We start from the raw sequence: 72,089 nt of genomic DNA on the forward strand, positions 1-72,089 counted from the left end.
CTAGAGATTTGAGCCGACCACAATGTAACATATACAATAATGCAAAAATGATTGATAACATAACGGATAATGTTGACGACAAACATTTGTGTTTACGTGTCGTAATTGTTGTAAATTCATGATAAAATCTTTCTGCTTCATTTTTGCTGCAGTACCATACATGACCTGCTGGGTGCAGTGTTTCTTCACTATTTTTCACCATTTGTTCGAAGAACCACAAAAACATAGTATTTGAGGTTTATTTTCCAAAACTCGCCTGTTTTCTAGAGTTTTAGCCTCTGAAAAGTCACTTACTGATCAACTCTACACAAACAGGCTGATTTGCGGCCTACTTATGCATATTCATAAGTGGGCGTGTCTATAGACGGGACACTGACTTCCTCTACCCTGCACAGTGACTTAGGGCCAGAGGACGGCCCACCCTCCTCCCACCCACTCCGTAGCTTTATAAACACGAGACAAAGTGTGGGGGCGGGGCGTTCGCCGGTACATACATAGACTGTATAAAATACATACATAGCACTGCGTGAAGGACGCTGAAATGCTCACCTTTGTGGGTGTGTCTGTCTACATGTCAATTATGGCAGAGAGCTTCCTGGAGGTGTGGCTTTTCCAGCTCAGTGCCGTGTCAAATTCGTCATCAAAGTGGGAAAGCGTCATCAAATTGTAGCGAGGTGTTTGTGCTCACCCTGCAGTAAGAAAGGAGCAAATCACCCTCTAACTAATGATTGATGGAATCAATGAAAAAACCACTTTGGGCATGTGTATGAAGCATTAATAGCACTTTGATGATGTTTAAAGCACAGAAAAATCCATTTAGCGTAACACGGGCCCCATTTCACTGAAAACTTATGCTCATATTTTTAAAAGAACAACAAATTAATTCATATATATTTTGATTAGTCACTGCACTTAAAAAATCTGTATATCATGTACATTATGTTAAGAATTATATTTTTTCAAATTAAATTTGGAAAACTGTAATGAAAACTTTTAACCACTGGGAGGGGAAGGCAATTTGATATTTTCAGTGACATATTAGTACATATTTTATCATTTATTTATACACATAATTTTGCGCCATATTTGTGTTATTAACATTTAAAACAGGACTACTTTACAGTTTTAGAGCCTGTGTTCCTCCATCTTGAAATCACGTAATTGATGATGTCACACGGCCCCACTGCCTGTAAACATGCCATTGTTTTCTATCGGAGTGAAACATTCAGCCTGATTTTTAGATTGTTTAGCAGCTTTTTAGGCAAAATGAGAAATTATGCTGCTTTTTGTTGCTCTAAATGATCAGGAAAAGTTAAAGATGTCAATGTAAACCTCTTTTGTTTACAGAAAGGATAAAAACAGTTGAGACCTGAAAAGCAACCTATGACTGTAGGGGCAACAGTTTCAACTCTGAGGTTTGGTAAACAATGAAGCAGAGCAGAACAGCTTTCCTAAGGGACCTTTACTCTTCCTTAAACAGTGCAGTGACACGCTCTGGTGGCTGAAGTTAGTGAGTAAATCCCGGACTGGTAAAAACACACCAACCCTGAGGATAGAAGGACTTTTGGGTGCTCTCTCTTCTTTTTTGCTTCTCTTCGAAGGCGGTCACATTTTTTCCGTGCTCCTGCTCTCCTCCGTATCTCCCTCAGTGATTTTTTTGTCTGCTGTCTTGTGGATCTAGGAGGCTCGCTCTGCATCATCCAAAAAACAAAATGATGGAATTAGTCAGCTGTTCAGTTATATGTTATTGATCAAAATTTCTCAATGAGAAGACCAGGCCGAGGTGAGCCTGTGTGTCCGGACGTAACGTGTGCAGGTGGATACACGATGGATTCTTGGAACAAATGGAAGGTTGTGTTCCTGTCGTTACTCTCCGTGGAGGATGTGGAGGATATATACAGAACTGGAATCATGGTAGCAGAGATGCTGTTGATTGGAGCTGGCAGCTTTCTGATCTATCGTAAAATCTGTATTATGTTGTTATGGAAAGGCTGCCAGTCATCTCTGAAAGATGGGTCAGAGCACTGAACTCTCAGACAATCATGATGAATGAACTCAAAAGTAAGCAGGCAGCTACTCTGGAGAGTTTGTGTGGAATCGCATCGATCTTGGAGAGGAGGAAGAGGATGTCTCGGCCAATTGCTGTTTGACGCCACATATTGGATTTACTGAGACCAGAGACTGCAAGGCTACTGAAGTGAGAGTGCTAGCCTGAAACAAAAACAAATCATTATCACTCTTTGGCCTCCCCCCAACACGCCACCCAAGGTTATGTCTAAATCTCACCATGGATGTTTACAGATCTGACGCTCCGTCCTTGCTTGTTCGTGTGGATCTTGTTGGTTTTTTCTTTTTTATTATTAATTTTATATTTTGATAAGCTCATTGAGATGACTTTTCTGTAAATTGTGCTATACAAATAAAGTTGAATTCAATTGAATTAACACTGGCCAGCAGAAAAAAATGAAATTGTCACTGGTGTTAATATTGATTGGTTGTTGATTTGCAACGCCCTGCGTTGACTTTTCTGTGGGGATTGTTTTGGGATTTCCTTTGGCAAACAAAGAAAGAGAGACCAAATATAGGACGTGACGGCGCGACTGTCAGAAGCGACAGGGCAGCGCTACATCGTCACGGCGACCGACCGTTTTGTCTGTGACGTTGTTTAGAATGTTTAGTGTGCTTGGCAAATAGAAGGCGTGAAAGCGGACCAGAACAAATTAAAATGCAACAATGTTGCAGATTCACCACCCGAACCTCACCGAGTCCACTGGACTATATGTGTGAAAGCACCCTAAGACCCGCCTTATCCCACTTCTCATCTAAACATGATGGCGTCGAAGTCGGCAGCCGCGGTGTGTTGGTGTGTCTTTCCGCTGCAACTACCAAGTTAAATTCCTTGTACTGTTCTAAACCGTACCCGGTGAATAAAAACCTGATTCTGATTCTGTTTAAGGGAGAGTAAAGGCCCCTTAGGATCCCTTTAAGAATTTGTGCAAGGTCTTGCTCAGGTTAGACTGAAGCTCTTTCTAGTTTCTGTATCTGTTTATAGGCTACTTTTTTCCAGAGGTGTATTCCATAAAGGAGGGTAAACAAACTCTGAGTCTATCCATAAACTCTGGGTCAACATACCCCACGATGGGAAACTCTGGGTATCTGATTCCATTACAGCTGGTATGAAGTGGGTCAATCAACCCTGAGTATGTAAACCTTGGGTTACTTACGTGCACGGGCGCGATAAAAAGCCATCATCAATGGATCAGAGATGACTCGAGCTGCCATGGCAACCACCCGGAAAGGAAGAGAGATTTATTCACCCTGATGGGTGAAATAAGCCGGTGTTTGAGGAATATGAGCCTGTTCTAAAGGTGCGTTCACACTGAACACACCTTCAGTGACTATAGTGGCTTAAATCACCCGTGATTAGTCGCGCTTTTTGGTCATTTCATCACTTTATCGCTTCAGTGACGTAACGAGCGGGGAATAATATGAATAAAATGTGTTTGAGGAGACGGCTGCCTAGAGAGTCCTGTTAGAATGTCAGAAAGAAAACTAGCATTAGCACAAAACGTAAAGCAACACATTAGTAATGATGTGAACATGTCTGTGGTGTGTGATGTTACTAATGTGTTTCAGAGTAAAGTGTTAAGGTTCATTAAAGTGTTCAGAAGCGGTGTTCGGGTGGGCGGAGCCAGGTAGAAACCCAGGGTTTCTTTGATAAAACCTGCCAGCGACCAGGTATAGTTCACGGACAGTGTTGCCATGGTAACATACTCAGAGAAGAACATACCTCGCGTTTAGGAATGAGATACTCAGAGTTTCACTCATTTGAGCCTGAACATACTCAGAGTTTGAACATAACCCGCTTTATGGAATACCCCTCTGTTGAACTAAACAATTATTTAAACTTGTGATTTGTTCTTTATCTTTATTTGCCTGAATTAAGTTTTAACAGTTAGTGAATTTACTTTAGTTTATGTGGTTATTGTAGATGACAGTTTTACAGTAATATTTAAAATTAACAAGCTGAGCCAATGGCAGGAGGGCCAGGGACAGTGTGTGTGTGTGTGTGTGTGTGTGTGTGTGTGTGTGTGTGTGTGTTTATGTAGGGGTTTGGAGATGACTGGATTAGTAGAAATCCCACTTCATTGTTTTGAACAAAGCACCTGCTCCAGTTATAAAGAGTGTTCCTCTCATAACTGTGTTAGTGTGAAAATGGAACCAAGCTTCACTCTCTCTGCTAAACAAAGAGACAAGCCCCCCGCTGTGTTCCTCTGCTGGGGTGGTGGGGGGAGTTCTTTTACTTAGAAGAAGAGGTTCTCCCCCAGGGCTGCACCTTCTCCGTCTCTTCTCCCCCCTCAGAGCTTCAGCCACCAATTCCTGGCTCTTGTGCCAAAACATTTTCTCTGAACCTGACGCTCAGATTCTGCCTCATTTCATTTGTTTTCTCAAAACTTGGTGGAGGAAAAAAATTCCTTTTCATTCGTTATTGTTTTTCCTTTGGAAAGGAGCAGCAAAGCAATATAGCGCTCGCTCAGACTTGTGAAAGGACCCCCGGGGTCCAGGGCAAGCTGCTGCTCTGTAAGTGTCGTATAGGAATAAGTAATTAGAATAGGTAATTAGCTCCAAACCAGCAGTCTTTGTTTTTTCTGCCTCCTTTTTATGACCACGTTTACACAGTAGAGATAAAGACATAATCAGACTAGAGGTTTATTTTTGCTCAAATCGACTCATTTTGCTTTTTTCCCAAAGTAGTCATCGTGTATGATCAGGGTCAATTACATTTTTCAGTTACAATTACATCTTCAATTATTCATGCTCAATTACAATTAATTCACGATTACAGTGATCACAATTCTAATTACGATTTTTTTTTTTATATTTCCAGAAAGTCCATTACAATTATGGTCAATTACAATTAATCACAATTACTGAGTCTGAAATAAATAAGGTAATGAAAGTGTGTTAGATTTCTGTTAGCATCTCTAATGCTAACGGGTCCTAAATCAGCTGTAAAATAGACTAAAAACAAATATCTATCATCTCATTTCTTTCCTATCAGTTACCTTGTTAGGCTTCATAATTAATGAAAATATACAGTAGGTTTTTATATTTTTGGTGTGGGAGTCTGAGCCTTTTTTGTTTCAGTATACCCCTAGATTTACATTTTTTTTAATGGTAAAATGTGGCAAAGCTTAAGATGAAACAAATTTTAATTGTTAACTACATGTGTATAACTGTACATAGAACTGTAACATGGTGCCACAGCTTTGCATTAAATCACAATTGACAATATTTGTAGATTTTTCATGGCAATTACAAATTCAATTATTTGAACTCAATTACAATTTTATTACGAGTACGACAGCAACAGATTTTTTACAATTGCAATTACGCCGTAATTTTAATGAATTATCAGTTACACAATTATATTATAATTGACCCCAACTATGTGTATGACATTCAAAATGTTTCTCACTGAAAACATCCAGAATGATGTAAAAAGTAACGTCTGTTCAGTTCCAGCAGAGCATAGATGTTTATCAAGTAGAATGAACCACCTTTAACAACAACAATAAATCAATAGACAGTAGTAGTGAAGGCTAAAAGCTCCTCAGTCTCACATCCATTCATTTGGTGGTGGGGGGGACGTGTGTGTGTGTGTGCACCAGGTCAACTGTAAACATCAGATATTAATAATGCACGACACAAAGCTAAGCTGCACACATTGGGGCTCGTCTGCACATTTAGCAGCTTTAATCTTAGAAACACAGACCACATTCAATGTAGCTCTGAAACAGCTTAGCATGGAGCAGGTTTAGATCAGCACACACACACGTTGGTGCACCTTGATGTGGCCCCCAAAACAATTCCTCCAAAAAATTGTATTTTAAGAAATTGGAAGGAATATAAAGCCAGACATAAAACACAAAATAACTCCCAAATCACACAAATCGACAGCTAAATGCACAAAGTACACAAAAAAAAAAAACACACAAAATGTGAAAAATACAAAAAATAAAATGACTACAAAAACACAAAAAACACACATTACAAAATAGCTCCAAAAACACAAAAAACACATTATAGAATAGCTCCAAAAACACAAAAACTGTCAACAAAATGACAGGAAAATAGAGAAAACAAAAACACTGAAAGTGACCCCGAAAACGCACAAATCGACAAAAATGCAAAAAATTACACCAAGAACACAAATGTGTTCAGAAACACAAATGTGTTGACTGACAAACTGACAAAACAATAACACAAAGACAGAAAAGGCAACCACCCACCCCTCTGTATTAATGATCCAACTGGTCATTATTCTAATGCTGACAAATGTTGATAATGTGGCCCTTGGAACAGATACAACTACAATTTTGTGGCCCTTGCTGTGATAAAGTTGCCCATCCCTGATTTAGAATATTGATCAATCCGAGCCAGGAAAGAGCAAAGGGTGTGTGTGTGTGTGTGTGTGTGTGACTGTGTATATTTTTCTGTTATTTTGTCTATTTTACCGTCATTTTGTGCATTTGTTGTAATAACTGTAATTTTCTTACCCTTTTGTGTGTCTTGGAATCATTTTGAGTCTGTGGAAATAACAGCCTGGTGCATCAGCAAATAACGTAAATAAAAACAGGAGATAAACAAAAAAAAAACCCTGAGAAATAGAAGAAAACAAACAGTAAATAAATATAATAAACCCTGAGGAGATTCTCATCATGTGTCTCCTGATGTCACTGTTCTCCCAGAAAACTTTAAGAGGGTCAATTTTAACCCCTTTTACTTATTTCCTTTGTCCCAATTTCAAAAAAATCTGACACTATTTTCAGACTTTAGCTACCTTTTGATAATAGAAATCCTTTTTTTTTGTCCATTTTGACACTTATCTAATTTTTTTTCCTCTGAAAAAAAAAAAAAGTGTGGCCACTTTTCCTCCAAATCAATAAAATAACTGGGGTCTTGGGGTTGTGGTCGGTGGCGGGGTGTCCTGGGTAGTAGGCTCCTTGGGGCTTTCGCGGATGTGTATGGGGGGCGGTGGCTGCCTCTCGCCTTGGGATCTTTAAAATCAATAAGAACATTTAAATAAGTCGTGGTTCTTGCACATACATTGGTCTACGATGCACTGGCCTTGGGCTGTGGGATAAAACTCATACTGTATCACAGGTATACAGAAGAACTCAAATGCAGCGCAGGAAGGAGTAGGAAGAAACTGAAATATCTAAAAGATTGAATAAACGGGCCACAAACAAAACAAGGAGGATAACTGAAATATTCCCCAATCGGATTTGTTTATTAATAAGGAACACAGATTCCACACTTTACAATCAGAATCAGGAACTCTCAATAATTTCAAAGAGCTTGAAAGTCTCTCTTCACAGGTTGACAATCTAGCAAGAGACTGACTGAACTGAGGGAGTATATATAACCTCCTCCGACTTGATGAGGGAATGAGGAGCAGCTGTGGAGAGCAGGAAAACATGGACAGGAACAGGCAAAATCAAGGAACAGGGAGTGACTAAATAAGCAGACTCATGACATAATGGGCTTAATTTTAGACACGCTGATCCTAAATACCTGTTCAGGTATTACCACTCACTCCATCCCTCTGTCCACAGCCACTACCGTTATACCTAAGCGTCACACGACTGGCTTGATTAAACACAATATGCACAACTACAACTTCACATCTCAATTTAAAATAATCCACTCTTCCACCCTTTTTATTTTCTACTTTAAAGGGGACATATCATGCTAAATCCACTTTTTTAGCCCTTAAATGCATTTTGTTGTATATTTAGAGTGTTTAGAAGTACAGAAAAAATCAAATTAATCTCTTCAGGTGCTCCGTAGATATCATTATATTCTGTTTTGCTCATATTTTTCAATCTGTTTCAATTTTTCTATTCTCTATTACGTTTTTTGAACTATTACATCACAGTATTTGCAGCGGAACTGCCAAATTAGGACATCAACTCCAGGTCCAACACTTTGAGCAATCCGCCATTTTTATTTCTCGTTGTTGGGTTGTTGGATGTAGTAACCCACACGCTTCATTACACCGTCTCCCAGCATCAGAACCTTTTCAAAGTGTCTGGTTGAGTTTTATTTTTTATAGAAATGTACCCACATCTGTGGGTAAGGTCATTTTTGTGTGTGTGAAGCACTTCAATGATGACTGCTTCATCAACCTCCACCAGTATAAAGAAGGATTTACAGAAAGACTTTGTCTGATTGAGGGTTCAATTCCTTCTATCTTTGGAGACGATGAACAGAGCACTTCGGTAAGCTGTAAATAACGCTAAAAAGTGATGATAAGACGTCCCTGTCATTGTTTTGTTAGCATTAGCAGTTGCACCGTCTTCATATGTTAGCGCTGTGTGCTCGTTTTAGATCCTTGATGATATGGCCTACATGATTTAATTTAAGTCTAAAGTTTTCATTAGTCATTTCATTTTGCCGTTTTTGTCTTTGAAAAGACTGTATTAAAATGCATTTCGTGACGTTAGCTTGGCGCTAGCGTTAGCTCGGTGCTTGTGTTAGCTCACTTGTTAGGGTTCTGCAGGTTCATCATCTTCATTTTCATCTCGCTCCACTGGGTCAGACTCTGGCTCGAACATGTAAGGCTGGATGGACAAGTCTAACGTTGTTGACATTGTGTAAATAACCTCTGAATAAAAAGTTTATGCGCCACTACATAGCCATATCTCTATCAAACTACAAAAATGGCCGAGCAGGGTGGAGTTGAACCTGGAGAGGGGGCGGGGTATGAAGTGTCTCATTTGCATTTAAAGAGACAGCACCAAAACGAGTTGCTCTCAGAAGCACATCAGAAAAGGGGTGGAGCTATAATAATGAGGAATTCAGACCCAAGCATTGCAGTTCCGCTTTATATAGACCACAACTGTATGATTTATATGTAAAAAGGAAGGATTTAAAACCATGGTATGTCCCCTTTAAGGCTCTCCTCCCTTTGCCCTCAAACAGAATTTTAAAAGAGGGTTATTGGCAATTTCATCTATAAAATCTTAATATTTAGTCAATGTTACTTCAATCTGTCACTGTTGTGGTTTTACAGTTACAAACTTTAGCTTCTACTGTAGTTATAATATGTTTCCCTTCATTGTGAGCCCAGTATAGTTTGGGGCGAGTGTTATTTCCATTAATAAAGAGATTCTTCCATCTTTTTTTTTTCATTGTTATAAATTCTTTTGCATTCTCCAAGTTAAATTTTAAATTTATATATTTTTTTTCTGCATGTTTGGTTTTATATTTAAAATGTTGAACAAGTCTTTGTCATCCATGGTTTAACTGGTTGATTATTGTGTGGTTATTTGTGCAATTATTTGAAGATTGGTGAAACAGGAATTATGTGCCTCATTTACATCATTTTTATAGATTTTTTTTATTTTTTTTAAGTTTAAGTGCAGTTGACATGTTTGCAGATAATTTTTTCTTAAAACATGAATTGGTAAAGTTAGAGATTAGTTTGTTGTAATCTGCACTGAAATGTGTGTGATTACTGATTTATATACTTATATGTATTTATGTCACACTTGTTAGATTAGAGTTTATTAAAGTTTATGTGCTAATACTTCCACTGTCAAAATCAATAGTATGTCAGAACTATTCAGTTGATAAAAACATCTTTTATATTAATTTATGCTAAAAAGGTTGAAAAATGTATTATGTAATTTTGTTGAAACTGCTATTGGTCTTTATTTTTTTATATTAATTTTGCATCCATGGCAGAGGATGAACAAGTTAAAATTAATAAAGAGAAAAAGAAAAGTGAATTTCTCTAGAAAACTATTTCAACTACAGCCTTTTCCTATTATTTATTATTTTTGAGTAGTTTAAAATGAACATGTATGAAGAATAGTCTTTAAAACTATACAAATGTGTTTCAAGGACAAAATTTTTTAATTGAAACATTTTCAACACAGCAAATATCTAAATATAGAATTTCTTACAAAATAAGTTAAAAGAATAAAATCTTAATCCACTATCTGCATCATCGTGATGAAGTCATCCTCTGTCTTGACTGGAAGACAGAAAATAAAAGTTCATTAAAACACATATTTTAGGACTTTGATTACTTTCATTTCACATTTCTCTGGTTCTAGTGATATTGTCAAGAACAAACTACAACCACCTACCACTGGGTGTGCCGGACACTAAAGGTGACGACGAAGCACGTGGTGGGGATGTTTGGGCATCGGACGGCGGTGATTGTGTCGACTCAGTGGCGCCCTCACTTGTTTGAAGGTCACCTTTGAAAACAGATAGGAATAAATGTATTTGCCTATAGTTTACACCACAGTAACATTATTGATCCCGCTGTGGGGAAATTTACTCTCATTACTGCTCAGATAAAGTGCAAGAAAAAAAAACAATGCAACACAGAATACCCAAAAATAGTGCAATGAATGAGATAAAATGACAATACAATCATAGAAGTAGGGCTGTCACTTTAACGTGTAAACTGCAAGTAATTAATTACAGGAAAATGTAACGCACTAAAAAACGCATTTTTAAGCACTCCAAATAGTGCAGAATCTTATTTTAGGAGTTCCCGGTACACCCTTAATACTGATGCACGGATTATAATAAGACGGGAGACTGTTGAGCTGCTCAACTTTGTTTGCGTTAATCTTGGCTTTTAAAAACACCAGATGGAAAACTAAAATCTAGTTGTGTGCAAATTGCACAAGAAAGTTTGCCTCATCAAGATCTTTGCAGCCTCCGCTACCACCTCAATGCTAAACATGTAGCAGCTAGCATGGACACTCGGAAAGTGTTGTTACTGTTTATAATGTTCTAACTTATAGCACTACATATTACCTTTTATTTCATTTGTAATTTCTGATATTTGGAGATTGACTAAAGTACGCATCAATATGACACGTAGCCTTTGGAACTAGTCTCACATACAGCGGAATGTGAAAGTCTACGCCTGCATCCATTTAAGTTTGTTAAAAACAATAAATCACTTTGTAAAGACACTGTTAAATATCAATGTTTTTATTTGCCACAATAATGCATTTTAAATGGAAACAGCTTAAGTTGAGGTAAGTCTCAAAATTTTTTTGGTGTAATTAAAAAGATTAATGAATTTTTATCTCTTGCCAGCATTTAATAAATCTACATGTAAATAGAAATAATACAAAATCTAAATAAAAAATATAAAGATTATAGATATTATATTATATATTCTTAGCCTAAAATAATTTGGTTATATACATATTTACAGGTGTTGGTTTATGAGAATACAGATATTTTACTCTGAGCCGTGGTATCCAGCAGTGGAAATGTAAGCAGCATTGAGATCAATCTATTATAATTAGAACCTCACCCCATGTGCATGATTCAGCTTCTGCTGCTCCACATCAGATGCTCTTATCTAGCGCATTACCATGATGACGTCGTCCTTTTTCTGTTGACTGGAAGACAAAATGTTTTTTGTTTTTTTAAATGTTTATTTGGGACTTTGATTACTTTCAATTTACATTTCTCTGGTTCTAGTGATATTATCAAGAACAGACTACAACAGAAGGAGCAGCACCTACCACTGGTGAGCTGGACACTAAAGGTGATATGGAGTCACGTGGTGGAGCATCAGACAGTGGTGATGCTGTTGACTTGGTGGTACCCTCACTGGTTTGAAAGTCACCTTTGAAAAGAGATTAATAAATGTAACTGCCAAATAGTTTGAATATATAAACAAATCATTTACTCAGAACTGTGCTATTCTCTAATCTGGTTGTTGTGGTCTTTAATTGAGCGGTAGTCACTGCTTGACTTTTTCCAACTTCTCCCGGCACTGTAGAGCTGCATGCATTAGCTCAGAGCTGCTGGTATACATGTTCGTTATGAGTACAACTGTCCAGCTCTGAATGCTCTCAGTGAGCAACATGAGGAAGGTTTGAACCTCATCTAGACTCCATGATTGCACTTTGCTGCCATCCTCAAAAGTTCACCAAGGAAAATTCAATGGCAACCAGATGTTTCCTCTGTATGAGAGTTGATGCTAAACTGTTATGATTCAAAATGAACCTGATTATATATGAATAATTCAAAAAAGACCTGTGTTAGTGATTGGAACAATGCTTAAATGACCTGGTTGCAGATAGAAAAGATACAAAAAGACCCATTATATATAGTAACAACACAAGGTTAGTGATCAGATCAATGCAAAAGGACTGTTATATATATAGAAACAATGCAAAAAGCACTTGTTTTATATATATATAGAAAATGCAAAAAGGACCTGGTTATATATATATATATATATATATATATACATATATATATATATAGAAACAATGCAAAAAGCACCTGTTGTGTATATATATATATAGAAAATGCAAAAAGGACCTGGTGTTATATATATATATATATATATATATATAAGTAAAAAGTTACATTAAGTAACTGTTTTTTACTGCAATGTATTATAATCATGTTTTTTTGGAAAACAAATTATTTATTTTCGTATGGAGTTTTATTATAATCATGTTTTTTTTCCAACATGTGCTTTATTTTTATCCAAACAGAATACATGTAATAATAATAAAAACTGCATTGAATAAATTCTAAAACATATTTCTAATACAAACTCAATACATGTAATCATAAAAACTGAGTAGGAGCCATTCAGCACTCGTCAAATACTAATAGCTTTGAACCTTAGCTTTGAAATTATTTTTTTTTATCTCAGCACAGCGGAAGTAGAAAAAAAGCTAAGCGGAAGTAGCATAAATTCATTTTCCGGTAGTGCGCATGCTCATAACCGATCTCAGACCGACGAGAAGTCAGACCGTGACACCGAGTTTAAAACTCTAACTTCAGCAGCACGTCCAAAATATCTCACAAACATGGCTGAAAGGAATAATAATAACAATAAAGGCAATTTTGTGTATGTGTTTAAAACTGTATTTATTCAGAATAGTCATATTTTGTATTTGCGCCACAAAATGTAGCAAATTCCTCGTGTGTACAACATACACTTGGCGAATAAAGATGATTCTGATTCTGACATTTATTCAGGCACTAAAACGTGTAAAAAGGGCACAAATTCAAAAAAAATGAAAAATAGGATTAAAATAAAAAGCTATACAATTGCATTTTTAAATCATGACAAACAGCTCATTTATAATCGAAAGGACAGAACACAGTGTTTTCCAACCTTGGGGTTGTGATCCTATGTGGGGTCGCCTGAAATGTCTAGTAAAAAAAAAAAAAAAAATTTGAAGTTTTTTTTTTTTTTTTTTATTGAATAATAAAAACACAAATTTACCTCCATACTGTTGCCTAACAGTGGACATGAACTTATTCTGTTCTGATTCAGCAGGCTAGAAGGAAACAGTGTGCTGCTGCCCCCTGCTGTTGGTTGGTGCAAACAGGTGTTTTTAGTTTTTTTAGTAATGTTCAGTGATACAATGTCAATGAAGATAAAAATGGTATCAGAATAATACTTGGTAAGACTAACACTACTGATGAGTCAACATTTTCACCTTCATGATTCAACAGATATTCTATGAAAACATATAATCGGCATTTACTCTGTTCCAAGCAGTGTTAACAGTTAAAATGACAACTTGTGCTGCTTTTAGTTGCTCTAAATCAGTGTTTCGCAAATGGAGGTACGTGTACCCCTAGGGGTACGCTATGGCACTACAGGGGGTACTTGAGAGAAAGAGAAAGAGAGCAAAAATGAACAAAAAAAGTGTCAGTCTTGGTCCCACCCCAGGCGTGAGTTGATAAGAAATGATAAAAACTATAGAAATAAATCTATTCAGGAGCCACTAAATCAACGTTTTTCAACCTTGGGGTCGGGAACCCATGTGGGGTCGTCTGGAGTTTAGATGGTGTCACGTGAAATTTCTGAAAAATTAAAATAGATTTTTTTAACTTTAAAAAAAAAAATTAAAACAACACAATCTTAAACAACTGTATTTCTATACTTTCACGTTGTAACTACAGTTCAACTAAAACACAGTAAAAAATAAAATAAATATCTGAGCTCAAACATGATCAAAAACGTATTCTTGAAAAAAAAGTCTTTGGTGTCGTCAGAAATTCTCAATATCAAAATGGGGTCACGATCCAAAAAAGGTTGTGAACCACTGCATTAAATAGTGTTTCTTTCCACTTATTTACAACATGAGATTCTTTAAAATGTGTGTTATCACTCATTCATTCCATCATTATGATCTATAGTTGTTTTTAAGTAGTTTTCTAAGCAAAATGTTGTAGTGGGACAAGGGGGGATACATGGATTCAGAAATAAGAGAAAGGGGGGACTTGAGCCAAAAGTGAATAAAAACTAGGGATGTAACGATTAATCGTAAGGCAGTTCAAAATCGATTCATAGGTATCAAGGTTCACATCGATGCAGTGAAAGTTGAATCGCAGTACTTTAGTACTTATCCAGAAGTGTTGGTGGCGGGCGAAATCTGCTACTACTTCTACTCTTAAACATGTTCATAAATGACTCCTTACCCCTTTAGCACCAAAAGAAGTTAAGTTAAGTCCAATTGTTAAGGCACAAAATACATTTTCAGTTTCAGTTTAAAAAGAAAAATAACTATTATGTAGTTTTGCATTGTTTACTATAGAACCAGAATTTAAATTAATAGGCTTCTTCTTCATTTGTATTATTCCTTTATTTACTTCATTCAAGATTTATTTTTAGTTGAATTGCATTGTTTTGAATAGTTTATCAAGGTATTCCTTTGACAATGAAAAATAAAAGGAAAATAGTACAGTATTTTCCCCAAAAAAATAAAGGAATATTTTTCAGTCATTTATGTACAGTCCCATTTTGTAAAATAATTCGTGAGAGAATCGTATCGTGAACCCAGTATCGTGAATCGAATCGTATCGGGAGTTGAGTGAATCGTTACATCCCTAATAAAAACAGAAACAAATCTGTAAGTACATTTAGGAGATTTTAAACAACATTAGTAAAAACAGTAGAGGATCCCTTTATAGAAAATATTTTTACTTCCAGCAGAAATGTTAAACAGGGTATACTATACGTCAGTTAGACTTAATGAAGCAAAAAACAACAATTGGCCATATACAGTTCTACTTTCTTTAAATGACAATAAGCAGCATCTTTCGTCCAATAATGGGTCGGCCTTGGATTCTTAATTCTCCCAGGAATGTAGAGTTCTGAATCCCTCTCTCATCATCGCTGCAGCCTACAAAGAAAGTCAAACGTTGCTTTTGAAATAAATACGTCAAAAAAGGTCTCATGCATTTAAGGTTTTCATGAAACTAGTATCATTTAAAAAGGAGACAGTGACACAGCAGCTCTTCAGGAAATTTAAATCCTAGAGCTAAGGGGAAAATCTCAGTTTAGTTACTCTCCAAAATGCCAGAACCACAGAAAATGAAAGATACTTATTGTTTGGTGTAAACCCACAGACCCAAGACCATGGAGGAGGGGGCAGAGGTTCAGAGCTCAAGTTTCACCTGTCCTCCTCATCCCCCCGTCCCCCCCGCAGTAAGGCAGCCATGAATTGGGTTCATTGTGATACGGAGACCAATAAGGAGGTGGACTGGCAGTGAGGTCACTGCATGGTGACTGTATGCCCTTTGTCTTCTTAATGTGAAACACAAACTTAGGGTGACCATATTTTGATTCCCAAAAAAGAGGACATTTGGGCCGACCTCGTCATACTCAAAGTACTCAATGTTGTCTTGATTCTACTTTGTAATGGTAAAACACTATGGTAGATAAATAAGTTGTTTTTGTCCAAAAGCTTTAAAAATTAATTTATCTCTTTATTACAGTTACTTTGAAAAAAAATGGCTGAAGACAATCAACTTTATTATACATTATGAATAATCTCATATAAACCATCTTAAAATCTCTCAATCATTGAAATAAGGACAAACATCTTCTCTTAGAAAGAAAAAGAAAAAAAAAAAAACTCAAGGCACAGAAAATATATACATATTAAATATACACTTTGATAAATAACTATGAAAGTTTCCATCCCACAGTCCCATGCTGACTCTGAGCTTTATTCTGTCTGTTGTCATAGAGACGGAAGGTGATGAGGTCAAGACCAGATGATGAAAACTTTAACTTAACTTCCTACATTCTAAGTTTCTCTCAGTGGCTCCTTTGTTTTCTAATCCCTCTATGAACCTCCGTGGAGGTTTTATCATCTTCATGATGATATTTATTCATTAAATCCACCAGTATTTGGGCTCTTTAAATTAACCTAGAACTTTAGTCTCTCTTCTCTTTTCCTAAAATGAAAAGGATGGCAGCTAGGTTCAGGAAAAGCTGTCGAAGTTCTCTGATCTCTAAATAGACGGTCAACAGAAATAATGAAAGTACAAAGGATTTTTGATGATGTGGTTAAAAAAAAGAGCTTCAAAAAACTTGACCATTTATTCATTTTGTTTTAATGTACAATAAGTAAAAACTGGTACATTTTCCATTTTGGTTGGAATTATTTTTCTATCCAATGGTTTTTCTCCATTAGTTTCTCCTCCAAACATCTGATCAGGACTGGGTCCACTTTGGGGTCAAATTTGTTGGCAAACCAGTGGCCATTGTTGAGGAGCCATCGAAGTTCAGCAGCACCATAAACACACACACTGCGCATGTGTGTGCCCGTGCACGGCGGGTAAAGGACTCCTTCCAGATAGTTCCATTTGACGAGTCGTGTCTTACTCTGTAGATCTGAGATATCTGGTTCTGAGCGGGGAATGTACCCTGGTACCCCGGGTATCCTCACCACACTGGCCCAGAAGTGTTCGTCAGGTGAGTATGTGTCAGCTGACCACGCCAGAAAGTCCCTCACCACCTGGCTGTTGTTGATATATGCCACAAACTCTTGAGACAGAACAAAGTATGCGCTGCCCATGAACATCTCAATGCCGTGAGGTGGAGGGTCTTTCTCTGCCGTGGTTTTGACGGGAATGCGATGATACTCGTACTGCACGTTTTTTAGCTGGTGCTGAAAGCTGAAGCGCTGTTTCTTGAGTGGGCTAGGTCGGCTAGACTCCAGCATGTTACTACCGTTCAGCCGCTTCAGCTCTGTCACCAGCTCATGGTTTGACTTGAGAGGAAAGTCTTGGCCACATAGGTTAATAACGTACTTCCACTGGATGTTTGATCTCAGCAGGTCAGAGAGGCAGTTTAGATCTGCGTTGAGTCTGGATATATGAGCGTATTCTACAGACTCCAGCTTTGAGGCGATGAACACTCGTGGAACACAAGCAGCCAGATTCCTCATGGCCTTGATGAACGCTGGAGAGGATTTGTGGTCGTAGTGAATGCAGTAGATGTTATGAGGTGCGTAGATCGCACGGAGAATGCGTTCCACCATGGGTGCATTCTTATGCACTACCAATGTGTACGCTAACGGGAAGCTACGCTCCTCCTCCCCCACAGAAACGTCATCGTAACCTCTTATTCTGATAAAAGTCGGACATTTGGAGGTCAGACGCACCATGCTGTCATCATTCACATTAACAATGACTTTCCGTTTGATCTTCAGAGCTTTTCCGATCTCCACAGGGTCCAGTTCGTAGATGGCGGTGCAGTTGATGTCAAAGCTGTGTCTTTGGGTCCTGGATGAGCTGAGGGAGTTTCCATACGTCTCCACATAGATGCTGTCTTCATTTAACAGCACTTTGAAGTAGACCAGCTTGAGTAGACACACAGCCAGCAGAGACAGAGAGAACAGGAAGCACCGGTGTCTCAATCTATAGATGTAATGCCTGCATCTTATTTTCATTCTAGGACAGAAAGATCAGAGAAAAGTATATTTAGAAAACCAACAGAAACATTCAACAATGAATACTTCAATAAAACAAACATGAATACTATAATACCTTTTAGTTGTTATGCTGCAAAGAAGTGGAACAAACTACAGCAAAGCTGGAGGCAAAACATCCAATGGGAGCATTTTTAAATCCAAGTTAAACACACACTTTTTCTCTATTTTTAATCATATTATTGTTGATTTAATGTTTTTACGAGTGATTTTGATATTCTTAGTGATTTGCCTTGACTATAAGAGGAAAAAAAGCTTCAGGAGGATGTTAGACCAGGGGTCTTCAACGTTTTCCAGGCCAAGGACCCCCAAACTGATGGAGAGATGGAGCGGGGACCCCCTACTTATGTATATTGTATAAAATTGTGTTTTATATTAAACTGGTCCTATAGTGCCATGTAGGGGTGGGTCCTCCTCGTTGATGGGACAGGTGAATGAACCAGTGCCCAGCTTGAAAGAGCTCCTGTGTGTCGCTGAACGTGTGCATTGCTGACTGAAAGACATCTTCTGCCTCCATTTATCTGTTCACTACAGTGTGTTGGATTCATGTTAATGTGTATTTAAAGACATTTCAATTTATTGAAAAAATTGCGGGGGGGAATATAAAAATATGTCTAATCAACCAAAACTTTCGCGACCCCCCTGCAGTACCTCCGCGGACCCCCTGTTGAAGACCTCTGTGTTAGACTGATGTTAGACTGAACAGGAAATTGTTTACAAAGCCTTGATAAACACTTTTCAGCAGTGCCGTCCTCCCCGACAGGCAACACAGGCGGCCTAGGGCACTATCTGTTGGAGGGGTGCCGTATTGCACACCCCCTCAATTATAATTTTTTTTTTTTCAAATAATAATCTAAAAAGATGTAATAAATGTGAAACACCCCCATTACAATCACTGTACAAGTTTTATCTTCATTCAATATTAATATTAAAGATTTGTAACTATACCTGCTAATCTTCTGTCATTAATATTTATTTTATTTCAATTGTTTTTCTATTCTATATCATTCTATTGTGACCTAAAGTCGGACCTGCTTTTCAGGCTCTTATGAGAAACTTGGTGTATAAATGTATCTGTCGATTGAGGAATTCTCAGAATTCCATCATCAGCTGTTGACCAATCCATGTCAAAGCTCTGTTAGTTACCAGACATCTTTGTGGTGACATTGGTACAGTTGTCTTTTATAATAACCATTTTCATCTGTTCTACTGTATATGTTTGTGCTTTTATCTTGTGAGTACTGATTGTGTTTTTGAAATTGACCCATGAGTCTGAAATAAAGGATGATGATGATATTTGATTGTATTTAAGTATTCAGGTTTTATTAAATAATACTCTTTTTTTCACTATATCCTAGGGCTGGGCAATAAATCTGTCATGTTCTGTTGGTTAGTTTAGTTATTCTGTGTCTTTGTTTATTTTGAGTCTACTCGTGTGTTTAACTCTTGTCTGTGTTTCAGGTGTTCCTGCTTGTGGCTCCACCCCCCAGTGATGTCTGTGTGCTAGGTTGGTGATTGATTAGCTCCCTCGTGTTTCCACCCAGGTGTGGCCATTCCCAATCAGGCCTCCTCCACTATTTAACTGTGTTTGGACACAGTGTGGTTGCTTGTTCGTCGTCTCCCTCCTCGTGTCCTGCTGTGTCTGTTCCTGCTCCTTGTTTTGGATTTAAGTTTGTTTTGAGAATAAAACATGGACTGGTTCCAGGGACGTTATGCTTCTGTCCTGCCTCCATCTCTCCTTGCATTTGGACCCACACCGGACCGTGACAATATCAAGATTCAAGCTATATCAAATTTTTTTCTTTTGGTGATATAGAAAATGACTATATACTGTATATACAGTATATATATATATAATTTTTTTTTTTAGCTTATTTTATATTAAAATACTTTTTTATGAGTTGCACATCTGACAAATATAGAACCTGTTACACAGTTATGTGTTCAGCACTAAGATACAACTGATACATGCAGCATGTTTATAGCCTATGTCTCTATGGATACAGATAAGATGTTAATATTTGATCATGAGAACCTTCCTGTTCCCACACCTGCTACAAGTGTTAACACTGCGCACTAGGGCGTGAAACTATACACATACACACATGATTTCAACAATGTTACAGTCCAATGGAAGTCTGATCCTGTATATAAGGACACTACGACCAATAGTCACATTTTGGATTTGGGTTCAACTAAATTTCAATCATTTTGACCTAATGACAATAAAGTAACTTTGAATGTCAAGGTGAAAAATATCATTTTAGGGAATTATTTAATGCTGTTAAACACAAAACTTGTTAAAATGTCTCTGTAATATGTAAGGATAATAAAATGATGCAATTTGTTTCGTTGAACTATTAAACCAGCGTGCACTTATTAACTTGATCAACCATGACTCAGTTCGTTAGAAGCAGCCTTAGATAACCCTTCAACTGAGGGATTGACTGATTTATTTGACAGCTACACAAATAACAAGTGAGTCAATAGAGAAAGAGGGAGAGGGCGGAGTTAAAATGTAACACTAAGAATCACTGAAGTCAGAGTTTATGTTGTCATACTACAGCGCTGTAGCTTAGTTAAATAAATGCCCTTCTCTGCAGGGAAAACTGGGTGTTATTGAAGATAAATCATCTTGGAAAGTTTTGGCCCCTGAAGTAAATGTTTGCACAGGATGTCTTTGTTATTTGTGCTGTGAGGTGAAGTGAAGGCACTAAAAAGTTTTAGTCTGCAATCCTGTTCCCTGGGTGAAATGGTCCTTCCATCCAGAGAGCAGCCAATGCATTAAGTCTTCAGAAAAAGGAACGTAAAGAATCAGTCCTCTGTAGCACATTATTCGTAGTGACGCACCAAAAACTCAGCCACCAAAACATTTTAACCACTGAACTAACATGGCTGAAAGTGGATGTTGTGATGACCCAAGCAAACACCACAACCAGCGCGTTCTGGTCTGGGTACAGACCAACATGTGGACGTATTTTCATATATCTGAGCACACATAGGTGGAGTTTGAGATTCTTGCCGGGGGGGGCAGCAAAAAAAAAGAATTTAATATATAGAACGTCTCGAGTTTTGCTGAACAAATAAGGAAAACAAATGAACCAATCTAACAGCTTTTTTTAATTAGGGTCCGAAGGCCATTGTGGCCGTAGGAACCTATTGTTCTCTTTCCCTATTATTATTCCACACCTGTTTACCCCCGTAGGAAACCCAAAGTCTCACCAAAATTTGTACGCACCCCAGGCCTGCTGAAAAATAGATATTTTGGCAAAATGAAAAAAATCGCTAAAAAAAATGGCCGCACAGCGTGCATTATAAACTCCAAAAATGCAATGGAACACACGACCGTCAGGTTTGCCCGATTCATATGAACTTCGCCACATGTATTCTTGACCCTAAGATGAGCAAAAAGTTACGTTATGACCACGCCCAAAACCAAACAGGAAGTCAGCAATTTTGGGTCAAAAAATGGCGTTTCGCCATGGCAGCGCATTTGCATGAACTAGTCTGAGGGGCTCCAAGCGATTCGCTTTAAACTCAGCCAGAACATTTAAGACCCACTGAATATTAAAAATCATCAAAATAATTTGCGCGTCTCTAACGGTTTGGTCGTGCGTGTGTTACAAAACTGGCACAAACTGTGATGGACCAGCACGACCAGCAGGTTTGTCCTATTCATACAAAATTCTCCACATGTATTCTTGACCCCAAGATGAGCAAAAAGTTATACGATGACCCTACCCAAAACCAAACAGGAAGTCGGCCATCTTGGGTTAATGGCGTTTCGCTTTTGCACTAACTAGTCTGAGGGACTTCACTCGATTCGTTTCAAACTCAGTCAGAACACTTAGAACCCACTGAAGATTAAAAATAATCGAATGAATTTGCGTATCTCTTACGGTTTGGTCGTGGTGCGACTGGAGCCATTTAGCACGTCATAATTGGAAAATGCATACAACTTTTAAATGCAAAGTTCAAACTGCTTCATATTTGATAAACATGACTGTCCATTCCTAAACAAGACTCAATGTGAAAATTACCCATCATGCCTTGCACTCTCAGAGGGCGCTGCTTTTACTGGTGTCCAACGCTAACAGCTCTAGCGGAAAGACGATATGTCGTGTTGACTTCAAAATAGTGTTGGATGAATCCAATCTTACATCTAAATGCTGTATCTTGGTTATTTTTTAATGGATTTGTATCAAATTCACTGAGACTGATTTTTAACTGGTTTTTCCTTTCATACTGGGTTTTTTTTACTCTCGCCATTTTGCATGCTATAATAGAAAAACCACTATAACTCTCATATACAAAGTTCAAACAGTCTCATCTTTGATACACATGCGTTACCGACCCCGGCCACGCCTTCGGACCCAACGACAGTCGACTTGTTTTCTCAGTGAATCACTACAAACAACAGACTAATGAGTCTACGAAGCACCCGCAGTGTCCGCGATGTTGTAAACAAAACTCTGAGCTGCTACGGGAAGCAGGAGGGTGAAATGTCATCGACTGCTGATCTTTTAAAACTTTTTTTTCTTGGTTTTATTTTATGAAGCATTGAATTTTATATCACTGTTTTTATCATTTCCTTGTCACTGTGTTTTTGGCACTTAAAATATTTGTTTATTATGTACATTATATTAAGAATTTTATTTTTTCAAATTTTTTTGGGAAAACTTAAAAAAAAACTCTATTTCCTCTTTCCCTTATTTCTGAATCCCCCCCCCCCCCCCCCCCCCCCCCCCCCGCTCTCCCACTACTGCATTTTTTGTTCAACTAGATTTATATTTCACAAAGTAAAAATATAGAAATACAGTCATAAAAACATTTTTTTAATCTAAAAACAAATTATTTGATTTACGAAATTTCAAAAAGCTTTTTCAATTTTTCAGAAATTTCATGCCACTCCATATGGGGTCCCGACTCCAAGGTTGAAAAACACTTATTTAGTGGCTCTGAATATGTTTAATTTTGTAGTTTTTATAATTTCTGGTTATCTCTCATTTGGGGTGGGACCAAGACTGACACGGTATTTGTTTATTTTCCCTGTCGTGTCATCGCGTACCCTTAAGGGTGCACGTACCCCCATTTGAGAAACACTGCTCTAAGCAGAGGTTGAGACAGATCACTGAGTCAAAACTGAGCGTTGCTTCATTAGACTTAAACTTATCAAAACCTATTGAAGGTCCAATGGCACAAGAACGTCTCAATGAACCCATGATTATCAATGGTGACGTTTCTAATCAGAAATCAATAGATGAAGCCATTAATGACTTTGTGGCGAAGAAGTCCAGACGTGTGAGATTTTAGGAACAGAATTTTGAAGCTCAGCTTTTTTGTTGCCTCTCGGTCTGTAGCCTAGCAACTAAATTCTAGGTCTCTGAGAACAAGTAGCAGGGACTTTAGGGCAGTGGTTCCCAACCATTTTTGGGTCGTGACCCCATTTTGATATCACAGATTCCTGGTAACCCCAAAGAAGTTTTTTTCTTCTTCTGGAATTAATTTTTGATCATGTTCGCAATACTGTGTTTCAAATACAGAGTGGCCAGGATTAGTGGACAAAGTGACAAGATGCAGATATTTATTTTACTACATTTTATCCATATATTTATTCATTTATTTTACTACATTTAAAAAAAAAGTAAAAGTACAAAATAGCTGTTTAAGAGTGGGTATTTAAAAATAATTATAATTTTTGTTTATCAATCATGCAACGCCACATGTGGTCCAGACCCCAAGGTTGAAAAACCCTGCTTTAGGGAATCTAAGGTGTACTGGTGTTTGGTTTTGTTTAGTTTTTCTTTGGAAGAATGTAATTATAGTAACAGGAACCTGTTACGCTACAGTTGAAATTTACAAAGAACAGCATTGAGTAGCTTGATTGACTCCTAGTTCAGAAGTAATTAAGAGTACTTTCTGAAAATCTTTATATTTGCAAATATTTGACTAATGTTGGAAAGGAATTTGCATTTTCTCCTTTTTAAAACCAACCCCTCAGGATGTCTGGGAATGTTCATTTGAACATTTGATCTCTAGTCACATCATCCTTTGATGTGAAAAAATGTTCAGATTACTGCAAAAATAAAGTGAATTTTGTTTTGTTTAGAGTCTAAGAATGATTATCTATAGAATATATGATGTAAAACAAATGTTCTTTTTTTAAAAGTATTTTTTTGTTTTGTGTATTTTGCCTTAATTGTTCCAGTCATTCTTTGCCAGTAATAATATTTGTAGGTCTGACCTACAAATATTTGAAATATTTGTGGTCACTGTGCACTATACTTTTTATACATATTTTTTTATTCCTCTTTCATTTATTAGATGTTCCATGTTAGTGAAAAACTAATGGTTACAAAGTTATTTGCATTCATTGTTAAAATTCATATCAATTGCTCCTCAGAACAAAAGTTATCAAACTGAAATATGGGTGATTGTCTGTTTTTTTATTTTCCTGTATTTCTGTTTTGGTTTTAAGTTCGTAAAACAAAATAACAAAACCACACTCTTTTTATTTGCTATTTTGATTTGTTTTTAAAACAAAATAACCAAAGAACAAACAAAATATAGATTAAACAGCTTTTAAAGCTTTGTTTACAACTTTTTGACCCTGATAGAGAAATTTCAATTTTTTAAAATGAAAATCAAATAACCACTCATTTTTGGTTTTTAATATCCTATTCTGAACAGATATTGACCAAATATACACTGACCTGAACATGAGGACTCAGAGAGTTTCATGGGTCTGATATTTTAGAGCCTGTTTTCCTCTGTTGTTGCTCTTTGGACCTGAGGAGCCCTTTAAGGAGAACTATTGTCCTACCTTGCTCTGTGAGGTGTTCCTGGTTCTGTAGAGCAGAGCTAACTTCATCTACAGCTCAACGTGTTCCCTCTGCGCAGACAAAGCAGCTCAGTGAGCTCGTCCAGAGGAGGCGTGGAGCCTCTGAGCTCTGAGACGAACCAACAGCAGGAAATCTGCCCCTGGGTTAATACGCACCCAAGCCCCATCATCCACTGACTGTGGGCGGGCCCCGGGGCCAGGTACACATACACGCTAAAGATGCACAGGGTCGGAGGCATTAACCCTCATATTCAACCAGTAACGATTTATATCGGTCTGCATCAAAACCCTACAATACTTAGTTATTCTTTATTTCTTATGCTTATGGTTAAAATGTATGTAACCCATTGGTTAATAATAATGAGTGAGTTGTTCCCATATGTTCCCTGTTTGAATAACATCAACCCCTTAGATCTGGGGGTTGGAAAGGGTTCTGATTGGACAGTGGGCGAACCTATCGGGAAAAATACACAACAAACCTTTTATTGTCGGCTGTAACACAGATAAGAGCTAATCACTGGTAAAACAATCACCAGGAATAAATAGTTGCTCCCTGGTAAAGATAGTAGCTTGTACATGTAGTACGGGGACGCATTTACTCCTAATGCCTGGTGATGCCTGTTCCGTTTACCGAGGTCCGTGTGTGAAAGTCCACATGTTTATGTTTCGGTCCATCCACTCTTTTCATTATATCCATGTCTTTTAAGGCCGCCGCCATCTTGGATTATGTCATCACCATCGCGTTACCGCCGCAGGTCGTGCAAGCGCAGAACAACCCAAATTAACTGAAAGCAGAATTAAGCAAGTTAAGTGTTTACCAGAAAGAGGAATTATCTAATTCGGAATTAAAATCAAAATAAACCAGCCACCATATTCGGATTTATTTATATTTTGGTTTACATGGTGAGTTTAAAGAGAAATTAACTTTTACTCTGCTTTAAAGAGGAAATAAAGCTGTATTGTAAACGTGGCCATTGTGTGTTTTGGTGCTACACTGTGCTTCTCTAAGTAAACATAGGACCTGCCTTTTCCCCCTCCCCTTTCCTCCTGTTTTTCAATTTTTCATCTAAATAGATGGTTGCCTCGGTGTGTTAGAGAGCATGTTCTTCGCACAAATTGCCAGGTTTAATTCCTTGTGCTGTTTTAATGTTTTAAGCTGTACCTTTGTGATTCTGATTCTGATTCTGATTCTGATTCTGATCAGCTAATGTAAAAGTCTGTCCTGATGGTGGCGCTAGAGAACAGGTCAAGGTTTAATTATCAAGGGCTTATTTATGTATTTAACCAATAAACAAGTGCCTGATACCAAAACTTGGTCAACAATTTTATGAAAATCATATTCTGGAGGCAAATATCCCTTGGGTCAAATTGACCCCAAGGCTAAAATGTGTTAGTAATATTTGAGGATAATAGGAGAGTTAATATCTGCAGAAATACTTCTCAGGCTCTCATAGGATGAGTTTAAGGAAAAACCAACCCACAAAACAAATAATTAAATGAAAATAAATAAATGTAACTCCTTTAATTGTGTAGACAGTATAGACTCTGATTTTTAACGCAGTCAAAGAAAGGAAACAAGATCACCCAAAAATTTTTTGGACAGTTTTCTCTGCTATACTGTATCTCAGCTTCTCCAGCTGCAGCACAGGGAGCATTTCCGTTATCCAGTTGTTAAATGATGGGTGTTTATCCGATTTCAACCAAAGAAGAATGGCTCTCCTGGCTATGAAGGTTGCAAAAGCAAGTGCTTTCCCTTGTAGTTTGGAAACAGTCATTTCAGGGGGAAGAATCCCAAAAATGGACACAAATGGGGAAGGTGGAATTTTTTTCCTGCACACAGAAGAAATAACTTCAAAAATACTTGACCAGAAACGTTTTAATGATTCACAATTCCAGAACATATGTCCCAAAGTAGCCGGACCTAATTTACATCTTAAACATGCAGAGCTAACGTTGGGATAGAACTTGGAAAGTTTCTCATTTGAATGATATGTCTAATACAAATAGAGGAGATGTGAATCCGTCCTAAGCTAAGTTGCTAAGACCTCTCTGTGATTTCAGTGCCTAGGTCCCCCTCCCACGATAATTTAGTTTCAGCCCAAGATGATGGGTTAATATTCTGAATTTTTATGTTAATTTTTGAAATGTTGCCCTTTGTGTAAGGATGTAGTGCTAGTATTCTTCAATTATACTTTTATTGTATGTTGGTATTTTAATGACTGTATTATAGCGTTACTTTGCTAAAGAATTAGGCCTACATTGTTATTAGAGAATGAAAATTTGTGCAAAAGAAAGATTAACATAATTCAAAGATGTCTTTATGGCAGAAATAGAAACAGGTTCTGTGTAACCCAAGCATTAGAAAACAGGCGTTGCAAGATAATTAGGGTGTTAAAGTTTTCCTTTTTCTTCAGTTTTTTCCTTTTTTTTATTTCCTTATCGTGCTATTTTTTTTTGTAAACTCATAGTGATGTGTAACTTTTCTGAACTTAGATGGTTCCAGAGAAGCTGTAGAAAGGGTCTCTCAGCTCACTAAGAAGTTAAATGTTATGTTTGTTCAGGAGACACAGGACGCCTGAGCTGGAATGTGATTGGATGAGGGAGTGGGAGGGGCAAGTTCCCCTCAATGTGTGTGTGTGTGTGTGAGTGTGGGGGGGGTTACTTTTCATTAGGGATTTTCTTCCCCGTCCCCTGCTCCTCCTCTGAGGTAAAAGTTTTTATTAATGTCTACGCTCCCAAAGTGAGGGGCCCTGTTTAGTGTGCTTAGGCTACGTTCACACTGCAAGCCTTAAAGGGGCAGTATAATGAAAAAATCATGGTGTTGCTACAGTAATATACAATCCTTTAGCCTCATTCAGAGGGCCACAGTTAAAAAAGTTGTTTCCTCCCTCCTTTGTTATTCCACATTTTGTTAAATATCAGCTCCAATCGGGACAGTTGGATTTTTCTCACATTGTTTTTTTTTTTTCTCTCGTCTGCACATGCTGTCAAAGGTCAACACTACAAGATGTGCAATCATTATGAGACAGCAATGCATGTTTTGTTATTGCAATAAAATAAATCAATTTATTGTGACCATCAACAGCTCTCCCTAAGGAAGGGTAAGAAATCTTTTATTATAGGGAGGATATAAAAAGGGAGAGCAGTGTTACACCTAGGTGGGGAGGTGCTTATTATGTTGTGTAATCAAGCCAGTATAGTGACAAGTGTGAAGCTTAGCTATAAAGTTGGTAGCTGTGGACAGGGGGAATGAGTGAGTGGTAGTATCTAAAGCAGGTATTTGGGATTAACGTGTCTAAAGTTAAGCCCAGCATGAGTTTTATCCCACATCCCAAGGCGTGCCAGTGCATCGTATACCAGTATATGTGCAAAAACCGCTACCGCAAACCCAGGAACTGCCCCGGGCCCGCAGATGCAGCCAGGCCAGCAGATAGAGCGGGGGCCAGGGAGCCCCAGGCCACCCTCCCATGGCCGAGCCCCCCAGACACTCCCAAGAACCCAGGACAAGAGGCAACCACCACCCACCACACACACATCCGAGGAACCCCCAAGCAGCCGAGCACCCAGCGCATCCCGCCACCGACCCCAACCCCCAACCCCAAGGCCCCCCGCCAGCATCCCGCCACCCCCACCCACCCACACCCAAGCACCCAACCCCCCGAGGGGAGGGCCCAGAGAGCCCCCCGCCAAAGACCCCAGTAGAGGAGCCAAGGCCCACTCCCAGCAGACGGCCAGAGCCGCACCGAGCAGGGACTGGACCCCAGGCCAGAAGGACCTGGAACGGAAGCAGCACCGTAGGAACCCCCCCAGGGACGACGACCACGCCCATAGTCGCCTAGGGCACCAAGGGGATGCTGCAAGTTGCCCCGCCAGCCCCCAGCCGCACCGACCGAGCACCCCAGAGCGCGCCAGATCTCCTTTCCTTGATGCCGCCCTCGCGATGAGCAGCAGCCCCCAGCCAAAGGCGCAGAACCCACCCACCCGCCAGGCCGCAGATAGCAGGACAGACCTACCAAGCGGCCGATTCCGACCTCAACCACCGGAACAGCTAAAGCCGCCCCCCAGCAAAGAACACATCACATCACATCACGGAAACTCCTCCTCCTGACAATCCTGGCTCCTCCTACCCTATAAGAATGTGAGCTCCACCCTCTCAAACTACCTCACAGGTAAAACAAACATAGTGAAGGCAGGTTGATAGTACAGTTAATATCTTTACGTTCAGTACATACTATAGATAATCCAGTATATAGATAAACCGAAGAGCACTCAGTCAGTTTCACTTTTAGTAGCCGTTATACCACCTCGTATCGCCTTTATGGGATGATCTAGCGTGTTTGTGGCCCAATGCGGTGCAGCGTTTGCACAAAACAATGGACTATCATCTTAAATGAACTATTTCTGTGGTTAGAGGTGAGGAGTTTTATACATTAGGCTGACATTATGCTGTCATCAGTGACGTGCAGTCATGGTAGGCAAGGTAGGCAGTGCCTACCCAAGGGTGAATTGATATTTTGATTATTAAATTTAATTATAGTGTAATAATAAATGATTTATTTTTCAATTTTTGATAGCCTACAGTACCTATTAGTTTGAAAATGTCAGCATTTTGTGCAAAATGACTAAACAGCGCTATTTTCTGGTACGGCTGCACAGACTCACTCTGCTGTAAGGCAGGGGGAGGCCACACCCCCTCCCAAAAGCACATTGCTGCTCTGCCTCTGTTTCCATAGTGTGTTTTTATGTGTTTGCGCATGCACAGTCAGTTCCCTAAGATGAAAACCATTTACGTAAAAAGGCAGCTCTCTCTGCTGCCTTTGGACGTAACCGTGCTATGCTAAATGCTATACGTGCCTTCAGATATATATATATATATATATATATATATATATATATATATATATATATATATATATATATATATTATGTAGAACATATATAATATTATATATACCATACCAGTGACCATACACCACCAGATCTGTCACATCACAATGTTTCTGTGATTACCAATGTCCTGTGGGGTTCCTCAGGGCTCTGTTCTTGGACCTCTTCTGTTTAGCCTTTATATGCTTCCTTTAGGACAAATTTTACAGAACTATAAGGTTGAGTATCAGAGCTACGCAGATGACACACAACTATATCTATCACTGAACCCAGATGACTATGTCCCAGTGGTGTGTGACTGCCAGCAAGTATCTGAGTCTGGATCTTTAAAAGCTAAAGACCAGGTCAAAAACCTTGGTGTTCTGATTGACTCAGATCTGACATTCAGCATCAGATCAAATCTATCACAAAAACATCTTCTACCACCTAAAGAACATCTCCAGAGTGAAAGGTTTAATGACTCAGAAAGATCAGGAGAAACTGGTCCATGCTTTTATCTCCAGCAGACTGGACTATTGTAATGGTCTTCATCAAACATCTACAGCTGGTTCAGAACGCTGCAGATCAGGTCTGAACCAGAACAAAGAGGTCAGAACACATTAGTCCAGTTTTAAAGTCTTTACACTGGCTCCCAGTCAGCCTCAGAGGAGACTGTAAAGTTCTGCTGCTGGTGTATAAATCTGTGAATGGGTTTGGTCCAGAATACATCAGTGACATGTTAGTCAGGTATGAACCCAGCAGGTCTCTCAGATCTATGGACACAGGTCAGATAGTGGAGCCCAGAGCTCACAGTAACCATGGTGATGCTGCTTTTAGTTGTTATGCTGCAAAGAAGTAGAACAAACCGAAGCAGAGCTGAAGTCAGCATCACATGTGAACATTTTTAAATCAAAGTTAAAGGAACTTTTTTTCTCTACTGCGTATGATTGAGAGAGAGATTTTTGGTCATGTTGTTGTTAATGTAATGTGTTTGTTGATGATTTGAGATGATTTTACTGATGATTTTAAATGTTTTGTTGCCTACTTTAATGTTCTTATTGATTTTAAGCTATTGTCTGTTGCACTTTTTGATCATGTAAAGCACATTGAGTTTCCTCGTGTATGAAATGCGCTATACAAATAAATCTGCCTTGCCTTGAATCCAGAGTGGTATTCCATAAAGCGTGTTATGTTCAATCTCTGAGTATGTTCAGGCTTAAATGAGGGAAACTCTGAGTATCCCATTCTTAAACCGCGAGGTATGTTCTTCTCTGAGTCTGTTACCATGGCAACATTGTTCGTGAACTAAACCTGGTCACTGGCAGGTTTTATCAAAGAAACCCTGGGTTTCTACCTGGCTCCGCCCACCTGAACACCATTTCTGAACACTTTAATGAACCTTAACACTTTTCTCTGAAACACATTAGTAACATCACACACCACAGACGTGTTCACATCATTACTAATGTGTTGATTTACTCAGAGTTTGTTAACCCTCCTTTATGGAATACACCTCTGGACCTTCTTTCTGTGAGGCTGACGTGTAACCACTAAGAAACAAACAAACTACATTTTTCAGCATAAGGGATGTTTATATACAAACGTATCTGTGGTACATTTTTATGGTGAAAAATAAAGTGCATTTCCACTTTGTTGGACAATCTGGGAGAAATAAGGCAGTTAATGGATGTTTTCATCATGCCCAAAAACATGCTCGTTTTTTATTATTCTCTAACAAGCACTGCCCTCTGCTGGAACTGTATGGTAGCTGTCAGTTTGTTGTTGTTGTTGTTGTTGTTGTTGTTGTTGTTGTACAGTGCCCGTTGGAAGTATGTATTCATATAGTGGGAGGAGCTTAAGTACAGTTGACATTTATGGCCAAATGAGTATGTGTTTGAAGGTTGGATGTACAAAGAGGTGTACATACTCTGTACTCTGTAGTGTTATAAAGGGGTTTCTTTGCGGATGCAAAGTAAAATAGCATGTGCGATATCCCAGAGGGGTATTCCATAAAGGCGGGTTAACAAACTCTGAGTCTATCCGTAAACTCTGGGTCAACATACCCCGCGATGGGAAACTCTGGGTATTGGATTCCATTACAGCTGGTATGAAGTGGGTCAGTCAACCCTGAGTATGTAAACCTTGGGTTACTTACGTGCACACGCGCGATAAAAAGCCATCATCAATGGATCAAAGAATACTCAAACTGCCATGACAACCAGACGGAAGATAGTGATTTATTCACCCTGATGGGTGAAATAAGCCAGTGTTTGATGAATATGAGCCTGTTCTAAAGGTGTGTTCAGTCTTCAGTGACTATAGTGGTTTAATTCACCCATAATTAGTCACAGTTTTTGGTCACTTAATCACTTTATTGCTTCAGTGACGTGACGAGCGGTGAATAATATGAATAAAATGTGTCTGAGGAGACGTGTCAGCAGCATAGGATGCTACATAGAGAGTCCTCCTGTTACACTGGATAGAAAGACAGTGGTTGCTGCTTCATATCACATCATTTATATTGATTCTTAATGTAATATTGTCGCCAGAGTCATCTCAACATCCTAAAAAATGTCATAAAAAACACTGACGCGAACCCACGACCCATCGCTTTCAAGAGCAGTGTCACACTTCACTGCGGTAACATACTCAGAGAAGAACATACCTCGCTTTTTGGAATGGGATACTCAGAGTTTCCCTCATTTGAGCCTGAACATACTCAGAGATTGAACATAACACGCTTTATGGAATGCCACTCTGGTGTAATTCTATGGGACATGCGCACGATAAATTGATGAATAAAGTTTGCACCAATGTTCGCTGGACTTACGCAAATGGACAATAAATGTGAACGCTGAACAACAAAACACAACACAACGCCGTCAATATCCCGTCCCACTACTAGCAACGATATAGAAATGTTTTTGTGTTTATTAAAAAAAAAAAAAAAAAGGGAAAAATGAAGCCCAGGCCCGGCCCGTCTTGACAGCTGAGCGGGAAAATGAAGCCCAGGCCCGGCCCGAACTTGGGTCGGGCTCGGGCCAAGAATCTAAACTCTAACACAGAAACAGACAGACTGAAAACCGATCCAGTGAGAGCTGAAGATCACGGTCTGATGGAGCCAATGGGACCATGTCATCTGCAAAAAACAGTGACCCAATCCTGAGGCCACCAAACTGGACTTGCTGCCTGCAGTATGTTGACCTTTAGTTTTATGATTTAAAGCAAATTCTGTCTGTTTTGGATCGTAGGATGAAGCTGGAGTACCCAGAAAAAACCCACGCAAGCACAACACAAGGAGAACATGCAACTCCACACAAAAAGGCCCCAAGTGCCCACCCCAGGTCTTAAACCCAGGACCTTCTTGCTGTGAGTCGAATGTGCTAAATAAACACTACCCCGCTGTATGGCCGTTCTTTTTATTCATATATTATAGGCAGAGTTTGAGATTCTTTTAATTAAATTAAATAGTATTAAATATATAGACTGTCTCGAGATTTGCGCCAACCACAATGTATGTAACATATACAGTAATGCTAAAAGGATTAGTAACATAATAATGTCGACTACAAAAATGTGCGTAGACGCGTTCTTTAATGTTTCTTTCATGTTTCTTTAATCTTTAATCTTTCTGCTTGCTGGGTGCAGTGTCGCTAAACCACTTACATTGTGAAGAAGGATTGCACAACAGAAGAACCAACCTGAAGTCTCAAAGATTTGAGACCATAACTTATACCACACACCTGAGGTAGAACTAACATCTGTGAAATGAAACTCACAGTAATAGCTTACAAAACTATTATTTATTTTAAATATATAAAATTGCATTTTTTTTTTTATGAATTCGGAAAAACTGTAATGAACACTTTTGACCATCAGGGGAGGCAATGCTGCCCCTGCCTCTCATGCAAACTCCACGTATGTCATCCATTCTAATTAATAGCTATAGAGTGACCAGCAGTGCGCACCACGATGAGAGTGCGTCGGCTCCAGCAGTTCGTTGAATAAAACACTGATGAAGCTTAGACGCTGGTCAGATTTTAACTGTGGCTCAGACAGAAAAATGTGGCCAATCTGCACAATGCAGGAAACGTCTGAAATAAACCTGTTACATTGTTCTTCAACAAAAAAGGCCTTTCAAATTAAAAGTGTTGTGAGCCTAATGTGGTCCTTTGACTCTTTTGCAATGGCTGCCATTAGCTTTAAACAAAAAAAACTATTGAAATTAATAGTTATTTTTTTTACAGAGGCAATTAATGATTAATGACAAATTAAATCAAGATATAAAAATTTGTTTACCTAAAATAAATCACGTTGTGCAATGACTCAGCATCTTCCTCCTTCACCTCTGGCAACATCTACAGACCATCAACTTTCCTTTAAATCCCAGGTAATATAACTAAACCAACAAAAACACGATTCTGGAAGAAAATAGAGATTTTAATTGTGTGGGAACAGATTAATTTAACTACCAATGTACAGGTTAAATATGTATGTTTTATGTGTGACAAGAAATGAGTAATTAGCATGTGTTGATCACATGATCATGTGTTATCAAATTCAAGTTACTTTTTGTAGCCTTTCAAATAAATTAACTTAAAAAAAAACTTTTTTATATAACATTGTGTTCATGTAAACTGAGATGTGTAAGAATTTTAAGATGAAAAAACTGTTTTATTAATTGATGTCAATTTATTTTATTTTATTTTAAACTGTTTTTGTTTCCATTTACACGATCAATCCATCCATTTTCTTACCCGCTTATTCCCGTTTTAACAGGGTCGCAGGGGTCTGCCGGTGCCAATCTCCGGCTCTCATTGGGCGCTTGGCGGGGGTACACCCTGGACAGGGCGCCAGTCCATCACAGGGCAACAGAGACACAGACAACCATTCACCCTCTCATTCACTCCTATGGGAAATTTAGAGACTCCAATCAACCTTACAATCATGTTTTTGGATTGTGGGAGGAAGCCGGAGTACCTGGAGGAAACCCACGCAGCACGGGGAGAACATGCAAACTCCACACAGAAAGGACCCAAGTGTCCACCCCAGGGCTTGAACCCAGGACCTTCTTGCTGTGAGGCGGACGTGCTACCCACTAAGCCACCGTGCGCCCAAACATGCAAACTCCACCCAGTCAGGACACAAGTATCCAACCCAAGGCTTGAACCCAGGACCCTCTTACTGTGAGGCAGATGTTACACGATCAATATAAATCAATTTAAATCAAACATTATTCTATATAATTTTAACTGTATATAATTTAATACACCGTATTGTCTTCATTGAGAAGGTATTTATGGCTCCAGGAGGACTTTGATGGTGAGATGAGGTTAAATGGTTCCTTGTAGAGTAAAGGTTACAGACCCCTGACCAGGGGGAGAGGGTTAGGAGACCCCACTATCAGAGCTGGACCCTCTGAATTGAATTCATGGTGAAACAATGCAGATGATTAGTTGGTTATGCTACTATTAAGTTAATTCAAGTACAGTATTTCTGCAAAAAAAACTAAATAAAAGGGTGCGACCAAATTCTGTGCTGGTGCGACCAACTAAGAAAGTTAGTCGCACTCGTGCCACCACTGGAAAAGTTAGTGTACACATTAAAAAGCACTTAAGTGTAAATAGGAGAATAGGCCCTATTAGAATCAATGTTTGTCCGACAGAGCTTGCTTGATCAGACGTTTCCTGTCCCTTGAGAGCTCCTTTGGGAATTGGATGTCAAAACAAATGATAAGGTCTCCTCTTAGGGAAGGATCCTGAGACAGTGGCATTCCTTCTCCTGCCACTATTTTTGTGTATGCAGAGTGCACAATTTCATTGATGGGTATGTTGAGCTTCCTGTCATCTAAAGTCGGAACAACCACATAGTATCCAGTCAAGGCCTTCTCCAGGGAGATTTTAACCTTGTAGAGAAGGTCATCATGAAGTCTGGTGAACAAAGGGTGACTTTTCTGTTTTAATTTAAACACTACATCACCAGGGATGCTATTTGTTCCCTGATCTCCCTCTTTGGAAAATATAATTTGTCTTCCTTCTTTCCAACCGGGCTTTACATCGACAGTCAGTGTCTTATCTTCGATGTTTGAGTGTCCATCTTCATTCATCACCCTGCGACTTATCTTGATTTTTTTGGTGCATCCGTGAAATAGATCCTCCAATGAAAGACAAAGGTCCTTCTCCATTGGTGGGATCTGTATTTTCTCAACTCCTGGTGGCAGGCAACCAAACTGAAGCGGTAGATCATTTGTGAAGAAGTCAGCAAACGGGTTGTCACCTCCAAAAAACTGTCTGAAAGTTTTGTATGGATTACCGTGATAAACATATTTTGTCGACCAAGCACCAGTGCAACCATACTCGTCTGAGATACCGTTCTTTAGCCCCTCCTCACCGAACCTGTCATAGGTTGCCTTTTTCCGAGGGTTGCTTAAAACATCATAAGCTTCGCCAAGCTGAATGAAGATCTCTGAGCTTTTTGGTTCTCTGCTTGGGTGGTATTTTAAAGCAAGGCGTCGATATGCCGTTTTAATGTCTGCATTTGTGGCATTTCTGTTTATTTCCAGCACATCATAGTACTCGTTATTCATCAAGTAAAAAGTTACGCGTTTAGGCTTACTTAAATTAGCTAAAATGTCCATCTTTGATCCCTGAATTTTTAATACTCTACTTCAAGTAACTTTGTAAGGGAAACTCAGAACTTTTGTTGTTGTTGTTCTTGCTTAATCGCGTGTTGCAGAACTAACAACGTTCTGCTCAGTTCGTGTGCTAATGTTCCTTTGATCTTCTGATGAAGTCATCAGGTTCTCTGATGACTTCATCAGAAGGCATGCCCGCCTTCTGCCTGCTTGGGAACTGGCCACGGTTTGGTGTGGCGCCACGTTGCCTGGGGCGGTGTGGGGCTGCGGTGGTTATAGCCCCCTGGACCTCTTGAGTTTTGGTTGGCCTCCTGTTGTGGGTCAGGGGTGCCATGGTGTGGTCCTACTTGGACACTCCACCTTATTCCCAGCAGGTTTGATCTACAACTGAGGAGGACAGGTAAAAGTGAAACTTCAGTCTGCAGGTTTACACCGAACAATAAGTATCTTTCTTTTTCTGTGGTTCTGGCATTTTGGAGTTTAACCAAGCTGAGATTTTCCCCTTAGCTCTAGGATTTATATTTCCTGAAGAGCTGCTGTTTCACTGTCTCCTTTTTACTTTCCAATAGACACATGTCAAAGTTTTGAGAGCTACTTTTTAATTTTGCTTTGTAAGTTTTGAAATAGTAACAGTACTGTACGAAATGAAAATAAGTTCTAATATGACAGTAGCTGCGTTTCTATTACCCTTGAAAATGCGCAAAATCTAAATAACGCAAAAAAAATGGTAATGAAAACACCTGAATTAAAATAAAAAATTATTGGTCAAAAGTTTTTACGCTTTCATGAGGGGGTTTTTAAGGCGTTTCGATACTGAAATGTGTTGCGAAAGCTCAACAGAAACACTGACAGACCACTTTTCTCCGAGAAAACATGGCCTGATACGCTTCAACAGAAGAGGAGACCCGGTCATTTCTTAGCATTAGACCTTAGAATTATTAGTGCCACATTGAACATGAAACAACAAAGGAACACGGAGTGTTATAAGACGGTTTGGAGCGTCCGTCAGTCTCGCGGGATGAGATTTCACAGAAGTTATGAGGCTCCTCCCCAAAACAACTTTCAATGGAAACACGTTCAAAGCGCAATTACACATTGAGAAATATCACTTCAATTTTGCAAAAATCTGTAATTGAAACGCAGCTAGTGAAGGCCCAAACATACTCGGACTGTCGTGAGTGCACGTGGAGCGCATCGTCGCATTAATGTTTCCTGTGAAATTTGCTTAAAATCCTACATTTCCCACAATCCTTAGCTCTTCTCTGTAGTCCTTGTACTTTTTCTGGGACATGTTTTAAAGGCATCGGTACTTTCATAGCTTGTCACCATCCCTGTTTCACCAGGCATGTGAAATGCATTATGGTCAGTGTTACATTTAATGCAGGTTGATGTGAAATCATATAATCATTTATCACTGACTGTTCATTTATCACTCATGGATTTATTCATTTTGGTTCTGAACCCTGTCTGAGTATTAGTGTGGATTGGAGACACTGTCTGCTCCCACTAGGACCGTTGTCCCTGCTAGCTGCTACATGTTACCATTGAGGTGCTAACTGCTACATGTTTAGCATTCAGGTGCCAGCTGCTATGTGTTAAAATAGATGTGCTAACTGCTACATTTTTAGCATTGAGGTGCTAACTCCATATGTTTAACATTGAGGTGCTGTAGCTGCTACATGTTTAGCATTTAGGTGCTAGCTGCTACATGTTTAGCATGAAGGTGTTAGCTGCTACATGTTTGCATAGAGGTGCTGGCTGCTACATGTTAGCATAGAGGTGCTAGTTTCTACATGTTTAGCATTGAGGTGCTAGCTGCTACATATTTAGCATTGAGGTGCTAGTTGCTACATGTTTAGCATTGATGTGCTAGCTGCTACATGTTTAGCATTGCAGTGCTAGCTACTACATGTTTAGCATTGAAGTGCTAGCTGCTACATGTTAGCATGGAGGTGTTAGCTGCTACATGTTTAGCATTGAGGTGCTAGCTGCAGCATGTTTAACATTGAGGTGCTGTAGCTGCTACATGTTTAGCATTGAGGTGCTAGCTGCTACATGTTTAGCATTGAGTTGCTAGCTGCTACATGTTAGCATGGAGATGCTAGCTGCTACATGTTTAGCATTGAGGTGCTATATGCAACATGTTTAACCTTGAGGTGCTCGCTGCTACATGCTAGCATTGAGGTGTTAGCTGCTACATGTTTAGCATTGAGGTGCTAGCTGCTACTTGTTTAGCATTGAGGTGCTAGCTGCTAAATGTTAGCATTGAGGTGTTAGCTGCTACATAATTAGCATTGAGGTCCTAGTTGCAATATGTTAGCATAGAAGTATCATATATGTATATAATATTGAAATTTACATTTAACCTTTACATTGAGATTTACCATTTACATTGAGATTTACCATTTACATTAAGATTTAGCATATAGATGTATTTTTCATGTATACACATTTTTACTAATGATATAGAACATACTGTTATATAAATATAAATGTGTTACAGGTCCCATGTCTGTGGGACTGGCAACAGATATAATGTCTTGTTGGTTCAGGAAAGAAAACAAGATGAGCCGTCCGTCTTATCGTTCCGCAGGCCGCATAAAGTCTGAGGAACGGAAGCCTGGAAGCCCATATTAAGCAACGCTCCCCTGAGACAACACTCCCCCCTTGAGGCTGATTTGGAAAACTGCACCATTTGGTGCAGGCTGTCTATCCTGTGTTTAAATGAGGCCCCACTACTTAAAAAAACTTACAAAAAACAAACACAAATTACCATTTGTGACCATACATTTGTAGGCGTCACAAATGTAACATTTAGATTTAGATATAAATTTAACATTTAGATTTAGATTTAGATTTAGATTTAATATTTACATTTACATTTATATTTACAATTATATTTAGATATACATTTAACATTTAGATTTACATTTACATTTACATTTACATTTAACATTTAGATTTATATATATTTAACATTGAGATTTACATTTAACATTTACATTCCGCCCAACTAGGGGCACTTCCGCCCAGCCAGATGCTTGTTAATTCCGTCAGGGGCTTCCGCTCCGGGGCTGCAACTGGATACTACTCATTGACTGAGGAGATGGGGTGTGGGGGTGGGCCATCCAATTAAATCTGAAGTTGCACACCCTTGAACCAAGCAGCAGCCATGTTGAAACTCTCAGTTCAGTCTGATCCTGATCCGCAGAGATATGTGAGGAACGCCCACACACACACACACAGAGAAAGAGAAAGATTTCTATCTCAAATTAAAGAAAGATAAGCAAAATGTTGAAAATATGTTGGCTATTAAAAAGTTATACATTCAACACCCCATAATAGAGAGCATTGCCCCAGAATATAACCTTTTTACTTTGCTTAAAAACAGAGGAGGGGGATTATCGATAAATATGACATTTCTAAATGAATTTGACGGAAGAGTCTAGAAGGAAAAATAAGTTATAGGGGAACAGAGTTTCTGAGAAGATAATGTGTGTATGAGTCACTAAAACACCATTTAAATTAAATTTAAATAAAATGACTTGTTTAAAAAGAAACCAAACGTCCTGTGGGTGTTTTAATTGAGTTTAAACTTAAACTTAAAGTGTAAATGAGGATGTGGCTCTCTGCAGTGGGGCGATCGGTGGCCTTCTCTCTGGCCCCACCCTTTATAGCGGTCGCCCTGGTAACGGGGCGGGGATAAGCTGCTGGGGAAGCACGTGAGCGCAGTGATTGGCTGAGCCGTCCGGTGACGTGGAAGCGTGCCATGGTTCTATCAGCGTAAGGTTATGAATGGCCCGAGCGGGCGGTGTGTAGGCCGTCACAGCGGAAGGACACACACCGGGAGCGGACCTCACCTCTACTCCTCCACCGGTAACGGTAGCTCCTTTATTTTAGTGTTTAAAACTTCATATTTACATTATTTGTCTGTATCTGCAAATATGATAGGGTTAATAGTTGTGTCAGTGTTTAGAATAATAAACATTATAAACATTATTACAGGTTAATTTAACAAAAAAAAAAAGCTATGTGTGGTTTCCTTTTATGCGTTTGTTTATTTTTCTAATTCTGTGTCTCTGTTTTTAGTTTATTTTTCTTTCCCTTTTTTGTGTGTTTTGTGCTCATTTTGTGTGTTTTTTTTCTCATACTGTATATTTTTCTGTTACTTTGTGTATTATTATATCTTTCTTTTGTATATTATTGCTGTAATTTGTGTGTATTGTTCAGCGTTCAGTGTTTGCTGTTTTGTTCATTTTTTCCCTCACATTTACCATATTCTTGTTATCGTTTTTTGGGGATTCTGGCTTAATTTTGTTCTTTTTTTTCCCCTCATTTTGTATTTTTGGTGTATTTTGTTATTCTTTTGTGTACTTTTCTGTAATGTATGTGTATTTATACTAATTTTGTGTGTATTTGTAGTAGTTTTACTTTTGTGTTGCAAATGTTTCGGTCATTTTGTTGGTTTTTTTTTTTGTTTTGTTTTTTTGAGTGATTTTGTGTACTTCTGTTCTCATATTGTTTTTTTTTTAGTTTTTTTTTTTGTATATATTGTGTATTATTATCATTCTTTTGTGTATTTTTTTTCCCTAAATGTGTGTGCATTTCTTTAGCAATTGTGTGTATGTTTGCTGTTTTGTTTATTTTTCTCCCATTTTGTCTATTTTTCTTTTGTTTTATCATCCTTTTGTGTACTTTTCTGTAATTGTATGTGTATTTAAAATAATATTGTGTATTTTTACTGTTGTTTTGTGTTTTTTTTTTTTTTTTTTGTCATTTTGTGTGTATTTGGAATTATTTTACCTTTTTGTTGCAATTTTCCGGTAGTTGTGTTTGTTTTTTGAAACTACACAAAATTAGACCCAAGCCCACATGTAGCCCCTTGGGTCGCCATTTGCCTATTTCTGCGTTAAAAAGTTTAAATCCCTCATATAATAAAACACAAGAACATATACTTTAAGACACTTCTCAGCCTCCTCCTCGTCAGTTATAACACACATACAAATTAAAACTACAAATACATTGATAATTTCTGGTTCCCATGCAGTGTTCAAACGCTGCTGCACCATGCTGACCCGCCTCTTCCGTGCTCATGGGCTTCTGGTGGCCTCTCATCCCTGGGAGGTGATCGTAGCCACGGTTACGCTGACCATCTGTATGATGTCTATGAACATGTTCACTGGAAATGACCAGATCTGTGGCTGGAACTTTGACTGCCCTAAACCTGAAGAGGTGAGACAATTTCATATTTTATCCACTGCAGGGTTGGGGTCAATTCAATTACAATTACAGTGACTGGAAATGTTTCCAATTACAATTAAATTCCATTTTTTTTTTTATCCTCAGAAAGTCGATCCCAATTACGTTCTCAATGACTAAAATTCAATTACAATTAATTACATTCACTGAGCCTGAAATAAATAACCTAATAAAAGTTATTCTTCCTCTTGTGTTAGCTTTCTGTTAGCATCTCAGCTGTAAAATACACTAAAAACAAATATTTATCCTCTAATTTATTTCCTATCTATTGGTTTCCTTGTTAGGCTTCCTAATCAATGAAAATATAGGTTTTAATATTTTTGGTGTGTGCGTCTGAGCCTTTTTTTTGTGTCAGTATACCCTTAGATTTATATAATTTTTTAAATGGTAAAATGTGGTACAGCTTGATATGAAACATATTTTAATAATTTTTAACTACATATGTGTAGAACTGTACATAGAACTGAAACATGGTTCCACAGTTTTTGTTAAGTTATAATTGACATTTTTTTTATAGAATTTTCATGGCAATTACAATTTGAGTTACAATTATAATTACAGCATTATTGTAATTAAGGATCAATTACACGATTACAAATATAATTGACCCCAACCCTAACTATCCGCCGCAGGTATTACAGTGCCTGACAGGTAAAACGTGTTGCCATGGTAACATGTGTTCCTTATGTTTCTACAGCAAGTCCTGAGCAGTGACATCATCATTCTGACCATCACACGATGCATCGCCATAATCTACATCTACTTCCAGTTCCAGAATCTGAGACAACTGGGGTCAAAATATATCCTGGGTAAGATGTAACTGAATAATATATCTGTCTGGCAGGGTTGGAGTCAATTACATTTTAAAATTACAATTACAGTTGTTCAATTACAACTCAATTATGCTTACATTGACCAGCATTTTTTCCAATTACAATTAAAGTTACTATTATTATTTTTCCCCTGAAAGTAATTTACAATTACGTTCTCAATTATTGAAGTTCAATTATAATTAATGACAATTACTTATCCTTTAATAAATAAGCCCATAAAATGTAACCTTACTCTTGTGTTAGCTTTCTGTTAGCATCTCTAATGCTAACGGGTCAGTTTGACCCACGTCTTAAATCAGCTGTAAAATACACTACAAAATATGATCTATCATCTATTTTATTTCTCATCTCTTGGTTACATTGTTAGGCTTCATAATCAATGAAAATATTGGTATTAATATTTTTGGTGTGGGTGTCTGAGCCTTTTTTATGTCAGTGCAACCCTAGATTTTTTTTTTTTAATATATTTTTTATGGTAAAATGATCATCAAAAGAAATTACAGGGAAACTTGATATGAAACAAATTGTAATAATTATTAACTACGTATGTGTAAGACATAGAACTAATAACATGGTTCCACAGGTTTGCATTTAATGAAATTATAATTGACAGTTTTTATAGAATCTCCACACTAATAAGTCAGTTATCTGAACTCAATTACAATTCAATTATGATTACAACAGCAATAGATTTTTCAAATGACGGTTACAGTTATAGTGACATCATAGTTGCAATTAATGATCAGTTATGCAATTACAATTATAATTGCCCCCAACTCTAATGCCTGGTAAATCACCAAACAGGCCTTTGAGTCCTAATGGTCATATTATTGTCTTTTTTGCAGGCATCGCTGGTCTTTTCACCATATTCTCCAGCTTTGTGTTCAGCACAGTCGTCATCCATTTTCTGGACAAAGAACTTACCGGATTAAAGTGAGTGTTTCCTTTGTCCCTGGTCTGTTTCCCTCTAATATCAGTCTGATAGATTGATCTGATCTCTCCTACAGTGAGGCGTTACCTTTCTTCCTGCTTCTCATTGACCTCTCTAAAGCGTGTGCACTGGCTAAGTTTGCCCTGAGTTCAAACTCCCAGGTGTGTAGTTTTAACTCCTATATTTAAAGCTTCTCATTCCATGAACAAATGTTTTATTAGTTTTAAATCTGTGACTGTGATCAGGACGAGGTGAGGGACAACATTGCTCGTGGCATGGCGGTTCTGGGGCCGACCTTCACTCTGGATGCTGTGGTGGAATGTTTAGTGATCGGAGTCGGAACCATGTCAGGTAAGACTGTGTTGCATTTTTAGCAGATAAAGTATTCAATGTATTTTTTTTCGAGGGATTCTCCATTGTTTTTACAAATGTGGCCTAAAACCTTTGAAATGTTCTTATTAGTAGATCTATGTCTATCAAAACACATTATTTTGCACCATATTCATTTTATTAACTTTTAGAAATTGGACTACTTTACAGTTTTTGAGCCTGTGTTCCTCCATCTTGAAATCATGTGATTGATGATGTCACACGGCCCCACTGCCTGTAAACATCCCATTGTTTTCTATTGGAGTGAAACATTCTGCCTGATTTTTAGATCATTTAGCAGATTTTTCAGTCAAAATGACAACTTGTGCTACTTTTGGTTGCTTTAAAAAACCAGGAAAAGTTAAAGATGTCCATGCTTACCAAAGAGGATAAAAACAGTTGTGACCTGAAAAAATCTATGACCACAAGGGTCTACAGTTCCAACTCTGTGGTTTGGTAGTAGACAATGAAGCAGAGAGGAAGAGCTCTCCCAAGGGACCTTTACTCTCCCACCCAGCAGAACATTGTGTTCCTCCTCAGACCAGAATTTGCACCTGACGTGTGACAAGACATGTCATGTAAAGAAAGCATGTTGCTACATCACTCAGGTTGAAATGTGTGTGTCTCACACCCAATGCGTGAGACTTGAGAGCTTTGCTAGTATATCAGTGTGAGTGCTGCTGAGACGCCCCTCCCCCTCTCCGGTCTAACCCACGTTGTTGATTTAAAATTAAAATGAAAATAAATGTTTTGCAACGTAATCGCCAAATAAGTCCAAAATAATGGATGCACACACTCGGGCTATGCGCAAGCTGTTCATAAAGTTTCAGGTCCATCAGATACTGCGTCAGGGAGACATGCGCTCCACACACACACACACACACACACACACACACACATTCTTTGATTTGATAGATGGATTACTCACCTTAGACCCACTTTAATTGTTTTTAAAAGCCACACACACATTTTATTATTATTATTATCATTATTATTATATGTTCTAACTTTGTTGTAATTAATCATGGATATTTGAAGACATAATTGAAATGTAATTGACCCCAATCTTGGCAGTGATTACCATATCTTCCTTTGACAGATGTTGAAAACATCCAGTTCTTGTTCCTTCCTGACCGTTTTTACAGCTCTATACCATGTAACTCATTTTACTCCAGTCACTGATATTTGATGTTTAGGACAAGTGCTACTATTTGTCATCAAACAACGAACATTCTGCTAAAACGTTCCATTAGTCAGCTGTTTACTGAGCAGATGTGAGCTCACCTTGTATCTGACCAATCGGTGATGAGCTGATCTGTATACCCTGTGGATGTTTCAGGTGTGAGGCAGCTGGAGATCATGTGTGGTTTTGGATGTTTGTCCATCTTAGCAAACTACTTTGTGTTCATGACCTTCTTCCCTGCTTGTGTCTCACTGGTTCTGGAGGTAAGAGGACAGTTCTCACCATTACTGTTTCTATCAAATTATTGGATAATATCTATAAAAACAGATCAATTGACTTCACATTAAGGACAGATCACATATCATCACACTTATAACAAAAAGTGCCACAGTCATGTTTTGGCCAATTTGAGATTTTATTCCTCATTCGTGTATTTTTATTTTGTAAAAATAGAATAAGGTAATATAAATTGAATTTTTTTTTTTAACTATTTTGAAAAATATTGTAAAAATAAATGAGTTAATGCTAAAATCTCAAAATGGTCAATAAATTACTTTGAGGTCATTTCAACAAATGGTCCACGTACTTCAGTCTCAAAAAATTCTGAAATTATCACCAATTGTTCCATGATTATTTAATAGATTGTAAATTATTTTGATCGTATGAACAGTTTTTGAGATATGGACAATTTAATGAAGGGGGGTATTTGTTCATTTTCACTCGTCCTTATTTTTTTTACATTTCCAGCTTCCAATATCTTAGGAACTACACCTGAAATTTGGTATGGTAATACATCTCCACCTCCTTATAAAAAGATCTGCTTCCGATCAAACTAAAAATGTACAGTGTGCCAATTGAATTATTAAGGAACAATTGGTAAACATTTCTGAATTTTTGAAGTGCTTTGGATGTCCTGAAACTTTTGTTATGAGGGTACAGAGGTAAAGTGAAGTTGTGAGTTGTTTGCAGATGCAAAGAAAACCTTTTTTTTAACCAACATTTAATATGCAGTGATATACAATATGGTGATCAATCAGCTGGTACTACTTCTACTATTGGTATTAATTGATCAGCCCTAAAAACCCTAATAGGAGCACCCTTAGGCGTCACTGATACGGACTCATGCTGTGATTCATGGTGCCGTGCATGTTTCTGCAGCTGTCTCGTGAAAGTCAGGAGGGTCACCCAATCTGGCAACTCAGCCACTTCTCCAGAGTGATGGAGGAGGAGGACAACAAGCCCAACCCTGTGACCCAGAGAGTCAAGATCATCATGGTAAAGCCTTCATGTGGATGTTCATTTCCTGTTTTACAGAGCTCTAATGATGACCACGTCTTCTTCTTCTTCTTCTGCAGTCTCTAGGCCTGGTCATGGTGCACGCCCACAGCCGCTGGATTGCTGAGCCACTGTTGAACAACACCACAGTTGCTTTTCCACAGGTTGCCATGGAGCTGGACCACGTCTCCCCCAGAAGGATCGAGCCTCAGATGCCGCTGTGGCACTTTTACCTCAGCAGGTGAGATTTCTGCTCAGATGGTTTAGAGAGCACAGAGAAGGCCCTCCGCAACAGATACACAGACCTTCCATTTTTGCCGGATGCCGCAACAGCGCATAAATTCAGCAAAGATAAGCTCGTGTGGGACAGGAAGTAGTGCACTGACAAAATAAAATATCCGGTTTATTTTCATAATAAAATGCTCTGACCCCTTGAACGGTGGACCGTATTTTCATCCATTTTCCGACCCTCTTGCTTCTTTTCAGAGTGGCGGGGGTCTGTTGGTGCCTATTATTTTGTCACATTAGTTTAAAAAAGTCACAGGTGCAAAAAGAACCTGTGTGTTGGCTAACGACGGGTGTGCATGATATCCGTTGATAGCCAGCAGAAACTTGTCCACGGTCCCTCTATGAGGTGAATTCAGTGACGACTCCCACACTCTCGGTAACTTCCTCCCAGTCGCTGCCACTCCTTTTCTTTTTGATCGGTCAACTTAAACGCCAACATCAGAGCCTTATACTTAATATTTGTCTATTCTTCAACTTAACTCTTTTTCCTCTGTCAACTTTATACATTCAAAGTTGCCGCAAGGATTACCCGCTCAACACTGCCATGTTGGCGTTTAAGTTGACCAATCAAAAACAAGAGGAGTAGCTGCAACCGTCCATTGGCTCCCCTAACACCCACCCTCTTCAATAAGATAGTGACAGCAAGTGTATACGCACACAAGACTAGCCATTGAATTTACCTCATAGAGGGACCACTAGCTAACTACCGGTTTTATGCACTCGATTGTTGTTTTCACGCGTGTGGCTTTTTGAAACTAATGTGACGCCATACCTATCTCTTGCTTTACGTATTGCACATATTAATATTGACCTTATCCATGGTTGAATCACAATTATCTCCACAAAAGCTGAAGATCTACAGGGCAGGACTGAGTGGATTTCCTTCAGCTCCAAGGACACACTCAACTCTTTGTATGGCTTTGTGCTTCTCTTTGTATTCACCACAACTCACTATATTGTGCGATTATGCGTGAATTAGCGAGATCTCCTCAGGCCTCACTGCAACAGATATATATCACAGACGGAGGTGGTGGGGATTGACGGACAGCGGATTACGCAGCAGTTATGCAGCACAGATGTTACACAGTAGTTATACAACCAGTGTAAATCCGGTGTAAAGGTGTGTTCACACCGAACGTGACTTCAGCTACTATAGTCGCTTAAATCGCCTGTGATGAATATAGTGCCGCTTTTTGTTCGCTTCATCACTTCATCGCTCCAGTGACGTAACAGCTGGGGAATATTATGTGTCTGCAGAGCCAGAGGCAGCATTGAGAGGGCTGATCACTTCTTCTCCGGCCGTACGTTTACAGCACTTATCATAGACAGCTCCACTTGTATTTACAGTTTAAATGATCAACTTACGGAGTTACTAAAAGATCAGTTCACTCAAAATATACTGAGAATTTAAAAGGCTTATTCAAGAGGTATGACACTTTCATTTTGGCCCCAGTAAGTAGAGGAAGTGTACAGCCCTCTCAGTGCAGCCTCCACAGACAGTGACGACCGGGAGAGTGACATGGAGAGAAACTCATTACCAATGTTGGATGTCGTGACAGCTTCACTCAAAGTCGCTTGGAAAATTCAGCAATTCAAACTTTAAGCGACTTGTCGCTGGAATCATGTCAGTCACGTCTTTTAAAGGAGGTCGCTTGACGTTGCGTTATTTACATTGGTTTTGAATATGTTCTTGTTGCCAGAGTTGCTGAAGTCCCGTTTGGTGTGAACGCACCTTAAGAGTAAAGAACTCATGGCTGTTCTCCCCATGTGTCATTCCAGGATGGTTACCATGGACATAGAGCAGGTCATCTGTCTGAGCCTGGCCCTCATGCTGGCCATCAAGTACATCTTCTTTGAGCAGGTGGAGATAGAATCCACACTGTCACTAAAGAACCCAATCACCATGTCCCCCCCCACCTCCAACCTGCGACCCCCTTTGGAAACCTGCCACAGACAGGAGTCATGTGCCCCCCGACCCCTAGCCGCCGCCCCCCACCAGACCCAATGCTCTACTGCTACAGGCCTGAACGAGGAGAGAAACCACACAGGAGGTGGAGAACTAAGGCCTGAACAGACTCCTGTTGCCCAAGATGAGATGATTCGACCAAGGACCCCCACTAAAGACCACACTAAGACGTTTCTGGTTGGGGGTGAAGAAGAGGAAGAGTCCCAAGATGCTCAGTGTGACCTCCCACTGATGCCCAGGAGCCTGGATGAATGTGTCACCATCTTTAAGAACCCAGAGGTAGGACTTTACTGCTCTAAGCTCAGTGTGCTTCACATTATCTCACACCACTGCTGATCCACCAATAGGACGTCTGGTTAGAGTCAGCTGTGGCTCAGCTCACGCTCTAATGAGCTTAGTCCAGTAGTCCACCTGTTAATTTAGCTTCAAGCAGCAACACTTCTTATCCAGCACCATCACAGTACAGTAGGTTCAAACATAGCGTTTTGTCTTTGAAAATTACATTTTAGGTTGAGGATGAGGAGCTTGAGACAGGCACAACAAAAGGAGTTGAATTAAAGTTCAAGTTTATAAGAAAGAATCCAACAAAACACATTGCTCCGCCTATTTACAGTAAATAGAAACACACTTAGAGAATTCAAATTTCTATAATCACAGAAAATCTTTAAAATCAGGCTCAAATATGACATGGAAATATCTCACATTTATGTTTTGAGACGGTATTACGCATTTACACGCTCTTTTCTTTGGATCATTTTATAGTATTTATTATTATTTTTGTTTAAAGCTTTTTTTGCACTCTAAACTGTTCACATATTGTTTGTTAAATAGAAATACAGATATTTTTCCTAACATGATGAATAATCGCGATCAGCCTTAAACCCTCCACAGATAAAAAAATGTGAAAAAAGCAGAAAAAAGCAGACCGTGTGACTCAAAAGGACAAAAGTGGTTTAAAAAAAAGATGGGCAAACAAACTCTGAACATGAGCAATAGAGGACAGTATCAAAGAGTGCTCTGCATTCATTTGTAGAGCCCTGTAAAATCAATTTTTTCCAAACTCCATTTGATTTTTTTTCCCAATTTTTGTGATTTCCGCATTATTTTTTGGGAAATTGCATTTTTTTAATTGAAATATTTATAATTTTTTTCTGAAATTTTTAGTTTCGAACTCCTGTTAGTAAACAAAATAAATAATAAATAAAAAAGAAAACCATAATTAAACAAAAATGTAAGGGATTGGTGAGTTGCGTGGTTTTTTGGCAGTTTTAGACGGTGTTTTAGACGCTTCCACGGAAACATTTCCCCATAACAAACGTTCATTGCCCCATGATGATGGCATTTAAAAAAAAAAATGATGGCGTTTTATTTCAACAGTGAATTCCATTTTCATTGGTCGATTCCGTGATTCCGTTAACGTGGAAATGAAAGGGTCTTCATAGAGACTTACATCAGCATCACTTGTTATCAGGGCTAACCAGGTGTTTTTTCTGTGAAATAGTTAAATTCTGAGGTTTGTTGATTATTTATAAAGTTGAGTGACAGGAAGTGGTACTGTGTGTGTTTTCCAGCTTGGACCTGGTTTTCTCAGTGACCCTGAGGTGATGCTCCTGATCCAATCCAAACACATTCCTGCGTATAAACTGGAGGCCATGATGGAGAAACCAGAAAGGGGCGTGTCCATCCGTAGACAGATGATTTCTACAAAGCTTCCCTCCCCCTCTGCTCTTTTCTCTCTGCCGTACACCGACTACGACTACTCTAAGGTGAGCATTAGTCAACCCTCTGATCTCCTGCTATAGCTTCTCCCTCATATCTAACACGCCTCTGGTTTCCAGGTTGTGGGCACCTGCTGCGAGAACGTGATTGGCTACGTGCCTGTTCCAGTGGGTGTGGCTGGACCCTTGCTTCTGGACGGGAAACAATTTCAGGTTCCACTGGCCACGACTGAAGGCTGTCTGGTTGCCAGTACCAACCGCGGCTGTCGGGCCATCGCTGTAAGTGTCCAACAAGTCATTACTGCTGTGGCCTCAGGACATGACATCAGACAGAACCAATCAATCCCTGACACAAACAGACAAATGTATTGACACCAAAGTAGCCCGGCAGATATGTCAAAAAGTTGTTCACTTCTGGAAGAAAGCATAAAAATGTGTAGATGGGATTTTTAAATATGCTGAATTCATTATTAATGGGATCCACGCTGGAAAACCAATGGTTTCCACTCAAAAAAAAAAATCAAGAAATCCAAGATGGCCGCCATCAGTATTGCCAATTTGGATATTTTATTATAACTTTGGTTCTATTTGACATAGAAACACGATCTCAGTGGAGAATTATAGATTTTCCGGGTCAAAGAATTCAATAATATATCTTAAAATGCCGTAAATTGTGCTCAGAGTAAGATCCAAGATGGCCTCCATCCGTAGTGTAAATTTCAGTCTTACCATAACTTTGGTTCTGTTAGATGTAGAAACATGATCTTTGACACAGTCTAATGAATCATCACCGCGTATCTTCCTGAAAAAAATTGAAACATTTGTTTTGTTCATTTAGATATTAATCAGATATCTACATCAAAAGTATGAATTTAATCATTGTACATGGAGGCAAGTGCTGCAAAATAAACACATCATCAGATTAATACTTATGCATGCACCAGGATCACAGTGGATATCATTTTCCTGAGATATAAATAAAAATACAAATATTAATTCATCTTTTGAAGGAGATTTAAATCATATCGCAAAGAAATCACACCCTTTCCATGTGTAAAGCATTGTGATGGCCATCTTATATCTTGCTCTGGATGCGATTTACAGTATTTTAAGCTATTTCATGAAAATCCTTGTCTCCAAAAACCTACATTTTGCCATTTTATGTTTCTAAGTCTAACAGAACCAAAATTATGGTAAGATTGAAATTTGAAATATGGATGGTGGCCATCTTGGATCTTGTTCTGAGCACATTTTATGGTATTTTAACATAAATTATTGAATTATTTGACCCTGAAAACCTACAATTCTTCCTAAAGGAGTTAGGGAAAAGTCATCATCTGTAGCAGCTGTAAATCTGTAATAACTTCGACCTATAGAAATAAATGAACTGTTTTTTTTTTTAACCAATCACTTCTCCCTGTCTCCCTGCTCGTTCTCGATCCCTCGCATGCACAAGCTCACACTGAAAGTGTGTCACTGCTGACAGAGTTAAAACAGAGTTTTTAGTCAAGTTTTTTAACATATATAATGGTAAAGTTTATTGTTTACTTACTGCTGAATGATGCACTCATATTTTCAGTTTGACTAACTGAGTTAATGTGTCCCTGGCACAGTTGGGGGGTGGAGCCAACAGTCGTATCCTCGCTGACAGTATGACTCGAGGGCCCGTGGTCAGGCTGCCCTCTGCCTGCCAGGCTGCAGAGGTCAAAGCCTGGTTGGAGACGACTGACGGGTTCCAAAACATCAAAGAGGCGTTTGACAGCACCAGCAGGTAAAAACAGTGCATGGACCAGCTTGGGTGTCATGTGACTTTTGATGACGTGTAACGACATGTGGGGGATGTTTACAGGTTTGCTCGGCTGGAGAAGCTGCTCATTGCTCTGGCAGGAAGAAATCTATATATCCGATTCCATTCAAAGACTGGAGACGCAATGGGAATGAATATGATCTCGAAGGTAGGAATTCTTCTTCTGAGTGTAGTAGTTCATTTCAGTGTTATTAGTGTTCAAACCAGTCGTACAAATGTGTAAATATGAATAAGCGATAGCCAGGAAACATTTATTGAAGTAAAGAGTGAAGTGATAAGAACCAGTGCTAAGTGATGCTAAGCTACTCTGTCTCTGTCTTTCTACAGGGAACAGAACAGGCCCTGAAAACTCTGCAGCACCATTTCCCAGAGCTGCAGGTTTTGGCCGTCAGTGGAAACTTCTGCACAGACAAGAAACCAGCAGCTGTGAACTGGATCGAAGGCAGAGGGAAGTCAGCGGTCAGCGAGGCCACCATCCCTGCCAAAGTGGTCAGAGAGGTGAGCCAATCACTGATCATGGCTTGTGTGGTCGAAAAGGAGAGAATGAGCTTTCTGTAGTAGGGGTTCTCAACCTTGGGTCGCAAGATGCTGGGAGGGGGTTCACCAAATGCCTTCAAATAACTAAGAATATTTTCTGAACAATTCGAGCATTTTTGCTTTTTTTACTCCACACCAAAAGCCATATTTTAACCTATTTTCATCACTTTTTCTTGCCATATTTTGCTCCTTTTAATGTATTTTTGTGACATTAATCCCATTTCTGACACTTCTTCATCACATTTCAATGATTTTTCCTGCACATTTTTTCACTTTCAATCAGAAACAGAATCAGAAGAGCTTTATTGACCAGGTACAGTTTAGAACAATACGAGGAATTTGACTTGGTAGTTGTAGTGAAAGAAGACACATCAACACACCGGAGCAGCCATTTGCGGCGCCCACATATTTAGGTGAAAAAGGGATCAACAACAGGAGGAGAGGAGGGGTGAGGGGAAAAAAAAACTGTCAGTTTGAAACTGATTTCCCTAAACAGAGAAAGCAGTGTGAAGAGCCGCCGTCTGCAGAAACTTCCTGGTGATAAGAGTTGAGACAACCTTGGCTTTAGCCTTGGCTAGCTGGGGAGCTGAAAGGGAGATAAGCAATGTGATTTGATACAGGCTATGTCAATTTCCAATAGCCTTCTGTCCTGGGTCTCTCTGCTGTAATCCAATGAATGGCCTAGTTTCCACTTCCAAGCCGGGTCTCCAACTTCTCCCAGTTGTTATCCATAACGCGTAGACGATCCAAAAGCAGCTCTTGCTTGCTTTTGATATTGATCAACACATGAGTCTTAGTGTTCAGAGCCCTGCTACATCCTTCAGAAATCACTGGCAAGACATTTTCAGCACTTCTAAACCCTTTCCACCACTTTTCCACCTGATGCCACACATGCTGACTCATTATTCACTCATAATTGTAACCTCTTTTCACCATATTTCATGCTTATTTTTGCCCATTTAACCACATTTACCATTTGTTGTGCCCATTAGTTTAAACTCATTGTTCCAATATTGACACTTTGAACTCTTTTTACCACTTTTTCTTCCCATTTTTGGCCACTCTAATTAGCAACATTTAACCAATTTCCGTGGTTTTTAAAATCCCATTTCACCACTTTTTCCACTATTTTTTGTCACTTTGAACCCATTTTATTTGTGTTTAAAACCAGGATTTCCATCTTTACGATGACTATAATAATAATAAACGTTCCTGGATAACAGTGGATATTATTCAGATGAATAAATAAATGTGGTTATCACAGATTCATAGAACAATGGACCATCATTTTACTGACTTTATGGATGGACCCCAAAAATCTCTCCTCTTTAATTTATTTCCCTTTATAGATGGTCCTGTGTCCACATGACTGTTCTTCAATGTTCATGTCTGTGTTCTTTCTGCAGGTTTTAAAAACCACCACAGCAGCTCTAGTGGAGGTCAACATCAATAAAAACCTGGTGGGGTCAGTGATGGCAGGAAGTATCGGTGGTTTTAATGCACACGCAGCAAACCTGGTGGCTGCCATCTACATCGCCTGTGGACAGGTGAGTGCTGCTCCCAATGTGTGTGTAAGTGTGTGTGTGTGTCCTCTGTCTATGAGTCCTGTACCCATTCTCCATTGTGTCCTTAGGATCCAGCCCAGACTGTGGGCAGCAGTAACTGCATCACCCTGATGGAGCCTGCAGGGCCGGCAGGAGAGGATTTATACATTAGCTGCTCAATGCCCTCCATAGAACTGGGCACTGTAGGGGGCGGAACCAACCTGCCCCCCCAACAAGCCTGCCTCCAGGTACCCGACACACACACACACACACACACACACACACACACTCACACACACCCTCTGCATATCAGTAGTGGAAAGGCATAAAACCTGTGAATGTTTCTGGTTCATGATAAAGAGGAGCTGGTTTTTCCCTCATGTGGACAGATGTGTATAATGGATAACAAATACTCACGTTACTGTAATTAAGTTGTTTTTATGGGTACTTGTACTTTGTTTGAGTGTTTTTCTAAATCAGTAATTTTACTTCTACTTAAGTACGTTTTAAAAGAAGTAAAGTCATTATTTACTTTTCTACAGCCAACCGTTACTGAGTAAACAATCAAATGCATGACATCATAGCCGACCAATCAGATTAAACGTAATGCATCACATTACAGCCGACCAATAAGATTAAACGTAATGTACGGCACCAAAATAGTAAAACAGCCTAAAATAAACATGGAGGGTGAAAGTAACTAGTAACTTTGAGTACTATTTCACTGTGTGTGTGTGTGTGTGTGTGTGTGTGTGTGTGTGTGTGTGTGTGTGTGTGTGTGTGTGTGTGTGTGTGTGTGTGTGTGTGTGTGTGTGCAGATGTTGGGCGTACAGGGGGCCAGCGTGGACTGTCCTGGAGAGAACGCCCGACAGCTGGCCCGGGTGGTGTGTGCTACGGTTCTGGCTGGAGAACTCTCCCTCATGTCTGCTTTAGCTGCTGGTCACCTGGTCAAAAGTCACATGACACATAACAGGTGAGAGACGACACATAAAATACAGTCGAGGCCACACAACAGAGGGACATTAAGACACCTGAAATGTGTTAAAAATAATTCCTGATTAAAAATAAATGTACATACTGTATTCTATACTTTCACTTTCTCAAATAAAAAAATCTAGTTCAAATTAAAAATATTATTTGGGGTCTCCATCAATTTTTGATATAAAAATGGGGTCAAGTTGCAAAAAATGTTGGGAACCGCTGCATTAAGATCATCTTCAAGCACAGTTTGGAGGAAAAAAACATGATGCAACTTTAACATTTAAATGTAATTGGTTTGAAGACATATATATTTAATGTATTTGATACTAGACATAGATAGGGCATGTACAGGTCTTTAAAGAATAGCTAAACTCCTGCTTTCTCCTGACCTGACACTAGGAGGGAAATATAAAAAAATGCCTTGATTATGGGCGGGGCTCCTGGAGCAGTTAAGACACGCCCCGTCTATACTACAAAATCTCTAATGAACAATCTATGCTATGCTAACTAGCTACTCATTACTCACTACACCTCTCTATTCATTCTTCTCTCAATCCAACTTACTCACCACAGATTGTAGAGCCCACAGGTGATAGTTTTTATAAAAGGGGCGGAGCTAACAGTATTTGTTTGTGACGCAAGATGGTCCCAAAATGTCACATGATCTTGTTCTCTGTCAATAGCAAAAATCAATTGTAATATCCTGGTTTCAACCCATAGAGGGCAGTCACTCTGACGTTTTACAACTAAACATGACAAATTCATATACTTTGACTAAAATGTTGGACCAGGATCAGTAAACAGCACCAAATAATACAGAATACATTTGTGTTTGGGGGTTTAATCCTGAAAGTAAAGAGTTATAATAACCTAATGAAGATGTAACCAATACATGGATTCGTTTTAAAGCATCTTTCTGGACCAAAATATTCCTGATTTGAGAGATATTACGGCGGTGGAAGAAGGTTATCCTTGAGATTTGCTTAATATAATTTAGTCAGGTGTTTCCTTTGTCCATCACTGCCTTATGTAGGAAAAATATGAATGAATCATAATCACATCAGTCTTCCACAATGACACACACTGGTGTATATTTCAGCTGAGCAGCACATGCCGTGGTTCTGTTACACTAACCAACGATACTTTTGTGTACAGATCAAAGGTGAATCTACAGGAATCATTTGGAACATGCACAAAGAAAGCTTCCTGAGATCCAGAGAAACACCAAACAGTGACTGGACAAGTCCTTCAACAGGACAACATGTTTTAGTCCTCCATGAGTGACGGGGGTGCGGGAGGGAAATCTGTAGATGTTTTATGGTGTAATGCAGAGGTTCTCAACCTTAGGGTCAGGACCATATTTGGGGTCACGATACACTGGGACGGGAATATTTTCGGAACAATTTGAGCCCAGTTTGCTTATTTTTACCCTTTTTTCTGCAACTACACCAAATTTTTAATCACTTTTTCTTGTCATATTTTAGCATTTTTGCTACATTACTCCCATTTCTGACTCTACTTCTTCAAATTTCAATGCTTCTTCTGCACATTTTTTTTTCCACTTTAAACACATGTTCAGCACTTATAAACCCTTTCCACCACTTTTCCACCTAATGTCACATATGTTGACCCAATATTGTACTTTTCACCATATTTCATGATAATTTTTTACAATTTAACCACATTCCCGATTTTTAATGCTTATTATTTGCCAGTTTAAACCAATTTTCCCTACATTTTTAAATTCCATTACCCACGATTTTTAACAATTTTCTGTGGTTTTCACCACCAATGTGGTTATCACAGATTCATAGAACAATAGACCATCATTTTACTGACTTTATGGATGGACCCCAAAAATCTCTCCCCTTTATTCCCCCTTATAGATGGTCCTGTCTCCACATAACTGTTCTTCAATGTTCATGTCTGTGCTCAACCACCTTCAGCTACAGTGGGGGTCCTCGCTCTCTGGGACCTTTATTTTGGGGGTCGTGGGGCGCTGAAAAGGTTGAGAACCACTGGTGTAATGAAAGCAGATCTGTATGTAAAGTTCCACCAAAGTCGACTGTTGATTGGTTAAATGCAATAAGCTGTGAATGCTGTGGACAATGATTAATCAGTCCTTTGTTCTGCTTCAAAAGCAGGAAAATACTTATGTACGGATGATGATGTCATCAGCCCACTGGTATCATTGGCCGATATTTGCTGTAAAATGTAACATTAGTTGAAATCTGTATCGGCTTTTCCACTGACGTGTGCTTTCGTTTGATACGACTTTTTAAAAATAAACATGGCAATTTTTCCACTCATGAAGATGAATTAGTTTTCTTATTTTGCACTGATGATGTTTTAGGTGGAATAAATCCAGTGGGACATCATTTTAAACGTAGGGATAATGTGTTAATTCCATGGAGATGTCCCATTGGTGGGATCCACCAGGAAAAGTTGGTGTGTGTCAGTGTGTGGAGTCCTACTCAGGAATGGTTTGGGGAACCATATAAAACATTACACAAATATTTAAAAAGAAATATAAAGGGAATATGTTGTCAGAGTATCGAAATGAAGAGGTATATTGATTACTGAAAGTGAATTTTACAGGGAGAATATCTTTATATATGTATATATATATATATATATATATATATATATATATATACTGTATATGTGTGTGTGTGTGAACAATGTAGGAGGTGTCCTTAATATAAGAATGACAGGAATGTTTATACATAAAATAAAATAAAACTGTTTCATATAAGAGCTTGACAATAGATTGTGATCTACTAAAGTATTTACCATTATTGGTAACATATCTTTTTGTATATTTATGTGTATATGCATATGTATGTTTCTTACATGTAAACTGTTTATCTGTTATGTTACATGTTTTATGAAAAGAAGCAACCACTGATATGAATTATGACAATTACATATATATAAGTTTACTTCCTCCCATTCCTTTTTGAGTTCATGTATATATGAAAGTATGTTCATTACAAAACAGTCATGTGTGTATGTATTGTACATTAAACTCGGAATAAACAATCAATCAATCAATGTGTAATGGGACCTAAAATGAGGTTGAGGGGTTTACATTTAACGTTTACATTAAGATCTAACATTTAGATTTAGATTTAACATTTACATTTAGAAGTATTTTTCATGTTTACACATTTTGAAGAACAGGCTGGTTTACATGAATTTCTGTCTCAAATGAAAAAAAAAATTCGCTAAATATTCAAAATATCGACTATGAAGGTGTTTTTACATTCGGTACCCCATAACAGACTCATTTGAAATCGGTTGAAATAAAAAATGTTTCTTCAGTGTTGTGGCTACATTTTGGTGAAAATACTCACGTTACTATAATTGAGTTGCTTTTATGGGTACTTGTAGTTTTTTTTAAATTATTTTTCTAAATCAATAATTTTACTTAGTTGCATTTTAAAAGAAGTAAAGTAATTTGTTTTTTGAGTAAATTATTGTAATTATTTTTGTTTTAAAATGATCAACGGACATTGTGAAACTACAAAAAATTGAAATAAACAGACAAATCAAATGCGTTACAACATAGCTGACCAATCAGATTAAACGTAATGCATTACATGACAACAGCATTGAATGAAGGTAATTTGACACATTTCTAGGGTTCAGGTTGTGGTTTCTATCTATTATGTTGTGATGCACATGTTTTAGAGTTGATAAATATAACTATACTTAGTGTTAAGACACACTCATATATTGTGTGTACTCAATGTGTTTTGTTTTTGGTGTTGTGCAGTACAATGTGTTCGCCACAGTGAGGCGCACTTCTTCTCTTCTTTCCTTTTTTTTTACTTTGACTACTATTTAATTAAGCGACTTTCTACATATTTACTTGAGTGTTTTATTTATGACTTACTTGTACTTGAGTACAATTTCAATCAAGAAACAGTACTTCTACTTGAGTAGGATCAGAACTCTTTATACCTCTTTCTGTAACACAAATTTGTTGTGATTTTTTTTTTAAATGTTAAACTTTAGATATTTGGTATAGCGCCTCCTTTAGCCACTATGTGAATCCCTGGTTGTTATGAAGTCCAGCAATGTGTATATATATATATATATATATATATATGTGTGTGTGTGTGTATGTGCTTGTTTAACCGGGCGCATGTGTTTGTGTATATCAATATATGTTAAATTCTGTACATAACCTCGACTTTTACAACATTTATAACTTAATTGTAAATTGTGTTCTATATGTATATATATATATATATTGAAAACCTATTTTACTATTTATTTTAATGTTATTGTTTTGCACAAACATTTAATCCTTTCGTGTGTACATGGTTCTCACACTTGCTTTGGCAATGTAAACCTGTTTTCTCATGCCAGTAAAGCTGTTTTGAATTTGAATTTGAATTTGAGTAGCGACCACACCGTTCACCCCAATGGTTCGGTTTTTGTTTTTTTGTTTTTTTTGTTTTTTGTTTTTGTTTTTACAACAATGGTGGTTCATGGAGCTTCACAATAGTTCCCGGAAGTGAGCAATTGAGTCGTACGGATTCGACACTTTGTGATGCACTTTTTGAACGGTAAGACGTTTAATTATTATTATTATTATTATTATTATTATTATTATTATTATTATTATTATTATTATTATTAGCGTATCTAAATCCATTAATGTGTGCATTATTAATCATTTAATAGTACATTAGTAGCATATGACGGTGTACTGTAAAATTGTTGTAAATCAATGCAGTTATTGACGACAAATTACCTAAAATCCCAGTTATGTCACTCGGAATCAATGACTTTCGGAACTATTTCAGTCTATTTTGAACTTCCGTTGTCGCAACTCTCTGGGTAGACGCTGATCTAACATAGACATTATTCTATGGCTCTAACCACCAACGAGGAAGAAAAGGCGGAAGTTCAGCGAGGAAAACGCGAAGGTCCTTAAAAGTTCCTGTGATGACAAGGACCTTCTAAAATATAATCATAATAATATTAAAGGTTCTCCTAAAGGTGGAAGATGGTCCTCTACAGATCTCCATCGGTGTGTTTTCTTCTACGGCTGATGTCCAGCTCACGGTTCAGAGCTTTGACATTAAACACAGAAACACAGCCGTACCAGCAGGTAATGGATGACTGAGTTTAAACATGTGATGGTTTATCAGTAAAGTAGGAAACATAAAGCATATTTAACCCGTTTACACAAGCCAAATATGTACTTTTATGCTAGTAGTTTGTTGTAGTAAGTTAACGGATTAGCTTGACGTGCCTTTTAATAATAACATCATAATGAAACCGAAACAGTTTAACAACTGGTGATATTTTTTATGTTGTTTTTAATGAATGTTATGCACAGTCAGAGGTGGCACACGTGCTAGTCTGCAATACTCATGTAAAAGTATAGAGACGTGAAGAAGATAAAATAAAAATACATTTTATTAAATGTACTGAAATAAAACAAATGTCCCTTCAATGATAAGACAGGGTTTTTAAACCAGTAAATTCCTTATATTTTATTTTTTAAAGAAACAAGTTAAATCCCTTTGAACACCTGGAGAATTTAGCACTAATTATAGATAAAACATGTAAATAAAAAGAAAAATTAAAGAAAAAAAAAAAACCCAAAGCAGCTTTGAGTTTAACATTTAAAAACAATATAAACCATAAAACTAATGGACGTGTCTGACAGAATAAAGCAAAAACTACCAAAATGTAGCGTTTTTTTTTTTTACGTTGTGACGTCATCTACAAAAGTCTTAATAGTAACGTGCTCATTTTTAAAATGTGAGGAGTAGAAAGTACAGATATTTGTTTTAAAAAGTAAGGAGTAAAAGTAAAAAGTTGCCCAAAAAAATTAAATACAAAAAGTAAAATACAAAGACCAGAAAAAAGTACTTAAGTACAGTAACAAAGTATTTGTACTTTGTTCCTTATTGTCATCTCTGTGCGCAGTACGTTCATGTTTCTCTGTAACAGTAAAAATAAGTGAACATGACGTCATAAACAACAAAAATATAGAAAGGAAAAAATGCAAATAAAAAGACATTTTGTAAAGGAAATAAACATAAAGTTGATCAGTGTAGAATAAAGAGGTTACTAAGGAGTCAAAATTCTAATCTTTAAATAAATAATTTATCAAATTAAATGTGTGGATAGACTTCTTATTATTGATGAATTTGATGGATTTTATATGATATTTACACTCAGTATGGATTGTGGAATGCTGAAAAATATAAACTTATTATGGATGTAGAATTTACCAAGTAAAATTGTTTATTGTAGTTTTTTGTTTTTGTTTTTTTTGTATAACAAAATTATAGCTTTTGCTGTCAGATTTACTGTAACTTTCAAACATTGTTCCATATCCTTCCAACTTGTGATCATATTAACCTTTAGTGTATGACATCACACAACAGGACAAATGAAGAATAACTGAGTCTCGTTTTCTTTGTAAACTTCATTGTTAAGAGTGAGACTATGATGTAATGTTTGTGAGAACCGCTAATCTGTAGCGTCCTAAACAATCACCCATGCAGTTGGTCAGCAGTTGGATCGGTCACCAGTTAAGTCACAACACCTCAGTTTCCTTTGTCCTTATTTTTCAGGTGAGGATGCTGCCGCATGCCTTGCGCACCACATGTACGCCCCCGTTGACGGTGAGTGTTTTGATACATTTTTTAAATTGATTTAAACAAACTAACAACAATTAGACAAAGCCATAGAACATATATATATATATATATATAGGCACAGTTTACACATTTTAAGAGAGTAGGAGGAAGTAAAACATACATACTATCTATTTCTACGCCTTAGTCTCTAACTGGTGTTTATCTTTTATGTCATATTAAGACTAATGGGTTAATAATCATATAATGTACTCTGTTTTAGAGATGCATTTAAACAGAAATCAAAACAAAAACAACAATACTAAAAATAAAGCTGAGCATACAAAGCCAGATATACACACGCGTATACAAGGCAATTTATTATATATTACAGCGTATTTATTACACAAGGCAGTTCATTGTGCTTTACAAAATAAAAAAAGTGCAACAGAAAACATTTAACAGAGTTTTGAAATCAATAAAAACATTTTTCAGTTTGAATTCAACAATAAAACGTTAATTTCAAAAATAAAATGATATATTTTTCTTAAATCCCTCTCAGTCATAATCAGTTCACTTGGATTTTGCTGCAGTTTGTTCCACTTCTTTGCAGCATAACAACTAAAAGCTACTTCAACATTTTTGCTGTAAACTCTGTGCTCCACTGTCTGACCTGTGTCCATCACCTATATATTAGTTTACATACGTATATCTAAATATACACCCTACTCAACCCATTCTATAAATATGTACATACATTAATTTACAGTCATGGATTTTTAAATAGTGACACTCCTGGAATTTTTTCATAAAATACAGAATTTCTCCCAAAAATAGTTGCAATTAAAAAATGTTTTTGGTATACATGTGTTTATTTCCTTTATGTGCATTGAAAAAACACAAAAAAAGCAGAAGAAAAAAGGCAAAATGTACAAACACAAAAACAAAAAACTCACCGTTCTATGAATACTAAAGTTCTTGATGATATTACACACAGTGGACAAAAGAACTTAAAGATCCTTGAGATTGTTCATATTTTCTCTGGTCTTTTTTCTCTTCTCCATGCTTGGTGTGACACACACACACACACACAAACATTTAGTCAACTTTTATACATTGTAACTGGTTTCAGGTGTGATTTCTATATAACCAGCACCTGTTACTGCCACAGGTGAGTTTAAATCACATTATAAAACAATTTTATCTGGTCTTTGTGTGTAAAATAATGTACTTTTTGGCTTTTTTTCCTTTGCTTTTTTGTGTTTTTTCAATGCACATAAATGAAATAAACATATTTATACCAAAATCATATAAAATTGCAACTATTTCTGGAAAAATTTTAAGTGGTTGCCAATACTTTCCTCCAGGACTGTATCCATACTTATCCCATTCCATAAAAAACATAATTAAATACATGATTTCCTCTCTATATGAATTGTGTCCAACCTCTTTAACGTTAATATGAAATACATGTTACTTAATGAGACATCCTTTTTGTTTCCACCTTCCACAAATTAAATTGAAAGTAATAATGCTGGAAAAACAGAAAACTGACCTTGACCTTAAATATGACCTTGAGCGAAGGTCAACGTCACACATTGAAAGGAAATGTTGTTCAGTGGTACCAGTGTGAGAACTGTCTCTCAATTTGTGGCTAAGTTAAGCCCTAATAACGTGGGATTAGTTTGACCTAGGGACCACATGTAATAAATAAACGACTGCTTTTTATGTGACACATTCACACAGGATAACCATAACCTGAGATTTTACTGAAATTATGGACATCTGAAAACGTCAAACAGTGTGAGTTGATGTTACAACAGCTTTGCAGGCTTTTGACCGCAGCTCGGTGCTGTTACTGCTAGCGCTAGCTAGCTGTAATAAATAAAACATTCTTACCGTACTATGATTTATCATTTGCTTCTGATATTGCTCCTTCTCTTTTTGTTGCCGTACGTTATGGGCCGATAAGGTTTTCTAAACACTCCAATGCCGCCTCCATTCTTCACCAAAAGTAAATAAACATGCATCCTGGTGTCACAGTCTGAATTGACCTCATACTGAGATCGATTATGAGCATTTATGTGTATGCACACAACTAGAAAAACATTTTTGCTAAAAAAAAATAATAGTAGTTCAGTTTTGTTCATTTTTGTTTTCAAAGTGAACGGGCAGGTGTTTTATTAGTTTATTGGACTAGGTTCAGGTTAGGGTTGCATGCGCACATACTGTATATGCTCATAATCGAAGGTAAACGCAGACACCCGAAACAAAACAAAGCGTAATCACACACCAGATCCCGCCCATTTCTGTCCAACTCACAGAGAGGCTTATTCATATTAGATTAGTATTATCACAGGACCTCAGACTTCAGCAAAATATAGTAGATCATTTGCAGGAGAATTTTTACTTTACAAATTACTGACATGGCCGATTAACATCACAGACATTCTCCGCAATTATTACAAGTCACATGTGGTCAAAACTGATCCTGTGCAAATAGTTTTATAGGGAAAAAGTATTTTTTTGTTTCGTTTTTTTTTTTGTGACATCATGAACTTTGACCCCTACTGATCTTTTTACTGGTAGGTTGTACAGCTTCAGTCCAAGTAAATAAAAGATGAGATGAGCTTTTCATAAATGTAAGCATCAAACTTGTACAATAAATATTCATAGAGATATGGAAAAATTTGGTTATTTACACTTGACACAACCTTGACCTTGACATTTTGGTTCCAAAAAAGGTCGACTGCACATCCTTGACATTGTCCCTATGAGATGACATCACGTCATTAGTGCTGCATTAATAGTCGAGGTAGGAGGAGTTCCAGGACAAAAGAAAAAATAATAAGAACTCCTACGAGAACAATGTATTTGGCAGTTTTCAATTACCAAATACAATAAGGCTTCAAAACATATTGCATTAATATATAAACAATTGTTAAAAAATACTGGATATTTATTTACAGATGGACTGATGTGATGTTGAAAATATAGTGAAGTTAGTTTTTCTAAAGCTGTGTTCATGAGAAGCTGTTGCTAACCTGAGTTTCTGATGCAGAGCTTTAGCAGCAGCAGGTGGAGTAAAAACATCCACCTGACGTCACTGAGGCAGGAGGAGAGCACGCACGTGCACGTCAGGTAGGACGTGCACACATCTGGAATGTCCAATCACAGGCCCTCATACAGTGCACACATCTGGTTTTAAAGCTGCTAATGCTGCGGCCAAATCACTCCATTAAAATAGTGTGTGTGTGTCTCTGTCTCTGTCTCTGTCTGTCTGTCTGTCTGTCTGTCTGTCTCTGTGTGTGTGTGTGTGTGTCTGTCTCTGTGTGTGTGTGTGTGTCAGTGAGCTGACTGAGGCGGCCTATGAAAAGCTGGCTGACCACACGTTGGATGCTCTGGCTGATTACTTTGAAGATTTGATGGATGAAGATTTCACTGAGGCCGACTATGACGTGGTTTTCTCTGTAAGAACTTTTCCTTCATCTTGTTTGGTTGAAATAAAGCAGACTGTTAATTAAGCCTGGACAATATATCGTGATTCAACATATATCGGAATTTTCTTTTTTGGCGATATAGTAAATGACAATATGGCCTGTCGTAATAAATATTATTTTATAGCTTATTTGGTAATAAAAAACTTGTTTTAGGAGTCGCTACTTTTTCCTACTGCATGAAGAGCTCAGTTAGATAATCACTGAGTGCGTCCTAACCCAGACCTTCAACTAAACAAGCAACACTACACAACTCACTCACACGTGCTGTCCCTTACAGGACAAATAGCCATAAGTGATAATGTATTGTGTAGTAAACATGCCAGACCAATAGATGGTGGTATCATTTTGGCAATGAACCAAAATAAACACATGCATAGAGACACTCCCTCTGAACTCAAGTTAGAGTAAAGCTTTAATCTGTGCGTGGCGTATCATTCCCTGCAGGATTTTCTCTTTTACATTTCATTGATTTTTTTTTAACTAATTTTTTTTAAAAATTTGTGGAAATTATGTAAAATAATTTAGGAAAAATTGAGTTCTTTGAACAATTTGAGATTTAGAATGACTGCAGTCAGGTGATAAAAGCACAGGGAAAAATACAATCCTCCAAATATTGTGGAGTTTAATTAAATGTGTGTATTTCTAAGGGCTGAAAAATGAATTATTTGGTCATTTATACAATCATTTATGTTTTTTTTGTCAATTTAACTTTCTCCTATGGGCCAAATTGGATGGTCTAAACTCTAAAGCAGTGTTTTTCAACCAAGGTTCATCTTTTTATTGAAAGAAATCCCAATACACACCACCAACTGAAAATGTTAAAAAATCAAACTTTGTACTGTAGCCTATAATAACAATATACAATCATTCTTATCAAAGTGTTTTTAATTGGAGTCAAATGAAAAATAACAACAAAAAATCTATTGTGATTTTCTATATTTATTTTTTTCAAAAAAGTGCAATTAACAATATGTAGTCATTCTTATCAATGTATTTTTTTAAATATTATATAATAAATGTATTATTGGTAGTAGTAGTAGTACATTTATAGTACATTTTATAATTCAATGTGTGTTGAAATTGAATAATTTGGTTGAAATACCCTGGTCTAAAGGGCCAGAATTTGACACAAGTGACCACAGGGTGAGCCAGGACTCAGTTCGTCGTCTGATTGGACAGTAAATACAGGTGCTTCGCTTTGTGCCTCTTTGTTTGTGAAAGTCAGACGTGTGTGTTGTGTTGTGTGTGTGCAGAGCGGAGTGATCACAGTGAAGGTGAGCAAAGAACACGGAACGTACGTCATCAACAAACAGACGCCCAACAGACAGATCTGGCTCTCCTCACCGACCAGGTAACGAACACACTCTGTATGGGGCCATCATTGTGTGTGCGTAATCCATTCTGTGTCTGTATGTGTGTGTCATCAAACCGAGACACTCTATTGGCTGTCTCTGTGCACGTGACGTTTGGAACACATTTGGCGAATGCGATCTGTAACTTTTTGAAACTTGTAACGTGTGCAACACCGATAGAAACCAGTAGATGTCCCTGGTACCAAGTGACAGACCCTTCAATCAGAGACAAACTTCATAATACACTTTATTTTATTTATTTTTATTTTTTAGGCCAGACTACTGGACTCTAAACGCCCTCACTTTGTTCTTGTTGTTGTTGTTGTTGTTGTTGTTGTTGTTGTTGTGTACAATAGTTAAAATCACTACTCCTCTGTTATTCATGAACAGATCAGGCTGAAATTTAATAGCTATAATCTATGGATGTGTACGCATAAACGCTTGGACTCGATTTTCGATTTGGGGCCCAGGGGGGGCCAATCGATTTAATCAAATTAAATCGAGTTTCCATCCTGTTCCTCTTCTTCTGCGTTTTTGGAGGTGGTTTTGTTGGCAAACAGCGTGTCTTATGAACGTGTGTCATATTAATAAGTGATATAAGTCACAGCTATAATATATATATATATATATATAAGTATCTTTTGAAGTTAGCCTCCGATTTGGAGGATCTGTCACTTGGTTCTAGCCACAGCGGCTGGTTTCTAGCGCTATTGCACGAGATACAAGTTTCAAAAAGTTACCGACACACGGATTGTGTTACGCACACACAAATAGGCAGTCACATGACCCCCTCTGTCCTCCCTCCTCTCTCCAGTGGACCCAAACGCTATGACTGGACGGGGGAACGTTGGGTTTATTCTCATGACGGCGTCAGCCTCCACCAGCTGCTCTCTGAGGAGTTTACAGCCATCTTTAACAGATCTATAGACCTCAGTAAGCTGCCTTATTCCTGAGAACATCACACACACACACACACACGCACACACCAAGACATGCGTGACTTGTTATATTAAACTGTCCCTACGTGCTTTGCTGGTTTGTGTGTCTATTCTTTGTACACACGTGACTTCATTACAATGATTTTGTTAAACAGTCAACATTAAAATTCTACCAGTAACCCAGCTAGAGAGAGAGAGAGAGATATTTAAAACACCTTTTATGATGTTCAGAAGTGACACACACTGTTCACCCATGATGTGCACTGATGTCTGGATGTTATTCTGGAATATTACCATAACCATGTGAAGATTAAAGCTATTTATCACACCTTTTTGTTTGGTTGCGTTCTGTATTGTATGTGTAAGATCTTTTAATGCTTATTGTGTTTTGTATGTGTTGATGATCACATAGAAATAAACCAGCTGTGTTAAAGGTCCAGTATTAAGCTATTTTCCCACCATCTCCATTTCTTCTATGAACCCCAACAACATAGTATTTGAGGTTTATTTTCTTGCACGTTTTCCAGAGTCACTTTCATGATGCTCCTAAAACCAGATCTTTCCACTGATACCTCGTTCGGTCTGATCCGAGCACTTTTGGAACATTGATGCTAGGCACTTCCAGGCCCCGCTAGCCAGGACTCTGCCCAAGGACGAGGCCCCCTGCTTGGGCAATGGGGCACCAAAGATGCCCCAGGTTCCACGGATGGGTCTCTGAGCGACGGGCACCAACTTCCATGGCCTCCAGTGGGCGCAATTTGGACTCTAGTCGAAAACCAATCACATATTCAGACTCGGGAATTAAACCTTTCCGCTGGTTCCACTTTTTGACCTTTTTTTTGGGCCAAAAATTGTGGGTTTTGGCTCTAGCGGGTGCAATTCAGACTGTACCCAGGAATGATGCATATAGTCGGACTAGGGGGGTCTAGGCCTTTCCGCTGATAAAATAAACATTTTTTTTTGCTCCAGAAATTGTACACTTTGAATCCAGTGGGCCTGTTTCACACTTTATTTCCATTTCTCTTGGTCCATGACCAGCAAAAATAAAATCCAGCCACTGGGTTCTGAGAGGCTCTGATAAGGTTGTTCAACGCAGCACAAAACAGTGCAACTTTTGTGATGATTCCTTGAATCACCATGTTTGTTTGAGGGAGGAGCTCACATTCTTATATAGGGTAGGAGGAGCCAGGATTGTCAGTCGGAAGAGTCTTTGCCCCCTTATGACATCATAAGAGGCCAAAAATCCAACTGGCCTGTTTGGAGCTGACTTTTTACAAAATGCAGAATAACAGGGGAGGAAACAGAACTTTTTCATCTTTGGTTGAAATGAGGTTCAAGGATGTATATTACTGTACAATTCAATTTTTCATAAGTTTCGTATGAAACATGACGTCCGAGAGCAATGGGGCAGTAGCTTTATCTCCTGTCTGTGTGATTTTATCCTGAATCAAATACCAAGACTGTAAGTGAATTTAAAAAGACTATTTAAATGTTTTCAAGGCAGGAAATATTGACAGACTTAAATGTTGCCTTGCATAGATACAACCAAAATCATTTATTATGTATGGATTTTGTTTAGAAAAATGGGTCACAGTATATTTACAATTTAATTTAACAGATGCTTTTATCTTAAGTGACGTACAACACAAGCGATTAGTTTTTTTTTTTTTTTTTTTTTTACAAAATCTAACCACAAGTAACAATTCAACATCAATATCAACAATGTTGGTCAGCACTCAACATTATCAGGGCTAAATATTCAGTAAAAAAGTGGTTTTAGAGAGGAAATGTCTGCACGTTTTTTTGTTTTGTACATTTTGAGTTTGTAACAGATTAAACATTCAGCTGCACTGCAGCTATTGGCCAGTAGGAGGCAGTGTTGCACCAAATAATCCAAACTGGTTTAGACTGTTTTATGGAAAAGATCTGGGTAATGAGGTATCGAGTGATCATTTACAATTCACTTTTATCTTCAATGAAGGTTATTTCATTGACAGTAATTGTACATATTAGAAAGCAGGGTTGGGGTCACTTATAATTGTAAATGTGTAATTGATCATTAATTACAGTTATGACATAGTTGTAATTGAAAAAGATGTGTTGCTGTTGTAATGGCCATTGAATTGTAATTGAGTTCAGATAATTGACTTTATAATTGTAATTGGTGGCATAAACATTCTATACATTTCCATGACATTCTGTTATTTACAATTTCATTAAATCCAAACCCGTGGAACTGAGTTATAGATATATATCTTACATATAAGTAGTTAATAAACAATAAAATATGTTTCATATCAACTTTACCTGCACTTCTGTTGTGGATCATTTTACCGTTTAAAAAGAAATACAACATAATAACTGTATATATATATGTATAAATCTAAGGCAGGGTATACTGACTCAAATGACCCACACCAAAAAAATATTATTATCAATATTATCATTGATTAGGAAGCGTAACAACGCAACCAAGAGATTAAAAACTAATTAAATGATGAATAATATTTATTAGTGTATTTTTCAGCTGATTTAAAACATGAGTCAAACTGACCTGTTAGCATTAGAGATGCTAACAGAAAGCTAACACAAGAGGAAGGTTACGTTTAATAAGGGTTGTTCATTAAAGGCTCAGTAATTGTGATTAATTGTAATTGACTTTCAGGGGGAAATGATAATTTTTAAATGTATTTGGGGGAAAAAATGCCAGTCATTGTAATCATAATTGAGTTGTAATTGAACATGGATAATTGAAGATGTAATTGTATTTGAAAAATGTAATTGAGATAGAAATTAATTCTGACCTGTTGCAGTGTGAAAATATTAATGTTTACATTCAGACTTGAGGTCACAGCACTGGATTACACACGTAGAAAGGAAGACTTTATAATCAAATGTATTAGGATTTATGAATTGGTATTTGGCCATTCAAAGGCAAATTGACTTTGAACTGTGCCTTTGATCCTGTTTATTATATAGGGTTACATTCCTGCATTCTATGTTTATGTGTTTGGATGGTCATTTCCATAATACCAAAAAGGAAGACAGGACTCATCCTGAAAAATCATAAATAATTACAAACCCATAAAACATAATCAGACGGTAGTCACACTTTATAAAATACAACCAATTATGTATTTAACTGTTTTTGTTTTAGTGTAGAGTTTAATACAGCTGTGTCTCAGATAGCCCATACAATATTTATATTATACACAATATTAATGTATATATTTTTCATGCTGTTATTTTTTATCCCTATTTTTATTACTCTTTGATCCTTTTTTTTTGTATCAACTATTGCTACTAAATGAATGCAAAATTTCCCTTTGTGGGACTAATAAAGGTTGTCTGATCTTATCTTCAAAGTAATAATATAATCTGCTTTGCTGAAAGTTTAAATTCCCAAAATAAAATCTCTTCCTTATTAGTATTTAGTGTTATTAGTGTTTAGTATTAAACACTTTTCACATTTAAAACAGTTATTTTATGCACAAATTTACTCCTAAACCAGTCACTGTTTTCAACCCTCAAAGTAACATCTTTATACATTAGCACGCATTAATAATAGATTTATTTTACCACAGCTTATATGTTATATGTAGCCTGTGCTGCTAAGCTAAAAGCTAATAAAACAGAAGCTTGTTTACCATTTTAAACCTTTTAAACTGACCAATTGAACAACAAATAAATTATTAATAAGAGTTTTTTTCTCCTCTTTATCTACCTTTTACATTCAACAATGTGTTGCTGTTTGTTTAAAGAATATTTCTTTGAATATTATCTTTAATGTTGAATTAACTGAAAATGTTCAACAGCATGGTCTGTGATTATAGGAAATATTTAAAATAAATTAATACATTTAAATTAAAAAAAAAATCCTCAATAGTTAACCCAGATCTGATGTTTTTTAGTTCCAAGCCAGATGGCAACAGCTGGGGTTCTCAAATGGGGGTACGTGTACCCCTAAGGGTACATGCAATGGCACGACACAGGGTAATGATCATTTTATTATAATGATCTTGATTAGAACATGAACTAAAAATACAAGGGTCAGTTTTGGTCCCACAACAGGCAGGAGATGAAAAGAAATTATTCATTTGAAATTGTTTAAGTTGGAGAATTAACATAAAAACAAAGAGTCTTGCATTAAGGTGTGACAGATACGCCTGCTTCTATTTGCTAATAAATCCTCAGTTTTCCCTCTCAAACCTTCAGTTTGCTCGTGCTTCTTAGGGCTGGGCAATACATCCTGATTCAAGACGTATCAAGTTTTCTATATTGGTGATATAGAAGATTACACCTATATCAATATTTATATATTTCATAGCTTATTTTGTATTAAAATACAAATTTTAGGAGTAACTGTTTTCCTTATTTCTCAGAGCAGCAGGAAAAGTGCAGTTAGAAGGATTCCTGAGTGTTCCAACCCAGACCTTCATCTAAACAAGCCACATTACAGAACTCACTCACACGTGCTGTCTCTTAGAGGAGAAAAAGACTAAAGTGGCACATATTGAGCAGTTGTTTGTTAATAAATGAGCCTGTGTAACGTTTTTCATTCCAAATTACCAAAGACTTTATTTGAATTCAAAATATCAAGATTTATATCACATATCGTCATTTTGAAAAAAAGATTATCAAAATATGAGTTTTGGTCCATATCACCCAGCCCTAGAATACAATAGAATAGACTTTATTGTCTGTCCTGAAACAGTGACAGATATTCTGAGCTTAGCGTTTGTTCAAAGTTCAACAACCTTGGTTTGGTCCACAGACCTTGAGTTGGACACGTCTCCTTATCTGTCTTTCAGACCCAATCTTATCTTAATTATTTAAAGACGATTTTACATTA

At 37.8% G+C, this 72,089-nt stretch overlaps 3 protein-coding genes and 1 pseudogene across 5 annotated transcripts; 2 read left to right on the forward strand and 2 right to left on the reverse strand.

The window, feature by feature from the left end:
* Positions 1-16,399: 16,399 nt before the first annotated feature.
* Positions 16,400-24,829, reverse strand: gcnt4a (glucosaminyl (N-acetyl) transferase 4a). The gene is made up of 2 exons (XM_028456493.1): positions 24,631-24,829; positions 16,400-17,769 (listed from the first exon to the last, which is right to left on the reverse strand). Exon 2 carries the CDS (start codon positions 17,766-17,768, stop codon positions 16,476-16,478), a length of 1,293 nt encoding a protein of 430 aa, XP_028312294.1. The 5' UTR covers position 17,769; positions 24,631-24,829; the 3' UTR covers positions 16,400-16,475.
* A 10,332-nt stretch (positions 24,830-35,161) lies between these two features.
* On the reverse strand, positions 35,162-36,140 carry LOC114469218 (dnaJ homolog subfamily B member 13 pseudogene; annotated as a pseudogene).
* Positions 36,141-36,392: 252 nt separating this feature from the next.
* Positions 36,393-56,347, forward strand: hmgcra (3-hydroxy-3-methylglutaryl-CoA reductase a). Of its 3 annotated transcripts, none has more exons than XM_028456484.1 (19): positions 36,393-36,548; positions 41,196-41,380; positions 42,105-42,216; positions 43,086-43,173; positions 43,248-43,332; positions 43,417-43,522; positions 44,880-44,986; positions 45,882-45,998; positions 46,079-46,239; positions 48,066-48,531; positions 49,824-50,018; positions 50,091-50,249; positions 51,584-51,741; positions 51,820-51,925; positions 52,105-52,275; positions 53,721-53,861; positions 53,948-54,106; positions 54,677-54,831; positions 55,995-56,347. In XM_028456484.1, exons 2-19 carry the CDS (start codon positions 41,216-41,218, stop codon positions 56,047-56,049), a joined length of 2,706 nt encoding a protein of 901 aa, XP_028312285.1. In that variant the 5' UTR covers positions 36,393-36,548; positions 41,196-41,215; the 3' UTR covers positions 56,050-56,347. The 3 variants fall into 3 exon arrangements, with proteins under 3 accessions (XP_028312285.1, XP_028312282.1, XP_028312284.1); XM_028456481.1 differs by lacking the exon at positions 36,393-36,548 and adding an exon at positions 39,979-40,024; XM_028456483.1 differs by lacking the exon at positions 36,393-36,548 and adding an exon at positions 39,984-40,030.
* A 3,388-nt stretch (positions 56,348-59,735) lies between these two features.
* On the forward strand, positions 59,736-67,566 carry fxn (frataxin). Its single transcript, XM_028456500.1, has 6 exons — positions 59,736-59,964; positions 61,445-61,495; positions 64,509-64,588; positions 64,797-64,917; positions 66,201-66,298; positions 67,114-67,566. Exons 1-6 carry the CDS (start codon positions 59,860-59,862, stop codon positions 67,250-67,252), a joined length of 594 nt encoding a protein of 197 aa, XP_028312301.1. The 5' UTR covers positions 59,736-59,859; the 3' UTR covers positions 67,253-67,566.
* The last annotated feature ends 4,523 nt before the right edge of the window (positions 67,567-72,089 follow it).

The sequence above is a fragment of the Gouania willdenowi genome, chromosome 9 (genome assembly GCF_900634775.1).
Source record: "Gouania willdenowi chromosome 9, fGouWil2.1, whole genome shotgun sequence".
In the NCBI taxonomy this organism is placed as follows: Eukaryota; Metazoa; Chordata; class Actinopteri; order Blenniiformes; family Gobiesocidae; genus Gouania; species Gouania willdenowi.

Excerpts from the sequence above, each read along its gene's own strand:
- gcnt4a (XM_028456493.1), bottom strand. The coding sequence starts at position 17,768 with ATGAAAATAAGATGCAGGCATTACATCTATAGATTGAGACACCGGTGC.
- hmgcra (XM_028456484.1), top strand. The coding sequence starts at position 41,216 with ATGCTGACCCGCCTCTTCCGTGCTCATGGGCTTCTGGTGGCCTCTCAT. Across the intron at positions 42,217-43,085 it reads GGGGTCAAAATATATCCTGG|GCATCGCTGGTCTTTTCACC; the intron begins GTAAGATGTAAC and ends TCTTTTTTGCAG. Across the intron at positions 54,107-54,676 it reads CCCAACAAGCCTGCCTCCAG|ATGTTGGGCGTACAGGGGGC; the intron begins GTACCCGACACA and ends GTGTGTGTGCAG.
- fxn (XM_028456500.1), top strand. The coding sequence starts at position 59,860 with ATGGTCCTCTACAGATCTCCATCGGTGTGTTTTCTTCTACGGCTGATG. Across the intron at positions 59,965-61,444 it reads AAACACAGCCGTACCAGCAG|GTGAGGATGCTGCCGCATGC; the intron begins GTAATGGATGAC and ends CTTATTTTTCAG. Across the intron at positions 64,918-66,200 it reads ACTATGACGTGGTTTTCTCT|AGCGGAGTGATCACAGTGAA; the intron begins GTAAGAACTTTT and ends GTGTGTGTGCAG.